This window comes from Phalangium opilio, unplaced genomic scaffold, assembly GCF_054372755.1.
Source record: "Phalangium opilio isolate 3A_F unplaced genomic scaffold, DU_Popi_V2 ptg000070l_1, whole genome shotgun sequence".
NCBI classification, from domain to species: domain Eukaryota; kingdom Metazoa; phylum Arthropoda; class Arachnida; order Opiliones; family Phalangiidae; genus Phalangium; species Phalangium opilio.
In genome coordinates, this window is record NW_028324182.1 from 1,360,701 (window position 1) to 1,432,789 (window position 72,089).

The 72,089-nt window shown below is 36.4% G+C and overlaps 4 protein-coding genes and 1 long non-coding RNA gene across 7 annotated transcripts in view; 4 read left to right on the forward strand and 1 right to left on the reverse strand.

Annotated features, from left to right (window-relative positions):
* LOC149661001 (uncharacterized) overlaps positions 1–1,903 on the forward strand; it is a 2,924-nt gene extending 1,021 nt beyond the window's left edge. Inside the window, exon 5 of the mRNA XM_089842415.1 lies at positions 251–1,903. Coding sequence (XP_089698541.1) covers positions 251–1,575 — 1,325 coding nt within the window. The 3' untranslated portion in view covers positions 1,576–1,903. The remainder of the gene's footprint in view (positions 1–250) is intronic.
* LOC149661002 (uncharacterized) lies at positions 1,776–3,929 on the reverse strand. 3 transcript variants are annotated; one of them, XM_089842417.1, is made up of 3 exons: positions 3,711–3,929; positions 3,538–3,647; positions 1,776–3,459 (listed from the first exon to the last, which is right to left on the reverse strand). In XM_089842417.1, exon 3 carries the CDS (start codon positions 3,398–3,400, stop codon positions 1,922–1,924), a length of 1,479 nt encoding a protein of 492 aa, XP_089698543.1. In that variant the 5' UTR covers positions 3,401–3,459; positions 3,538–3,647; positions 3,711–3,929; the 3' UTR covers positions 1,776–1,921. The 3 variants fall into 3 exon arrangements, with proteins under 3 accessions (XP_089698543.1, XP_089698544.1, XP_089698542.1); XM_089842418.1 differs by having other exon boundaries at positions 3,538–3,929; XM_089842416.1 differs by having other exon boundaries at positions 1,776–3,647; positions 3,711–3,927.
* A 14,722-nt stretch (positions 3,930–18,651) lies between these two features.
* Positions 18,652–39,336, forward strand: LOC149661003 (ATP-binding cassette sub-family C member 3-like). Its single transcript, XM_089843647.1, has 18 exons — positions 18,652–18,763; positions 18,951–19,009; positions 19,086–19,388; positions 21,963–22,137; positions 22,191–22,445; positions 22,974–23,177; positions 23,867–24,013; positions 24,083–24,145; positions 24,613–24,703; positions 25,123–25,493; positions 26,104–26,271; positions 28,557–30,214; positions 34,701–34,834; positions 35,597–35,868; positions 36,363–36,562; positions 36,729–36,855; positions 37,545–38,314; positions 38,978–39,336. Exons 1-18 carry the CDS (start codon positions 18,761–18,763, stop codon positions 39,087–39,089), a joined length of 5,112 nt encoding a protein of 1,703 aa, XP_089699773.1. The 5' UTR covers positions 18,652–18,760; the 3' UTR covers positions 39,090–39,336.
* Positions 28,006–33,964, forward strand: LOC149661004 (uncharacterized). The gene is made up of 10 exons (XM_089842419.1): positions 28,006–28,146; positions 31,115–31,265; positions 31,533–31,614; positions 31,684–31,925; positions 32,069–32,143; positions 32,477–32,691; positions 32,787–33,001; positions 33,067–33,292; positions 33,375–33,491; positions 33,547–33,964. Exons 2-10 carry the CDS (start codon positions 31,133–31,135, stop codon positions 33,598–33,600), a joined length of 1,359 nt encoding a protein of 452 aa, XP_089698545.1. The 5' UTR covers positions 28,006–28,146; positions 31,115–31,132; the 3' UTR covers positions 33,601–33,964.
* On the forward strand, positions 34,841–35,425 carry LOC149661005 (uncharacterized). The gene is made up of 2 exons (XR_016368755.1): positions 34,841–34,913; positions 35,132–35,425. It is a non-coding gene; the product is annotated as an uncharacterized LOC149661005 (long non-coding RNA).
* Positions 39,337–72,089: the final 32,753 nt, after the last annotated feature.

Here is a 72,089-nt window from a genome sequence, read left to right on the forward strand (position 1 = left end):
CTTACACATGCTTGTTTATATACATTGTTTTCAGGCTAGGAGGGTTCATACCATTTACAGGAGACCAGGCTACTCCGAGGAAAAAGTAGTCTGCACTTTTCTTCTACATGTAACCTTGTGCCAATGATATGAACCCTTCTAGCGCCAATGATATGAACCCTTCTAGCGCCAATGATATGAACCCTTCTAGCCTGAAAATATTTAGCCCCAAAATTATGAATAATGTATATAACACGATTTTCTGATTTAGGAAACTTGCTTTACTTCCGTGCAACTTGTGATGCTGATAGAAGACCAACTTCTTATAACTTATTTAGTTGTTTCGTTATTGATGAAGAGCCCAATAGACTCAAATGGATATCATGCTCATGCCCAGCCGGAACCAATGGTGATTGTAAACATTCTATCGCGTTACTTTATCAGTTACTGAACTGCGTAAGGGCAGGAGAAGAAACATTACCTCTACGAGGTGTTTGTACAACCCGCCTTCAAATGTGGCATGTGAAAAAACCAAGAACTGACGAACCTCTATTGTTCAATGATTTAGAAATAGTGAAACACGATCCCACAAAGCAAAAAAAGGGTACTTTGGGAAGTCAGATTTCCACTTTCAATGTTATGCCGGCTGACGCTAAGCCATTATCAAGAGAAAAATTAACAAATTTTGTAAAACTTTTCGAACAAATGAACATAAATTTACCGGTTATTGGCACCATTAAGTCAAATGGGTGCGTGCCAGTTCAACCAAGAATAAATCAAAACGGAAATATAATTGACAAACTGTGGGAGTGGATTGGGAAAACCGGTGAAAGGGAAAGGAACGCTAGTGTTTGCAACTTAACAGAAAACGAAGTCAAGGTTTTAAAGAGTATAGAAGTTGATTTGGCTGTTGCTAAATACATTGAGATTAAAACTCGCTTGCAAAGCAAGTCTCTTTATTGGCATAAACAAAGAAGTCACAGACTAACGGCGTCTATGTTTGGCACATTCGCAAAAATGAGAGAAACTACGGATGCGGTGAAAACCTTTTTGCAAAAGAGATCATTTGTTAAGGCCAAATCATTAGATCATGGGATAAGGCATGAATCAGAAGCGTTTGCATTATTTCTAGAAAAAATCCAAACTCAACAAAACACATCAGTAGGTTTGGTTGTAAACCCACAGTTCAGTTTCCTAGGTGCCAGCCCAGATCGTCTAGTAAGCATAGAAGATCAGCTCTACATTGTCGAAATTAAGTGCCCATACGCAATCTTCAAAAATAAGGAATGCATAAGGGACAAAGCGATTGCTGGGGATTTTTATCTTTTTGTGAACAATGAGACGAATGAAATTGAATTGCGCAAAACGTCTGATGTCTACCACCAGATTCAAGGCCAGCTCTTGATATGCAACCTTCCAGTGTGTTTTCTTGTTGTTTATGTGCCACCGGAGGACATGGAAATACTGCTCATAGAGAGAGATAACAACTTCATCAACCAGGAGTTATTTCCTAAACTTACCAGCAAATATTTTATGACTCTCTTACCCTATTTTGCAATAGAATTATTTAATAAGCCTTCCACAACCTCTAAGTGATGGTTGGTGTTATGTGTTTGTTATATCTTTAAGTCGGAGACAATTACAACCCGTCAAGCTAATTCAAACTCTTGACAGTCAAGTTAGATTCACTATCTACAGTTGCAATGTGGATATTGAGAAGCTAGGAGCATTTGTATTCCGTTTGAAATATTCAAGCGCGAATTTTTGATATATTGATCCTATGAACAAAATAAATCTTTTCTGGTTATAAAATACTTCTTTAATGACTGTTTATATCAACTTTGTCAACATATTAAAAGGTTTAGCATATGGGAGCTCTGTTTTGACATTATTTTGTACATTAAATATAATTTTTAAGCTATGACATTTTTTTCTTCATTTATTAGTCCACATTCGCTACTAAATGTCCTGTGAAGTTTGACAAATAGCTACAAACAATGTAAATTTTCTGAAGCATTGGTGCCAAGGTTAATGGAATGTCTCGTTTTAATATTTTGAACTCTCTAATCCTACCAATAGCTCTTTCAATGTGAATTCTGGCCACAGCAACGCTACGACTCTCAGACAGTTCAGTTGAAGTGAACTGGTCCCGTTGCCTAAGAAACTCGGGAATGATTAACTTAATTTTCTTTGCAGCTAGCTCTTTAGCAATGTCAAATCCACGGTCTGCCATTATAGCATCGCCTTCTTCTAGCATGTCTAGAACACCACAATGAAGTATTAACTTTTTATCAGATGTTCTTCCAGCGTAAAGATTAGAACAGTATGTAATATGTCCCGCGCCAGCTATTCCAATAAGAGCTTTCGCTGTGTTGCTGTGTTTATACGCACTGAACGACTCTCTCTGCGCTTCTGAAGCCGAAGGTCTTTGTAGAGTAAATTCTGTACAGTCAACAATGAGTCTTAAGCCTGGATATTTTTTTTTAATTTTCTTTGATGTTAGCTCGTTCGCTCTTTCTTTAGAAGCCCATATTGGTAATTGTGGAACACGATTAAAAAGAAACAATATCCAAGTGTTTATGATTCTAGAAACATAGCCTTGAGACAGGTTGTACAAATCAGCTAGGAACTGTTCCTCTATTCCTCGCCTCAGCCTTACTAGCGTCATAAAGAACTCTTCCATCGTATTCAGTTTTCTCACTTTACCCGGTTTCACCAATTCAAAAAACTCTTTATCACGGTTGTCAGTAGTTTGAGAAGCATCTTGTCCAACATAATTGAGTTTAGAACATTCTGGCAGTAAAAGTTGGTAAAATGACCAAAACGCATCATAAGAACCAAATCCCGTGTAGTATTTTATTGATTTATCACTATTAATAAACTTCGTTACTGTAAACTTCTCTTTACTACGCAATAACAATAACTCCAGTTCATTTCTTAGGAGTTTTTGTTTACGTGGTGTATATGGTGTATAAGTGGATTTCAATGATATTCCACTACTTGCGGTTGATGATGACACTGGTGAAATAACAGCTGCACCAACTTGGGGTTGAACTTCCGGAGTTGGTAGTGGTTCTTCAGGATGATTAGGATAGGTACGCAATTGATTAAGTTCCTCTGGATCAACATGTAATGCTCCCATTTCTTCCAACAACTGTGTTCTATCTTCTGGACTCATATGTCCAAATGCTTCTTTAGGAACTGTTTGGCTATCAGTAGGGGAATGCGGCATTGCATCCAAAACTTTTGTATTTTCAAATATTGATGGAATTGCGAATGGCTTGAGACGTTTACATTGAGAACCAATAGTTGGAAAATAGTCTGTCTGTAGAAAGTGTTTGGAGCAAATTCGTGAACTATTCAGGTCTAGTGGTTTAGTTCCTACCCCAGCTGCTATAGCGCCTAACCATTTCTGTCTCATAACTTTATCTCGAGGGTAGGCGTGGTAAGAAAGGTAACTTTGACTGTTTCTACAGGCTTCTATGATACAACGGTTGTTAATCTTGGACATTTTGACTAATCTTGAGTTACAACTACTATATTTAAACTAAATCTTACGAATTGTACATTATATAATGCAGTTTCTGCAAACTGTGGCAATATACTACACTGTGACAACTCAACTGTCAATATTGAGCCAAGGCTTAACGTGTTAACTTGCTTTTTTCCTGTTTTTAAAGGCGAAAGTTTATTTTCAGTCATTTGAAATCGTTTTTAATCGTGAAAAATACCTTAAAGCAGACATTTCAAAGATGTTTTCTCTTCTAGGACGAAATAATCACGCGTAAAACTCGTTTACCGACGATTTTTGCCCGCTAACTCGTAAAAACAAGCAGAAATGTAAAAAAGAATTTCTTTCCGTTTTTGGCGCCCTCTGATTGGCTATGGTCAGTTAATAGTTCGAAAATTCGCCACTAGCCTAGTGGCGCTGATCAGGAATAAGGCTAATTATATAGAATCTGTTCCCGTAAAAACTTATCCCTGTCAAATAATTAGAGCGAAAAAATAGAAAATGAGCTTTTAGCATTTTAATTCAGTGTGGAACAGATAAGAAGAACACTTATTTCGATTAAAATGTCGCTTTACTTTACTACTCCTAAAATGAGGTCCCTCATTGTGAATTGTGGTTTTAAAAGCAGTGTCCAGGGCTCGTAGTGATCCTATAATTCCTATATTTTCCTATAATTCCGGGATGATCCTATAAAATCCTACTTTTTCAAAATTGATCCTATAATTCCTATATTTTCGCCAATTCTAGTTTTTTTATGCTGAACGGTAGCTCTAAGCCTGAAAAAACCAGCGAGGGGGCAAAACTTTCATCTGAAAAATATATTAATATTAAACCAAAAGTAAACGTGTCTCTGATTCGTAATGAATGCATTGAATTTGAAAGGTTTTGACTTGGTCTCCAGTTGTTTATACTCTATTACTAGATTCAATCTAATTTCGTCTCCCTGCCTTTCTACTCCTTTCGTTTTCGTCGTCTGCTCACTCTGTTGCTAGTCAGTCAGTCTACTCTCTACTTTTAGCATAGCGTCGGGTCGCGCCGCCGTGGCTTTAGTTTAGAGGCGCGTATAAGTTTTGGTGAGTGGTGTTTTATATTTTTAATATATTAATAACTATTATTTAGAGTTAAGTTGGTTGTTTTTAATTAAAGGCCTAGATTAATTTGACGCATGTCATCATGCCTCGTGCTAAGTGCAAATTTTGCAAGTCTTGGCTGGATAAGAAAGATGGAGAGGGACCTCACCTTTTGAGTGAATGGTGTGATCAAAGCAAGACAATCGAGTACCACGGTTTTTGCAAAATATGTAAAACTGATTTCTCAGTTGGAAATCAAGGTATTGCCCAAGTGTACCAACATTCAAGTGGCAAAAAACACACTCAAAAATTGGATGAACTGAAAGGCCAACTTCAGATTGACTTAAACAAAAACGAAGCCAAAACATCGCTTAATATTGTTTGTCGCAAGGATGAGGCAACAAAAGCTGAAGTCCTTTGGGCGTTAAAAGTTGTGGCTCAAGACTGGTCCTTCGCTTCATGTGATGGGCTAGCTCAGCTTTTTTCAACAATGTTTCCAAATTCAATTCCTGAAGGATTTTCTCTTGGTTCAAACAAGATTAGTTATTTAATAACAGACGCTATTGGCCCACATTTTCACAAGATGCTCCTAAAGGATCTTCATGATTCACCTTGCAGCTACTTTACTTTGCATTATGATGAGACGACTATTACTCAAAATAACAAAGAACTAATGATCAGCATTCGATACTGGTCAAACAGTTTAAATGAAATAGCTGTTTGTCACCTTGAAACTTTCTTCATGGGCCATGCAAAAGGTGTAGATCTGGCTGATAACATATTACAGTGTGTCGACTCGAATAATTTACAGTTGAAAAATCTGTTGTCTCTGGGAAGTGATGGACCGAATGTCAATAAAACTGTCTGGTGCATCGTTAATGGCAAAGTTTTGGAAAACAGGCCTATTAACACAACTGGCTTACTTGACATAGGAAGCTGTAGTCTACATACAGTCCACAATACACTTAGAAAAGGATTGGAAATTCTTGGCAAAAATGTGTCTGATCTGGCACTTAAGGTGTTTTATTGGTTCCTGCAGTCAACGGCCAGAGAATCTGACTTTGAATTAATCCAAGAGCAGCTAAATCTACCCAAACACAAGTTCATTAAACATGTGGAGACCAGATGGTTGACTCTTCAGCCAGCTTCTGAAAGAATTTTGGAACAAATAGATGGGCTTTGGGAATATTTCTTAAAATTTCTTTCCAAACCAGAACATCAGCTTGGTGAAAACAAAAATTACATCAACATTTGCAAACTTCTGAAGAAACCAACAATGAAAGCAGAAATTTATTTCATCATATCAGCGTGTGAATTGTTTTCCCGTGTTTTGCTTATTTTGCAAAAGAAGGAACCAGTCATTCACGTACTCTATGAAGAACTCAGAGATTTAATCATTGTTATCTTATCACGAATATTGAAAACGACCATAATAGAGAAGAATAAAAATTCACTCCATATGATCAAATTTGGCGAAGACAATTCAGTATTCCTTGAAAAACCCGATATAGGTGAAAAAGCAACTTTGTATCTTCAGAAAGTGAAGGAAGTGGAAAGAAAATTGTTCCTTCATTCGGCACAAAAGTTTTACATTAGAATGGCTGAATATTTAATGAAGAGTTCTGCGTTTTCGAAACCACTTCTGAAATACTTAAAATTTTTAAAACCGAGTGAAATCAAAAAAGGGACAAGTTTACAATATCTCAATAAAGTTGCTAATGCACTTCCACTGGAAAATGACGTGAAATTTTCTTCGAATCTTAATGCTGAATGGAAATTACTTCAAGTTCAAGACCTGAAAGTCGACGAATCGACCAGAATTGACCACTTCTGGAGGGAAATTGGGGAAATTAAAACCAGTTTAGGACACTCCAAATTCTCTAATTTGTTGAAAGTGGTACAGCTAGCTCTATGTATTCCACATGGAAACGCTGACGTGGAAAGAGGATTTTCAGAATCATCTCGCTGCTTAACATCTGACAGGACCAACATGTCTCTAAAAACCATTAATGCTTGCCTGACAATCAAAGACGCAATTAGACCCTATAAAAGAAATCTCCATCTTATTCCTATTACGAAGGACCTGATTATGAGCGCCAAATTAGCTCATTCGGCTTTCAAAGCTAGATTAGCTCAAAAACAAATTGAAGAACAAAAACAAAAAACATTGCAAGCAGAGAAAGAGAAGCTTGATGCACTGAAAAAGTTAAGCGAGTCCGATTTAAAAAAACAAAAACTAGATCTCTCCACATTACAATCCAAAGTTAAAGAACTGAAGGACTCTAAAGAGAAAGAAACTGAAGTAAGCGATAGCTTGTTCCAAGAGGCTAATGCCAAATTAAAAGACGCAATTGTTAATAAAGATATGACTGGCATAAAAGTAGCCCAGGCTTTGCTTGAAGCTTGCGAGTCACAGAGAAGTAAGGAAAAAAGCGCCGAAAAAGTTTTAAGAGTTGAGGAAAAAAAACTTTCCAAGCGGCAGTCAATGGTTATTGATTCCTATTTTGCTAAAAAACCAAAAATGTAGTTTCACACATTCCTAAGTCATTGTTGTATGTGATCTAACTTGTGATAACAAAAGTACAAAAGTTACTGTTAACAACTTAATAAAGTTTGTTTAAATATCTCAATATGCAAAGATTCTGTTTGATACACGTATAAAAGTTATTAAAACTTATTTTCAGATGAGTTTGCCAAAACATCAAAGTTTGACCAAACTTTGGTCTAATTTTGATGTTTTTGCCTACTATTGAGGGTAACTTATCTTAAAATACGATCCTATTAAATCCTATAATTTTGAGATTTTGATCCTATAAAATCCTATAATTTTAAGCTTTTGATCCTATAATTCCTATAATTTTTTTTTGAGAAATCGGCACGAGCCCTGATGTATATATTGAAGTTGAAACGTAAAAATCTGATCTCACGTGACACCATGTACTATTAAATATTTAACCTTAATTTTGGTTTTTTAATTGTTACATCAGAATGAGAAGCAGTCGAAAGCGTATCCTAAAGACGTTTACATGATGTTTCAATTGATGACAGTTTATTCTCAAGGTTAAGTCGAAGCTATGAAGTCTGCAAACAGAGATAGTAAATCTATCTACATTGATAAACGACATTATATAATATTTGTCTACAGACCTACATGTACCGTGTATTTTAAAATAAAAATTGGATTGCGAATAGCTTTCGTTTCGTTTTAAATAGAGTTAATGGAATTTATTTAAAATTAAAATAATGCATTTTAAAAAATCATTAGTGGTTTTGACGTTATCAATATTCAACGATTAGAAACTTATTATAGACGATTCTATTAATTCCAGAAGCGAAGCAAATACCATAGGAGCGGGCATAATATGTTCACCGTCTGGCGTAGCCTCTTGGCGCCATGGAAATAACCTAAGAGGGCGGCCTCCCGCCCCTCGTGTTCTTTCTCTACAAATAATTTATGGAATGGTCTATTATTATCTGATCAACGCAACTACACGAATATTCGTCGTACATTAAATGCACTCCCCGAATACGTAATGTGGGACCCAGACTCTATTGATTAATGTCACATTTTGATTAAAAATTGTGAAGTGAAGAAAACAAAATGGAGTGAAAATTGTTTGTCAAATTAGGCATGGTTTCCAGTCATGTTGATTAAAGAGCCTGAATAATTTGTAGTAATTAATTTTTAATATGCTTAAGAATGGAAAAATAGGCCTTCTGTACGCGATTGGTGATAACAGAAGTGAGATGAGACTAGAAGTGAAGGGCTCTAGCATTGGTAATTCTACAGGGCCGGTAGGCCCTTGTAGATATGACTTGATACTCCTTTGTAACGTTAAAGCAAAATTCACATGCTTTTACCAATTTTCCTATGGAGATTAACATGGGGTTTTTCGTGATATTTAGCCACCTCTAACTGAAAAACTAGAGCGAAGTTACTTTTCGGAATACTTTTAATTTAACAATTAAGTATTCAGGGTGTGCCTTTTGCAAGTAGCATGAAAAACAATTAAGTCTAAGTATGTTAATTTTAGTTAATTCTGAAAGTACGTCAAAAAATTACTTTTGGGTCAGAAGTCAGCCTAACCTTATAGCGCGCTTAAACCTATTTCTTCATTTCGTTCTCGTTGACAACTAAAAGGGCCTAGTTTTGTGCGTGCTAACAAGTTACTTAATCGAGATAAACCTTTGAACTAAACTTAATCGAGATAAACCTTTGAACTAAACTTAATCGAGATAAACCTTTGAACTAAACTTAATCGAGATAAACCTTTGAACTAAACTTAATTGAGATAAACCTTTGAACTAAACTTAATCGAGATAAACCTTTGAACTAAACTTAATCGAGATAAACCTTTGAACTAAACTTAATCGAGATAAACCTTTGAACTAAACTTAATCGAGATAAACCTTGGAACTAAACTTAATCGAGATAAGCCTTTGAACTAAACTTAATCGAGATAAGCCTTTAAACTAAACTTAATCGAGATAAGCCTTTAAACTAAACTTAATCGAGATAAGCCTTTAAACTAAACTTAATCGAGATAAGCCTTTAAAATAAACTTAATCGAGATAAACCTTTGAACTAAACTTAATCGAGATAAACCTTTGAACTAAACTTAATCGAGATAAACCTTTGAACTAAACTTAATCGAGATAAACCTTTGAACTAAACTTAATCGAGATAAACCTTTGAACTAAACTTAATCGAGATAAACCTTTGAACTAAACTTAATCGAGATAAACCTTTGAACTAAACTTAATCGAGATAAACCTTTGAACTAAACTTAATCGAGATAAACCTTGGAACTAAACTTAATCGAGATAAGCCTTTGAACTAAACTTAATCGAGATAAGCCTTTAAACTAAACTTAATCGAGATAAGCCTTTAAACTAAACTTAATCGAGATAAGCCTTTAAACTAAACTTAATCGAGATAAGCCTTTAAAATAAACTTAATCGAGATAAACCTTTGAACTAAACTTAATCGAGATAAACCTTTGAACTAAACTTAATCGAGATAAACCTTTGAACTAAACTTAATCGAGATAAACCTTTGAACTAAACTTAATCGAGATAAACCTTGGAACTAAACTTAAGCGAGATAAGCCTTTAAAATAAACTTAATCGAGATAAGCCTTTAAAATAAACTTAATCGAGATAAGCCTTTAAAATAAACTTAATCGAGATAAGCCATTAAATCAAACTTAATCGAGATAAGCCTTTAAAATAAACTTAATCGAGATAAGCCTTTAAACTAAACTTAATAGAGATAATCCTTCAAACTAAACTTAATCGAGATAAGCCTTTAAAATAAACTTAATCGAGATAAGCCTTTAAACTAAACTTAATCGAGATAAGCCTTCAAAATAAACTTAATCGAGATATGCCTTTAAACTACACTTAATCGCGATAAGCCTTTAAACTAAACTTAATCGAGATAAGCCTTTAAACTAAACTTAGTCGAGATAAGCCTTTAAACTAAACTGAATCGAGATAAGCCTTTAAACTAAACTGAATCGAGATAAGCCTTTAAACTAAACTTAATCGAGATAAGCCTTTAAACTAAACTTAATCGAGATAAGCCTTTAAACTAAACTTAATCGAGATAAGCCTTTAAACTAAACTTAATCGAGATAAGCCTTTAAAATAAACTTAATCGAGATAAGCCTTTAAACAGAACTTAATCGAGATAAGCCTTTAAAATAAACTTAATCGAGATAAGCCTTTAAACTAAACTTAATCGAGATAAGCCTTTAAAATAAACTTAATCGAGATAAGCCTTTAAAATAAACTTAATCGAGATAAGCCTTTAAACTAAACTTAATCGAGATAAGCCTTTAAACTGAACTTAATCGAGATAAGCCTTTAAAATAAACTTAATCGAGATAAGCCTTTAAACTAAACTTAATCGAGATAAGCCTTTAAACTAAACTTAATCGAGATAAGCCTTTAAAATAAACTTAATCGAGATAAGCCTTTAAAATAAACTTAATCGAGATAAGCCTTTAAACTAAACTTAATCGAGATAAGCCTTTAAACTAAACTTAATCGAGATAAGCCTTTAAACTAAACTTAATCGAGATAAGCCTTTAAACTAAACTTAATCGAGATAAGCCTTTAAACTAAACTTAATCGAGATAAGCCTTTAAACTAACTTAATCGAGATAAGTTAGTAAAATAAACTTAATCGAGATAAACCTTTGAACTAAACTTAATCGAGATAAGCCTTTAAATCAAACTTAATCGAGATAAGCCTTTAAACTAAACTTAATCGAGATAAGCCTTTAAACTAAACTTAATCGAGATAAGCCTTTAAAATAAACTTAATCGAGATAAACCTTTGAACTAAACTTAATCGAGATAAGCCTTTAAAATAAACTTAATCGAGATAAGCCTTTAAAATAAACTTAATCGAGATAAGCCTTTAAATCAAACTTAATCGAGATAAGCCTTTAAAATAAACTTAATCGAGATAAGCCTTTAAAATAAACTTAATCGAGATAAGCCTTTAAATCAAACTTAATCGAGATAAGCCTTTAAAATAAACTTAATCGAGATAAGCCTTTAAAATAAACTTAATCGAGATAAGCCTTTAAACTAAACTTAATCGAGATAAGCCTTTAAAATAAACTTAATCGAGATAAGCCTTTAAAATAAACTTAATCGAGATAAGCCTTTAAATCAAACTTAATCGAGATAAGCCTTTAAACTAAACTTAATCGAGATAATCCTTCAAACTAAACTTAATCGAGATAAGCCTTTAAAATAAACTTTATCGAGATAAGCCTTTAAACTAAACTTAATCGAGATAAGCCTTCAAAATAAACTTAATCGAGATAAGCCTTTAAACTAAACTTAATCGAGATAAGCCTTTAAAATAAACTTAATCGAGATAAGCCTTTAAAATAAACTTAATCGAGATAAGCCTTTAAACTAAACTTAATCGAGATAAGCCTTTAAACTAAACTTAATCGAGATAAGCCTTTAAACTAAACTTAATCGAGATAAGCCTTTAAACTAAACTTAATCGAGATAAGCCTTTAAAATAAACTTAATCGAGATAAGCCTTTAAAATAAACTTAATCGAGATAAGCCTTTAAACTAAACTTAATCGAGATAAGCCTTTAAACTAAACTTAATCGAGATAAGCCTTTAAAATAAACTTAATCGAGATAAGCCTTTAAAATAAACTTAATCGAGATAAGCCTTTAAACCAAACTTAATCGAGATAAGCCTTTAAACCAAACTTAATCGAGATAAGCCTTTAAACCAAACTTAATCAAGATAAGCCTTTAAACCAAACTTAATCGAGATAAGCCTTTAAACTAAACTTAATCGAGATAAACCTTTAAACGTAAGTAAAATTAAGGTGAAATTAACTCAAAAGTCAAAACACGATTTATTTGTTAAATTCATGGACACCTTATTTAATTAAAATTAAAACTACCCTTATCTTTCACCCAGTATCAATTGTCCTATTTAATCTTTACAATTAAATGAGCACTTAAGTCCATATTTAACCGCATTTCAAGTCCATATTTAGACCCATTTCAAGTCCATATTTAGACCCATTTCAAGTCCATATTTAGACCCATTTCAAGTCCATATTTAGACCCATTTCAAGTCCATATTTAGACCCATTACAAGTTCATATTTAGACCCATTTCAAGTCCATATTTAGACCCATTTCAAGTCCATATTTAGACCCATTTCAAGTCCGTATTTAGACCCATTTCAAGTCCGTATTTAGACCCATTTCAAGTCCGTATTTAGACCCATTTCAAGTCCATATTTAGACCCATTTCAAGTCCGTATTTAGACCCATTTCAAGTCCGTATTTACCCCCATTTCAAATTCGTATTTACCCCCATTTCAAGTTCGTATTTACCCCCATTTCAAGTCCGTATTTACCCCGATTTCATGTCCCAATTTAAAACCCCTATTAATCTCATATCAAACCCCTGTTCAGCCCATTTCAGGACCATGCGCCTGATTTACAGGAATATTTTTAGTCTTTTTCAGTGGGACTTCACTTCCTTTCCTATTGTGTTTGTACACGTTGAAGGCTCTCTTATTATATCAATCCTGACTGAACACGATTTTAAGTAAAAATGTTAATGCCGTTAAAATTATCCAAATTAACTCTTTTGGGCAACAAGTAATGGAGTCAGATTGGTTTTAATAATGAGCATGTTTTAGTTTTTAAAACATAACTTAAAAACCTTTCTGAGGTCTGTATGCACAATTTTTTAAAAATACATGCTTATTGGAAAATATTTCATGGCATAAGAATTTTATTTTTATTTTACAAACCGAGATTAATATTAGGTCATTACTAATCAACTCGGGCCTTTTACAAAAAATCGTTTATTTTTCAAGGTCCCTCAACAAAAAAACGTTGAAAATATGGCTTGTTTTATAGGTCGGGTTAGGTAAGGCATATGTTAGTTAGGTTACTTGTCATTGAGACACAAATTTCAAGCATTGTACCTCTTAATAGTAGACATAATGTTATAAATTTAATAAAAAAAGTTCAATAATAACAAACGTTTTATCGTTGACAGCGTTTAAAAATAAAAATATTTGCTTTTAATAATATGTGATTTTTCATAGGCACTATATTACGTTAGAAAATTATTCTTGGGAACTCATTCTATGTTCAAACTTCGTTTAAGTTCGTTACAGTGTTACGTAATTTGACTTAAAAATTAGAATAAGCGAATCGCTTTATAACGGTGCATTTCTGCGATTTAAAAATATTTCATTCTTCTAAACTATAAATTTTGCTTAATGTTTTACAAAATAGATGGGATTATTGCTCATTTTACATAACCACTCGAGTTAATCAGATGTTAACGGGCGTAGATAGAATTTTAATTTAAGCCAAGATGTTTATCCCGTTAGAAAAAAACCCGCCAAATTGCGGTAGTTTTCAGCCGAATTGGAATTCGGTCGTAAGGCAGGCAAGCGGTTAATTATCATAGTACAATTAACTTGAAATGGGTCAATAGGGCCTTAAAACGGGGGAAATAGGGTCTTTAAATGGGTAAACAGGGACTTGAAATGGTGTATTGACGGATTTGTTTTACACCATAAATGTGGTGCTAAATATGGAAAAAATAAATATTTAACAACTATTTCACTTCACTTGGTTTAATAATGTGACAGAGGTAGCGTACGTTTTCCATACTTTTAACACCATTAAACTAAGTAATATTAGAAGTTCAACAGATTGCCTAACAAAGATGATAAAAACCACTGTAAATGGTGCATAAATGCCTAATACTTGCAAATAATATTAGCAAATGGCGTGAATTGATCATAAAAATGGGGTTAAAGTACACCCTAAATGATGTCTTTTTTGGAACCGGAAAAAACAGCATATATGGTGTTTGAATGCACCGTTATATTTTAGAGTGCAAATGTATGACGGTAAAGCAAACATGGTTATTCAAAATTTAATTACATTAAGACTGAAGTGACAGATATTATAAAAAACCGTCTTGGTTTGGACCAAGGCCGAAAAAACAAACGATATGTTTGAGGTTTATCAATTGACTGAAGTTTCAGATATTGAAATTTTTTTCTAGTTCTTTTTATCCACTCAATCCTTAATCAATATTTAATTCAATCAACTACTGATTTTACTCTTAATCGATCTAGTCCCTCTAAATTAATTGAAAAAATTACATATCTACGCTTTTTCAAGAACAATTACATTTTCCGAAAACATTTTATCATGGAATTAATTATTTTGAAGGGATTTCATGTCGATGATAACTAACTTGTAAGCACCTTGACCAACATTGTTTTAATTGTTGCTGGCTTGACAAATTTTCAAGTTTGCACCAAAAGAAGTTTAAATCTGTATTAAGTTGTTGATAAGACTGTCGTTTACAGTGAATGTCGTCCACTTAAGACAAAGCAACAAAGTTTATCCTGCGTGGTTAAGGGTAAAGATCACATAAACAGAAATACTTCTCAGAACCAATGACTTGTTGTATTCATTTCCCGCGGAGATAATATGGTTAAACACATCATTCATTACTAGTTATGCCAAAAAGGTCACATTTAACTCCGACACCCCCTCCCTTCCTCTATTTTCCCAATATATTGCATTTTATAATCACCAGTGGTTCCAGTGTATGGGTCATCTGAGCCGTCGCAACACACTCGGCCAATATTACCATATAGATCGAAACCTTTTCACATTAGTAAACGGTACATGACACTCCGGACTTTACCGCCAACCTTGTTAACCTAACACTATAAAACATTCGTGTACATGAATGGTTATGGTTATGGCTTGACACTCGCTAGCGCCCGAACGACCGATCACTCAGTGTAATTGGTGTACATTTGTAAGTGAGTAGACCATTTTGAAAATTACATACAGAGAAACTAAAACACAGGTGTGATCCCGCCATTGGCGTGTTTTCTCTCTTTCATTTTCTCGCTCGTTTAGAAGCACCGCTATAGGCAGTGCTAGTTGACTAGCCTCCTGCCCGTAGTGAACTTTGGCATCGTCTGGCGATGACCCTTGGTGCGAGGGAGAATACACCCCAATGGTGGCCTCGCCCCTGTGTTTTCCGAAATGATCTTTACGCTTGCTAAAATGATTACGCGTAATACGTAACCGCTGTAAAGTAGGGGGTGACGTTTCAAATGAAGACTGAGTTATGACCAAGAAATTCCAGTGCAACTTTACCTTCATAGAGGCGACAATAGAAATGTAGCATTTCGATATACGAAATTAAATGTATATATTTGCGCAACACCCTGGTTTGGCATCTATGAAATATTTACATTTTCCATTCGAGTTATGCCAAAGTTCGCTTGCTCTTTTTAGACATCCAGTAGAACATTTCAAATATTCAATACTGATCCCTCAACACGTACTTCCTTCAAAATAATTAATTCCATGATAAAATGTTTTCGGAAAATGTAATTGTTCTTGAAAAAGCGTAGATATGTAATTTTTTCAATTAATTTAGAGGGACTAGATCGATTAAGAGTAAAATCAGTAGTTGATTGAATTAAATATTGATTAAGGATTGAGTGGATAAAAAGAACTAGAAAAAAATTTCAATATCTGAAACTTCAGTCAATTGATAAACCTCAAACATATCGTTTGTTTTTTCGGCCTTGGTCCAAACCAAGACGGTTTTTTATAATAGATCCTGGCATTAGCAGGGTTCGTACACGACCTGGAAAACCTGGAAAAGTCAGGGAAGTTGAAAATGGGCCTAAAATGTCAGGGAAAAGTCAGGGAAATTAAAAATGGACCTTAAAAGTCAGGGAAATGTCAGGGAAAAATTTATTGGAGGGAAATTTAAACTCTGGATAACAGTAGGGTGACCTTCTGAGAATTGAGCAGAGCCCCAAATTTACGGAGCTCGCTTCGCTCGCTCTAGTTATTTACAACAATATTTCGTGCAAAAATGACTCTAGTGAATTTAGATTGGTTTTCATATATGTTCGCCATGTACATTATTGAAAATGGTCAGGGAAATTTGTGGAATTTTGTCAGGGAAAACCTGGAAAAGTCAGGGAATTTCATTCCAAACATTTTGTACGAACCCTGAATTTAGTGAACAAATTTGAGGATTTTACGCCGCTTCAATCGCGCCTACGCTAGAGAGAAAAAAATTGGTCGAGTTCCAAAAACATTTCCTACCCCCTTCCCCTCAACCTAAAGCGGCGAAACACAGACGCGGGTGCTTGAATCTAGTTCGGCCGTCTACCGCCGCGAGCGTCTGACGTTTTGGAGGGGAAATTCTGAAACCGCCACTAGAGGGCCAACCGTTGGTGTGTCATCAAGAATATTCACTTTCGCCGAGTGAAGAATTTGGTTAGCTCAGTACTTCTAGTCTCATCTCACTTCTGGTGATAATAACTTTACATGGTCAATTATAAGTAACTTCTCCGTTTTCCCTTTATTAAACTTTAACTCTTATATTCCACATTTTATTTCAAAATATGAGTATTATCAGAGAAAGGTTATTATGTTTACATAACATAAATTATTATCTTACTCCTATATCCTGAAAGTTAACGCTAGCAAATAGGTGGAATAAAAGCGTCGAAAGCGAGAATTGTGGAATTTTGTTTTCGTTGTAAAACACTTGCGTTTGGCAAGGTCTGCAAGTACAGAGGATTGTAGTTCCTCTACGCACAGTCACTGTTTATTCCAAAAAGTTGAAAACATCATCAACTGCTTCGAAAACGGAGAATTTTAAAAACTCATTACTGAAATTAAATAATGTTGTTGGAATTGATTTTTAAAGTGAACTATTAATGTTCGATGCCTCTTAGCTACTTTGTTAGAAACGGGGTTATTTGACAAGCCCTAAATTACCCATAATCCACAGTTGGGACGTGACAAGGGCCCCCGATGGACTAACGTAGATATGGGATCCCCAAACTCAAAGGCTCACACGAACCAGAAATAAGTCACCTATTTTAAATGCTTATGTCTAGAACCATAACGTTAAATTGAGGTCCACCGTCTTGCATTTCTTTCTTCTTTGTAATTTGAGATTTAGACATCTCTTATCTTTCGTCAAACTGAAATGAATTCTTCTATTCATTTAAGGATTAGACTATCTTTACAAGGATAAATTATTAAGTTATATAAATATAGTCCGTAAACAGCGATTCAAATAATATAATATAATCTGCTCTAGCAATAAGGACAAAATGTACAGTTCCTAAAAGAACGATTTTATAGCCTGAAGTTTTGTTATTCAGCTCCTACGTAGACGAATTCTATTTAAAATCCACTTGTGTTATGCTAGTGAGACTCGTACTTCAAGGTCTTTTAATGTACTGTTTCAAACCAATACCATCACGGTTTACTGCAAAGCCTTTGAAGGATTCGTTAGTCGCCCGATAACATGACAGAGACTGGCTGTTAAATAAATTGCTCGAATTAATTTATTTTAGCAAGTATTTTGGTGTTAATCATCTTAAAATGAGTTCCTCTATTTTGGATGACTTTTGTGAATCTCCATTTTGGGTATGTTTTTCTTTTAATTTTTTTTTTGACAACAGTTACAATAAATTGCTAAGTATATCAATGATTATAAGGCTAGAGGAATACATTTTTAATAAATATAACAAATTAGTATAGAAAATTAAATATGTTAAGTTGACAGTGTGATTAGTGTTAGCTACTGCTATTTTATCATGACAGAAGTCACAAAGACTTAATGATATAATCAGTTCCTATCTCCATAATTCTTATTAATTGTATTACTTTAATAATTATATTAAATGATGGCGTTTGTGTTTTTTTATAAAGTATGTAATTATATTCAATAGGATGGCAATTTGACATGGTACACGGATGATCCAGACTTGACCCCTTGTTTTCAAAAGACCATTCTGGTCTGGGTGCCATGCGCGATACTCTGGGTGTTCCTACCTCTAGAATTAGCGCTGATTGCGAAGTCAGAGCGGCGATGTTTCCGTTGTTCTCATCTTACCATTACGAAAAGTGTAAGTCCTTATTAAGGCGCAAAATGGACTTTTTTTGCTCCGTTTATTGTGTCGAGCTGGGACCAAATAAAAGCTCATACAGCCCCGAAAAATTCGAACGATACATGTGTACACTGTACATGAAAAAGAAATGTCCGAAAAGTTCCTAAAACTTAGGTACTAGTTTTGCTTTGTGTTTTCAGCTTCTGACTTTGTTACTAGCCGCAATTAGCGTCTTAAAATTTGGTAAACAACTATACTTCGGTGATTTTCAAGTCGTGGACAATTTGGCGGTCGTCCTTCAATTTGGAACTTACGTAAGACATTTCCAAAAATCAATATAAACATTTTGATGAATTAAATTGAAGTCGCGTCTTGCAGATCTTGGCGCTATTCCTCATAATTTACGGCAGAGGGGGTGGCACGGTGTTGTCCGGAATCCTGACATTGTTTTGGTTCCTCTTAACACTAACGCAAACTATCACACTGAGATCTACCATCATGAAATACTATTTACTAGTAATCCAAGGCTTACTTTTAAAATAATATTATTTTGGCATTGTGAAAATGTGTGTTATTTCAAATCGACAAAGATGACTATTTCGGGTTTTTAATTGAAACGGTAATTTACCCTTTAGTAGTAATTACCCTCGTGTTACACACACTGAGTGACGCCTCTCCGCACTACAAAACACATGTGTACGCAATCGAAGTCAAAATGGTAATACTCCATACATTTTGTTTTAATAATCTAAGTTTGACACTGGTTACTAGGAGCTCTGGTTGTTTTTGCTTGTAGTTATTAATTTAGCTCTCAGTAAGGTTTCAATGTCATACTTATGTCGCATCTAAACCAAAATTTTCTATTAAATTCCTTATCAAAAAGATAATAATTTTCAAACATTAAGAAATCAAGGGAAGATGATGCATCATTTTGTTCACGCATGGTTCATTCATGGCTTACCAGGTAGGTATAAGTCTTTTCCCGGCCTTGTATACTTTGCACTTACTTGAAGAAGCTCATTATTTTTAACGAATTGCAGCGCCCTGTGGAATGGTTGGAAGAAAAACCTGGAGCCGTCGGATGTGTACGACTTGAATGACGCGGAGCGAGCGCTGACTGTCTCGCGTATTTTTGAAAAACACTGGAAACCCCAAACCAAGACCAAAGGTGACGGCGATGAAATGGAAATGAAACGATTTTCGGAAGAAAGAAACAGAACCAAAAATCAAAGCAAATCCATCGCTTGGCCCTTGTTGAAGTCAGTCGGGCCTTGCTTGATAGCAGGAGTGGTCTTTCAAGTTCTGTCCGACGTAGTGTCTATCGGTCCTGCCCTTTTGACAGGGTAAACAATTTCACTTTTTTAGTATTACACTGTAAAAAATGAGCGTGCTTTTGGCATTCAAAAATGATAGCGACCGTTCAATTTTGAACAAGCCTCTATTGACGCATAAAGATTTAACCATAGACATTCAATTTTCAACTAGGTGTGTTTAACGCGTTCAAAACTAACCATTAGCATTCATTTTTGAACAAACTACCGTCATATGGATCGGAAGTTAACTGTATCATTCATTTTTGAACAGCTTATATATTACCATTCAAAATTAATCTTTATCCTATTCAATTTTGAATAACCAACTTGCGCTAATGATGCGTTCAGTTATGGTCGTTATGGCGTTCAATAGATTATATCAAAAGTAAATAGATATCAAAAAGTTAATAGCGTTAAGTCAATCATACCTTCCCGCCTGCATGCTATGTAAAATGAGTATCGAGTATCACGTGGCTTGCTTGTAACCAATAGGATGTTCGCATCACGTCATAGAAGCGACAAGAGATATTGGAAAGCAGTACAAATTACTGAGCATCATGGGAGTAAATTTAGGGCAATATCATTGGTAGCCGCGCTTACGTGATGGAAAATGGCGCCGTAGTAGTGCGGGTAATTGCTGAATTATGGTAAATTATATTAAAATACTGAAGTCTAAAACTATAATTAGTTTCAAAGTGCCGCGTAAAAAACGATTTTAGTTTCGCCTTCGGTATAATAATAATAATCTGAGCTTTGTCTATGAAGGGATTTCCACACTAAGCCTGTGGCTTGTTTACAGGTGGGTCCCTTTACAATGCATAGAGGGGTGGTGGCTAGCCCCTATGCCACAGCTAACCTACAGCGCCCTATACTAACTATTACCGTTAACCTCTGCAAGTTTTGATGGAAAGGAGAAACCGGGTTAGACCGCGGAGGAAAACTCCTTTAACAAGCGGGGAGAGAACTTGCAAACTCTACGCAGAAGGATTTATTCCCAGATTTTTCACCCGGTGCCACAGTCCGGGATCGAACCCGGGATCCTCTTACTGCGAGGCGAAAGCGCTAACCGCTACGCCACCCCACCTAGTGCAATAGTATCGACTGATTATATAAATATTAAGAGCAATTTACAGGTTCAAATAACAACTTTTTGGCATTCAGACTAGGATGTTTTTGGCGTTCAAACGAGATTATTTTTGACGCTCAAACGAGAGCGTTATGGGCGTTCAAACGAGTGTGATATAGGCGTTCAAACGAGAGCGTTATGGGCGTTCATACGAGAGTTTTTTTGGGGTTTAAACGAGTGCTTTTGGTTTTAAAACAACACTAGAAAAACAGAGTTCAATGGGTATTGAAACGTGAGCGCAATTGTTCATTATTGAACAGTTTGGAAATGTCAGGCGTTCAATAAGGAAAGGTGTGCAGGATCATCCAAGATCTTGGGTATCAAAACAAAACTTTGAATAAAAATCCAATAACATCTCAACAATTTACTTGGACTTTCTTATTTACCCTGAACTAAAAATATATTTGTCTGTATATAATATTATCAAAGTAAAGGTTACGGATTATGCCGTATTTCACCATTCCCTTATATTTACATAGGCCTTGAAATCGATTGAGTGTATGTAATACATACTCCTTTATAATTTGAGGGAACTTGATAATGAACACTTTCCTTAAGTGCAATCTCTCTTCATATAATTGAACTATTATTTCATACAACGATTAATATATACGTGTTTCAAGTTAACCACCCTCAGAAGATGTACAAGCTTTAAACTCATAAGGTTTCTTCCTTATCAGTGTCTACATTTAATTCAACTCTAACTGTTAAATTTCAATGCTTCATCAAACGCTTGTCCACCATGTATTGTTAATGGTGAACTGCTCAATTTTGAATATAAGCGCTTTATCAAACTCCCCGATGCTGCTCAATAATGATTGCAAAAACATACAATATTAAACGTTCAATTTTCAAATTTGAACGGTTTCGTGCTTAAATTTACATGATATACTATCCTCTTACGCACCGTTCAAATATGAATGTGTGGGCGTTTAATTTTGAACAATAGTGTTCTGTTCAAATTTGAACGCAATGAAATTATTCAAATTTGAACGCAAAGAAAATATTCAAATTTGAACTCAAAGAAAATATTCAAATTTGAACTCAAAGAAAATATTCAAATTTGAACTCAAAGAAAATATTCAAATTTGAACTCAAAGAAAATATTCAAATTTGAACGCTAAAGCGGTACGTACCACCACAGAGTCGGGGCTATGTACGCCCATGCATTCAAAAATGAACCTCTCTTTTCTACAGTGTATAAAAAAACGTCATAGCATATTAAGTGAATATTTATGGGAAATCAATTCAAATGATTTTAACTTAAAGCGTGAAATTGAGTTCCTTTGTTGCTGTCAGTTTGTCCATTCACATGAGCAATGACATTTTCTGTTTCCGTGGGTCAGATGTCTGAATGTTTTCATTCCTTTGAATATTGTTTAAAATTAATTCATAAAGAGGTTGAGATTTCAAATTTTTGCCCAAGATCAAGTAAACTAGGGAACCGAGTTGACTAGTTTACTCACTTATGCTTTCAGTTCCATTATTGATTACTCGACGAACGAAGATCCTTTGTGGAAGGGGATTTTCTACGCTTGCCTTTATGGTTTGGCCTGTTTCGCGCAATCTTTGTTGCAAGAAGGCAGCGCCATTTTCCACACCAAACTAGGATTGAGACTCAAATCCGCCACCATGCACGTTCTGTACAAAAAAGTAAGTTAGGGTTAATCGTGATAAAAGTTCATTAATGAGATTCGTCAAAGCAGACATTTCGCTTGACGAGCAGCGATCGACGTGACCTGACAATGGGCGAAATACTGAACACGATGTACGTCGACACGAACAGATTCCAAATTCTGTCGCCGCAACTGAGTCTCTTGTGGTCGGTCCCGGTACAATTAGTACTGTGTTTCGCCTTCATGTATCGAGAACTGGGCTATTCAGCCTTTGCTGGCATCGTACCTATTCTCGTTCTTCTTCCACTGAACTATCTTAGCACCAAGAAATACAAAGAATTGCAGGTAAATGTTATGATTCTACAATGCAAGCCTAAGCTCCCACAGTGGGTGAAAGGAAGGGAGGTTAAAGATGTTAAATTTGGTTACTTCTTGTCACGTGGGTTACATTTTCTACATAGACCATTTCAATGTATCTAAGGGAGAAAGACACGGGGATAAAGCTTTACCTACCATATCACTTTGTGGCGCTTGTTCTGAAGGCTTCGGGGATCAAGAGAGTGCGCAGGAATCAACCTATTGTATGTCCCGATACTGAGAGTTGCCTACCCCCTTTTTCTACATATATAAGGTCTATTGAGTTAATTCTTCTTGACCTTTCTATAAGACAATAGATAGTAATTTCAAGCAAGTGCGGAAGGTATTGCGGTAGTGGCTTTGATTCTAGTATAAGTACCTATAATTGCGATGGACAGAATTTATGCCGCAATGTACGGTTATGAAACTCACGTGTTGGTTACGACTATAACTTTCACTACAATTTTACGACAATCAGTTTTTGTGAATGGTTTTTTTAAATATCTCATTTATTAGATTGAGTTGATGAAGCTGAAGGACAACAGAATGAAAATGATGAGCGAAATCTTGAACGGAATCCGCGTCTTGAAGTTGTACGCCTGGGAGAGATCGTTCGAAAGGATCGTTCTTGAAATCAGGAAGAAAGAAACTGCACTCATGAAGAAACAAGCCCTCTTCGAAGGAATAAACAAATTTATAACTGCTATCATACCGGTTTTGGTACGAACGTAAAATATTGCGAGAAGTATATCATTATCGATGATGGGGCTCATAGAAATGTAGAGACTTCAGCTCCGCAGTATCAAAAGTATATAGATATAAAAACAAAAAGTAAACCTCATTGAAATTCGTTCGCGCCTTTTAATATGAGAAGCCCTCTTCTATCCCAGAATAGTGTCGACCCCCCACAGCGTATGATTACCTTCCTGACCGTGGCACAGGAAACATGCCGTGAATAGGCTCATAAAGTAGCTAGTTTAGTACCTTAAATTAACGTTTGGATCGCCAACATAATGTACTACTTTCTGCAAACCTATATGACGTCAAGAAGATCTTTCCTGATTGGTTTATTCGTGAATTAGGTTGAAAGGATGGTAGTTTGCTTCTCATTTTACATGTTGTCTACAGCCAAGGGCAGAGAATGGTCAATGAAGTGTACTTTTTGCTTTTATATCTATACACTTTTGGTAGTGTTAGTGTCATCTCGTAGCGTTCTCACTCGTTTCAAAAAGGCAGACGGCCCTGAAATCTCTACGCTTTCGCCAGACTCAAGAAAGGCGATAGCGTAACATTACAACGATGTTAGAGAACACACGATGCTGTTGGTTTTTGTTAAACTATTCATCTTCAGGGCTTGCAAACTCTTCATTCATTTTGAGTTTCTATAGCTATGGTTTCTACAAATTCAGATTACGACACCGTGTTTCTCCATGTACGTATTAATCGACGACGATAACGTTCTGACCTCGAGAAAAGCTTTCGTCTCCTGGCAGTTGGTACGATTATTAGCGATGTCAATGGTCACGTTTCCGGATTTAGTAAATACACTAGTTATGGTAAGAACGGGATCAGGGAGGGTCCAAAGATAAATCTAGAATTTGCTTCTTCCACTAAATATATATTAGCTAAAACAGATTCAAGAATACGTTCTTGATATTAGTTGTTTCCCGATGATCAAAGATTTGAAAGTTAGTTTACTTCTGAGAGATTTAAACTATTAGGCCTTTATTTTTGCTACATAATTTTGAATATCAAAATAATATTTGATATAGCGAAAAGTTTCGATTTCCCCACATTACTGTGTGGTTGCCACCTAATTACCAGACGACGCAAGTATTCCCAAAATACAGGAAACCGTAGGTACAGTAAATAGGCCTAGGCTCTTGTGATTGTATCCACTTGAGCGACTCGAAGTAGCACGGCTTTAAAAGTGAGTTGGAACTTTGGGACAAGGGTATGACCTGGCACCCTTTCGCGAGCTATATATGTATATATGTTTATAATTTCAAAATTTGGCGTCAGTAAATAACCGCAACTAATTTCATGCTTTAGTGCAAAACATTTTCCCAACAATGAAGTATTGTTTTTTTGGCGGAATTGTTGCTTTTAAAACATTTAAAAAACAAACGCAAATCCACAAAATGCTTCTTTACAGACACACGTCTCGGTAAGAAGAATTGCAAACTTGTTGAGTCTTGGGGAAACCAAGCGTTACGTGGAGAAGATAGCTAGTGACGCACAATATGGTATGTCAATTTGTTATGGAATTGAATAAACGAAATGGGTCGTTTATTGTTTTCGGCAGCTATTCCTATACACAAGCAGATAAATTGAAGTTCAAAATGATTGTGGTTAAAAGGTAGAACTTGAGCGAGGAGAAAGAGACAATTGAAGGACCTCTGCTATGAAAAGAAAATATCCTACTATAATCATCAGGCTAAATCCAATAGTTGGTTTATTCCGCTGATCAAAAGGAATTCTGCCTAAACACAATAATAAAATTTTCTTGTAAACCCTGCAGTGACTAAACAATCTATTTGTAAAACAAGTCAATCAACGTGCCGTTCTTAAAGAGGAAAGCCTGAATTCGCTTTTAGATTGTTTGAAGATATTTTTGAACTCACAATTGGTTTATTTTTACCAATTTATTTCTTGAATATTTCAGCGATTATGATTGAGAAAGGAACGTATCATTGGAACTTGGACGATCCAGCGGCAGCATCTCTTCGCAACATCAATTTAAAAGTATCCCGCGGGTCGTTGGTGGCCGTGGTGGGTCCTGTTGGTTGTGGCAAGTCTTCCCTCTTGTCCGCTCTGGTGTCCGAGATGCAGAAGATGGAGGGTGAGGTGAGAGTGGCAGGGAGAGTGGGATACGTCACTCAACAACCCTGGATCCAGAACGCTTCACTCAGACAGAATATACTCTTTGTCGACGACATGGACCGGGAAAGATACGACAGCGTCATACGTGCATGCGCCCTACAACCGGACCTCGGCCAGCTACCCGCTGACGATGAAACGGAGATTGGAGAAAGAGTATGTATTATTGAAACCAACAAGATGACCCGAGGTCTAGACCATATTAGTAGGCTCATCGTTCCCCACTTAATTAGAACTTTTAATGAGAAATGAACATTCCACTAGTTCAAAATTAGCCTGTTCCTCGTTCAGTCTGGTCATATTCCTCTTGTTGTGTCTCATTTCTTTCCTCCTGACTTCCAGTCCTCTTCCTACTTTCATTTTTACCAGAAGTAAGATAAGGTACTAGAAGTATCGAGTTAACCAAATTCTACACTTGCCGAAAGTGAATATTCTTGATAACGCACCAACGGTTGGCCCTCTGGTAGCTGTTTCTGAGTTTTCCCTCCAAAACGTGAAACGCTCGCGGCGGTAGACGGTCGAACTATATTCAAGCACCCACGTCCGTGTACCGCGGCTTTAGGTTGAGGGAAAGGGGGTAGGAAATTTAGTTTAGGCGCGATGGAAGCTGCTTAAAATCCTCAAATTTGTTCACTAGTGCCAGGATCTATTACCAATGCTAGAGCACTTTACTTCTAGTCCCTTATCTTACTTCTGTTTTTACCCATAGTTCTATAGATGGCTGCTTTCATTAGTCATGCGGTCATTTTCAAATTTTCCATGATAGGGTATCAACTTGAGTGGCGGTCAGAAGCAAAGGGTCAACTTGGCCAGAGCAATTTATCGCGATCACGATGTGTATCTCTTCGATGACCCTTTGGGGGCGGTTGACTCGCACGTGGCCAAACATCTCTTCGACGAAGTCATCGGACCAAAGGGATTTCTTCGAAAAAAAGTATATAAAACTACTCTTATATTCCATGAAAATGCTCAGCTTTTATTAATTTATGGTCGATATAACGTTTCCTTTAAATCCCGGTAGTAGTTGTATATGGAGGCCTGGAAAATGATCCGTTTCTTTACTTCGAAACAAATATCTGACAATATTTATTTAAGTTGCTTAAATTTTGGTATAAATCCGTCCATTTTTAATAATAGCAGCTCGAAAAGTGAAAAACATATATGATGCTGTAAGCATGGATATGTATAAATAGTACGATTTATGGATTTTCAACTAGGCCAAAAGGCTGGCCAACAAATATGCCTCTATATTGATTCCGAAGTAGTTATGTCACGTGGCGAAAAGGAACTACACTGCAAATTATAAAACCACTTTTGGATCACTAGGGTACACTCTTAGCTCACTCGGAGTGGTCCAGGAGTGATCTCATAGTGTTTCGTTTGTGTTCTAACTGTGAACTAGGTTTAATAGAAGTGATGCAACAGTGTTCCCTTGTGAACTTTTGTGATCTATGTATGTTCAATCGCTTTTTGAAATCATATCTCACATGAAGATCACTAGCCTACAAATTTGGATCGTATTGAGATCACTATCTGGGTATAATTTAAGAACACACATCGAACATAGCTATGATCTAGTTGCGTGCTTTAAGCAGAAAGAAAAATTATTTCAGAATATACGATGTCACTTCCTAAAAACTTTAAATAATAATCTCACAGAAATATATTGCAGGCCTATTCCATTTTATAACGTATGGTAATACTTCAATATCGAAACCAAACTAAATTGTTCGATTCCTTAATGGTTATAATTTCCCTTTCCAGAGGAGCTATAAAAACCTTTCAGTAAAAACGTTAGGCGTGCGTATAGTGAGTGGAAGAGATATAGATCAGCTGGAAATGGAAATTTACCAATATAAGAGGGGGTCGGATATTTAAACGAAATCAAATACAGTTCAATTTCAATTATAATAAATCACTGAAAGGCAATCCTCGAAATTTAGCTAAAAATGCGTGAAATATTTTAAATTTCAAAATGACTATCAATTTATTTAATTATAAATCAAGCGTTAATTTTATGATTGTCCGATCCTTTCATAGAAAACTTGAAAGAATTCTCGGAACCCCATTGCTATACTAAGATTGAAATGGTAGTGAGGAATAGCTAAGGCGTATGGATTTATAATGTATAATTTCATAGGAAAGAAAATAGCGTCTCTAAATTCCAACTGAAACCAAGTATACCATGTTACTACTGCGCTATATTCCACCCTCTCAAATCACAATGTAAACACGTGGTTTGGGGAAAACTTCACCTGTACACCCCTCCCTTTTTGGAGCAAAAAACTATAAAAAAAGAGGTATCGTAAAGTGTTGCCAGATGAGAAGATTGTCGCCCAATTGGGCTTTTTTTAGAGCTTAATGCGGGGTAAAACAAATATACTATTATGAAAAAATATCAGAGGAATATAATTCCTTTTTAAATATCTTTTGTCAAATTGAGTGCCTTTCTTCAAATAAATGGGTTAAAATTGGATAATTTTTGATTAAAGAAACATTCTTAAGTAGCGGTTGATTGTGCTATTTCATACGTGCAATTTTAACTGGCAACTTTTTCGGTCTTTACCGTGCGTTGCCCTCTCCCCCGAAGTAGTGTTGAGAGAGAGAGGCAGCGCCTCGTGTCCCATCGTCCCATTAAATTTTCCACAAGTTCAAGGGAAAGTTTGTTTACTTTAGTATCTGGACAAGTTTTTTTTAAATTGGTCGTATCTCGGATGTGCTTCGTGCTTGCTTTTTCGAATATTTAAGGCAGTTAATCTAATTAATCTAATATTTACGAACTCGTTAAATTCTACGTAATAATTTTTTGGTAAGTGTCAATTTGTCTGATAATTTTAATTAAAAAAAAGTATTTTCTCCCCGGATATATACCAAGGCTTATGGTATATAATGGGCTTTGTTTATTGTTTTACGGGCGAATGGTAGTGAATATTAATATTATTTTTACCATGAAGTTCACAATAACGTGTTCCTTACTAAAACTAGATTTTCCAATAGGTACAGTAATGTCAATTGGGCCTAGTGTTAAAAATTTAATTATTTTCGTTGCCATAATGTAATTTTTGGGATTGCTTTTATCATATGTGGAATTTTGTGTTTATATTGATTTTGTCATAAAATTGGCTCATATTTGTTTTAAATATGGCGGCTATCAATAATAATGATATTAAATGCCCAATGTGCTGCTATCGAACAGCAAGCACTCACCGTCTAAATCAGCATGTTTTAAGCCTACATCGGAATGAAAGCTCCTTCAGCGTGGCTTGCAAACTATGTCCCTATAAATCAACTAGTTACTCAGCATTCAAAGTACACTGTAGTCGTCAACATAGGCATGTGCAAGAACCTGAGCCTGAGAATAATGATTTAAATTATAATAATGAGGGTGGGGAACTAAATGATATGGAATTTGAATTGGATACATCGATAAGTAACAGTGATAATGAAGATGATTTTAGAATACAAAGGCGAGATGTACCAGAACCAAGCAAAAGGTCTATTGAGAAATCCTTTGGGTATTTCTTTTTAAAATTAGAATCAACCCGTGGCATAAGCAAAACTACTTTAAATATTATTGCTGAGGAAATTAATGTTCTTAATATTGAAATTCTTTCCATCTTGAGAGAAAATATTTGTGCTGAAATTGAAAGCAATGGGATAGTTAATTTTAATGAAGCTCGCTATGACAGCATGTTTAATTTCACTTCCAAATTGAATCACATGAGATCGGATGCTTCTAGAATGAAATATTATGGTCGTACGTTTAACTTACTGGAAAGCATTCCTGTGTACTTAGGGAAAAAAACTAAAAGGAAAAACGGTAGATTATCCCGTAAAAATATTTATGGATATTCAATCCCAATTTTGTGCAGTTTACGAGCGTTAATTAGAACCCCTGACGTAAATTTCTGGATGCAAAACTCTCACGAAAGTCAAGGGCCACTCATGAGAGATTGGTGCGATGGGGAGTACTATAAAGAGAATAAGATACCACTTTCTACTTGTATTCAAATTATTTTGCACGTGGATGATATTGAAACTGTTAATCCAATTGGCGTTCACAGGAAGATCCACAAGTTGACAGTATTTACGTATGAAATTTGTAATATTCCGCCGCAATTTAGATCGAAATTACACACAAAACAGCTTCTTGCTATTGCTAGATCATCTGATATTAGGAAGTACGGTATGGGAAATATTTTATCTGATTTTATAGAAAGTATGAATAGCTTTAAAAATGGTATAGACTTGTTTGGTAATGGTAAAATTTTCACCGCTGTTCTTGTGGGAACTCCAGCAGACACCCCTGCATCAAATCAGTTGTGGGGCTTCAAAGAAGGGGTGGCCTTTGCAAAAAAATGTTCCCGTACTTGCCTCGGAGAGCGACCGAAAATTTGGAGTAGTTTCATGGAAAACGATTTTCAACTAAGAACAACTACAGATCATTTAGATATGTGTGAGATTTTAGATGAACTAGAAAGTGTGGGTGCAAGAAAACGCTGGAGCAAAGAGTACGGAATAAACTGTCTATCGCCGTTATTTCATATCAAAGATATTTCACTTGAAATAGCGGTACACGATCCGATGCACGTTCTGTTAGAAGGAGTTTTATTTGTTGAGTTGAAAGCTATGCTTCAAAACTTCATAAACGAGGAAAAAATGTTTTCACTTGACTGGCTCAATGGACAGTTGGAAATTTTTCCATACTCATATTTAAAAATTAAGTCAAAGCCAACTTTGTTTGACCAATCTTGTCTTTCGGAGAAAGGAAATATTTCCCTATCAGCCTCCGCGTCATTGGCTCTAATCGAAGTTCTACCATTCATTTTAGCACAGAAAGTTCCTAATGACAATGCGAAGCTTTCAAACTTTGTCTTGTTAGCAAAAATTACACATATGTGCACATCCCCATATGCTTTAAATGATACCATAATGGAGCTCGAAGCAGCTATTAAATATCATCATGAGACGTTTTTAGTTCAGTACCCAGACATTAATTTAAAGCCCAAGTTTCATTTTATGATTCACTTTCCTAACCAAATTAGGCATTTTGGGCCACTAAGACACCATTGGTGCATGCGCTTTGAAGCACATTTCAGTGTGTTTAAAGGAAGGAAATGGGGATCTTTTAAAAATATTTCACTCAGCATGATAAGATATCATCTTTTAAGAAATTGTTTTTACCAAAACAACTCTTCTGCTGACCCAAACCCAAATTTTTTGTATGCTTGTGATGATGTTAAGGTCACAAAAGAAGTTTTTATAAATGATCTTGAACCGTGCACAAGAAATCTAATTTTACCGTTCATCGGCGATGGTAAAGTTTTTTTAGTAACAAATTTAAAAATTCAGGGTTTTCTCTATATGAATGAAATTGGCATTTCTTTAAATCGGTTAGAGGACAAATGTCAGTCTTTAGCTGTGGTAAAATTAATTTTAGCCATAGGAAAACGATATTTTTTCATCTTGAAGCAGGCTGAAATTGTGCAATACGCAAAACACCTGAACGCATTCGAAATTTTAATTACTGATACAGAGTTAGTTATTCAATGGGATGACCTTCATTGCCCATGGCCGCTTTCAGTTAGGTACTATAATGACAGATGTTATATGCTTAACAAATATTCTTGTTACATGCCTGACCATTAATTATGCTCTATTTTTGAACCAAAATTCCATAAATTTACAACAAAAAAAAATGAAACATTAAATTGCACATATGAAAAATATAAAATCCCGCATTACAATGTGGTATATGAAAATAATTGAATGACCAGGTATAGGTATAGAGGAAAATGTTAGACCGTAGAGGTATAGGAAGAGGCCCGTGTAAGGAATGTGACGTAGGAGATTGCGAAGAGTATGAAATAAATGGGAACGAAAGTAACTGCCAATACTGTGGATGCCCACCCACTAAACATGAGAAACGTACGTATATTACGTAGGCCTATACATAGTTTTTGCTAAAAGGGCTGGTGAAAATTCCTTCCTTCACTGGTAGCCTTCAACAGTGCAGTGTTGTCAGGCCGTCTCTGAGCCTAGCTATTCGAGCACCGATTCATTCTGAACTGCTATAGCCCTGGCTCAGCAGAGCCAGGGTGACATTGGGGGAACTGCAAAAACCCTTTAGTTAAAACTATGTATATGCTTTAGGTATAATGCTTGTCACATTTCAGATTTTACATTTCTTTATAGTCATTTTAAGAAATGGTAACAACCATGTTATTCAAAAAACTAATTACACTAACTCGGGAAGCAAAGAGACCAAAGATGGCAAGTGCACACACTTTTATTTAAAACTATTTTAAAGCTGAGACTTACAATTCTCAAAATAAATTCTAGGTAGTAATAACCATATTCAGGTGCTTGAGCAATCAAACTTCTCTTCTGATATTGGTAACGTTCTCAAGGTTACTAATTCGGAGCTAAGTAAGAGTCTCGGTAGTTCAACAGATATTCATGAGAAGCTTGACACTTTTTCTATAGGTGCAAGCAATGATTTAGCAAATGTGGAAAGTCCAATTGTTTCGTCAGTCGTTGAAAGTGACATAACTAACTTTAGAAATCCTCGTGCCAATATAGCAGAAGGTATTTATTAAAATTGTCTTTTATGTATTTAGTCAATATGTTCGTAAATTTCCAATGTAGTTAAAGTTTTCAAAGACATTAATTGAACCTGGTACGAATTCAATAAAAATTTAATTTACTACAATGCTATCGTTTCTAAATAGGTCCAATTAATGATTTAAAAAAGGCTGATAGTCCTAGTATCTCTTCTACCATTGAAATTGATAAGTCTAAAGAAGGTAAATCTATATAAAGTTAAAACCCATATCAGGGTGACTAGACTTCTTTTATTTCTTACTTTTTAATTGTTATCCTGTAATTTCCTATAATTGTTTTCTCATATATTTTCCTACAATTTTGATATTATTTATCCTACATTTTCCTAAAGTTTTGCTTTTTATTCTAGATAAGCCAATATTTTTGCCACTATTCAAGCGATGTTTTTAATTAAAAGCTTTCAATTAACTTTTCTCTAATTTACTTTTAAATTTACTTTTTTCCCTGTGCAAATTTTTAATTATTTCTCTGGTCATAACATATAAGCGAAAGTATACAAAATTATTTGTTTGCAGCAGAGATTGAGCTACCAACTTTCTCCCCACTTGTCACAAGCGCCCTCCTAAACAAATGTGTTACGGAAAAGGGATACTGGACCGCTTTTATATCGGAATGCGCTTTGCATTGGGTAAATGACTCAAGAATTTGCAATCAAATGACTTATCAAATTATTGGGAAAAGGATGGTTGAGAAGTACGAATGTCTCAAAATGTCTGGAAATACTCCGTGGGTAAGTATATAAAATAGCAATCCGAATTTAAGTTTAAAGTAAAACCATAATCTTAGTATATAATCTAACGATATTTACATTGAATTGAAACGTAGAAAGAGTTCACAAAATGTTTGAGTCTAAAAATCAGAAAGGAACGAGGGAAACAAAGAAGATCACAAGATGACGCGTCACTTAACCAAGCAAAAGGATTTATGAAAATTGTAGCAGTATCTGTTGATACTTCTAGCACAGAACAATTAAGTAATGGGGTAGTTCCTACAGTTGTTACTACCAAAACTGTAAAAACGCCAAAATCTAAGCCAATTAGGTAATCTTAAGCAATGCATTTTTATTGTTGAAAAAATAACAAAAAAGTATTTTATTTTAACTCAGCTACTCTCGAGACAATTTTATTGGCGAAATTCTTGATGAAGATGACATTAAACAATTAACTGAAAACATCAAGAAAGAATGGGAAAAGAAAAAAACAGATTGGGGCACCATCAAGGCACTACTTCGGCAGTCATACCCTAATCGCACTTTTTTCTTGAAAAACCAAAAAGAATTTTCAATTGCGCCGTTTCTTACTCTTTACCCATGTTTTGAAAATGGCAGAGCGGTAAGCGGTCTTTTTGAAATTAATGCTACGCAGATAGGCCTTATAATAAAAGGTTAAACTAAAAATTTCAACGTTTTTTTAGTTTTTGTACGAGCTACGCCTAACACTTGGAACTAAGGTCTATGATGAGTTTTACAAAAATGTTGAGGTGTTTGTCAACGCAATAATGGAGTTTTCAAAGGAATCCTTGACTGCAAAGGTAAATTATGTCGCATTTTGGTAAATGTGCCTTGCAAATGTTATTGTTTTTATAGAATGAAAGAAAAAAGTTTCAAGCATGGAGCATATTTAAAAAAAAGTTGCTGTAACGCAATCGAAGGGCATCAAATCTCTTCCAATTATAAAACAAGTGAAGACGGAAGAATTTGACGATATAATACTGGAAATGTTAGAGGGTCCTCCCATGGCTGTAATAAGCTTCGCGGGCAATGAACCTAAAGATTGCGCCATACTTGGACTTGGACTTAAAATACATTTGGCAGAAAAATACATGGAATTGACGAATGTCATAAGTCTGCTTATTGCTATATATTACTCTTTCGAGATTAATTACCCGAAAGAGTATTTACAAACAATGGCTCTAGCAACCAAGCTAGTATTGAAGGATAACTACTATAAATTGGCTTCCAAGGCGGTTAAGGTTGAAGTAGAATTAATGAAAATTTGGAACAAAATTTGATATACACGCTTTGCTGAATGAAATAAACTGATTTTGAATTTATTTGAAAATTATGTTTTTATGATTCAAAGTATAGGGTTAGGAAAATTAAACTTTAGGAACTTTTAGAGGATTGGCCTATGTGGAAAATGAATGGGTAGAGGGTGTAGAGGTAGATCACTCGGTGGTCGTATCGAAAAAGATAAGTGATCTCAAAGTGATTTCCTAAATTTGCAGTGATCTAAATTAGTTACGCTAGTGATCCTAATGCACACCAATAGATCACAATTTAAGATCACTTTGGTGCACTACTAGATCTCATATATTAAATTTTAGAACACTAAAGCACATATTTAAATCGCTTTTGGCTCGTGTGTTTCTAGAGTTCTGCAAGCGCTGAGTGATCTAAAACTGTTACAGTATATAGGGATCTTAAAGTGTCTTAAATGTGTTCTCAATATGTAGAAAAAGTTTCCAGTGTATATATCTCTCCGTAGAATCCCGTGTGGTGGGTTTGAAAATTCACCTATGCGCAGAGAGAAAAGTTACCAATTTACTTCTCACTCAAGGTTTGGGGGAGGGTTAAAAGTCATTTTTCTCTCTCCTCAACTGCGCCTAAATAAAATGTCTTGTGGAAGGTAAGCGATGGAAATTCTTCAGACCCTGTATTTATACATATCCATGTTGTAAGTGACTTGCAAACAAACCCTTTTGAGTCTTTTGCTTTTGAAAGCTGCTTCTGTTTTGTAGTTCTTTGGTCAACAATTACTATTTCAATCTCTTGCAGACGAGAGTTTTGGTGACGCACAACTTGAGCTTCATCCGAGAAATGGACGAGATCTTCTTCATGAACAACGGTCGAATCATCGAGAGGGGAACCTATGGCGAAATCATGAGTGGTCTGGGAATGGCCAGAGATTATTTCAGTCAACACATGAACGACGATGACAAAGTTGAAGCGTCGTGAGTAAATATGCAATTATATCTACACTATCTATAGCCAGTACGTAGTAGAAAAGCGAAAAAACTTTACGCCTAAGTCATAGCCATTAACTGTTCCAAGCAACAGCCATTTGGCCTGCACTATTTGTTGAGATAGCTCTTATTTTAAAGTTCTGGAATTGTTTCTTTTAAGGTGAACAAGCCTTATTAATTTATGAATTTTGGTAACGCAATTTTAGTGGAACTTCAAATATCAAAGCTGAGAGGCTAATTCGTGCAACCGAAGGAAAAGCCTCACATGAAGATGAGGCAAAGCTCATGACTAAAGAGACACTCAAAGAAGGAAACGTATGCGCTCTATAATATACGAGGAGAGTTTGGACGTTTCTTGTCTTCTTGAGAACTAAAACTCTCCACACACATATTTTTCCTCGTGATAATGTTTTTGCGCATTTTCAGATATCCTTATCACAATACAAACAATATTTTAAAGCCTACGGTATAACATGGTACGCGATCTTCGAAACATTAATCACCGGTGTTGTAGTCCTTAATTTCACGTCAGTGTACTGGCTGTCTTTGTGGTGCGCAGACTCCAAGAAAGATTTTCAAGCAAACCTAGACTTAAAGGCAACCCGTATAGTGGTCTTAGTCGCTCTTGGTCTAACCCAAGCCATTCAAACATTTTTGTACGTTATCATCAGCGTTCTTCGCTGTCTACGAGCTGCAAACTGTCTACATGGGAAAATGCTCGATAGCGTATTTCGCTCTCCCATACGACACGACCCCCCTTGGAAGGATACTCAATCGCTTCTCCCAAGATATCGACGCCCTAGACCAGCAATTTTCTCCGATGTTAAGAGCAACCAATGTCGGATTGATATTTTTAGTTGTTTACACCTTAGCTATTGCAATATATTTACCGTTATTCATAATTCCCTGCATTGTCGTGTTCGTTGGATACCATTTACTTCAGGTAGGAACTCGATTTTAGTCTTCTGTCGTAAGTAATTATCCGGTATCACTCTCAATTATTAATTGTTGTGGTTTAACACAGAATTCGTAACGATTATGGGGTAGCCACTTTTGATTTTTAGTAATCTGGGGGTTGGTTGCATTGGAGGCTATGGTAAAATAGAAAACATAAAAATAAACATTTAAAAAAGGCTATATTATTTTGGACATTTAATGATCTTAATACGCATCACAAGATTTTTTGAGAAGTTTTATTATGCGTAGAAAATCCCTAAAAGCGACGGGAAAGATGACTTGGTGCCACAACTTCTTAACCCAGCGAAATAACATTCCTTGAATTATTAAATCTTAAAATGTTTTGTCTTTTACGTATTTTATTGCAACATGTTGTAGAAGGCACCCGCATTTTAACCGCGGAGTGCTCGGGCCCACTTCTGGAATGAATTACTTCAGAATATATCATTTAAACCGAAGCTTTTCCCATATATTTGACAGCGTTTCTTGATGTCGAGCAATCGTCAATTCAAGCGAATAACCAGCCTGAGAAATTCCTTCTTGTTTTCACATGTGGGAGGATCAGTGGCTGGCAGCACTGTCATCAGAGCGTGTGACGCCGGACAGAACTTCGAAGGACACTTTTTAAAACTGATCGACGAATGCACTGCCGCTAACTACATAATGAACATGGCACAAAGGTTAATTTTGCAATTGCGTCAATAAAGCCCGGTTTCAATCGCGTCCTTTTCGTTTTGGGATGACAGCCTTTTATCAGCATCTACACTTCATTATTACCTTTGGGTTGAAACCTTAATGTGGATGCAAAGTAATTCGAACATTCAATGAAATGCAATTTCTTTCCAGATGGCTGACAGTACGACACAATATCTTGAGCAATTGCTTGATGTTTTGCACCGCAATTTTCATCATTTTGAGCAAAGAGTCTCTGTCATCTGATTTTGTAGGATTGCTCTTGGCTAATGCCGATCGGGTAAGTGGAGACGAAGCCAGTATGTCAAAATATCAGCTGGTTTTTCTTTTAACTCTTGAACCTAGCTTGATTGTGAAACATCTTAAAAGTGGGACGAATAGAAAGGACTAATTAACAAAGAGATCGAATTGCATGCGGGGGTTTGAATGACTGATTAAATGAGCAAAATATCACAGCAACCAGGTTTTAGCGACAATGTAATTTTAAACCTAGGGCCGCATTTTTGTATGTTTTTCTTTATTTTTGTAGAATGTAGAAGCTATAGTTTGAATAACATTCTGATACGTTTTCAAGAAACCGTTTAATTGTCATTTCATGACATGGCACTGACAAGCTTTATTACTTTTTCGAGTGACGATAACGTCACGGAGAGGTACTATAATGCATGTGTAATGTAACACCTCCTGGAAAGAGGGTACGAAATTTAGGAAACGTGCATGACCAGGCACCCTATCCCCTACTTGATCGGAACTTTTGTTTTAATTTGTATACTTTTGGTGAAATATCATTATCTTTACACTTTCGTCTTTATCAGGTCATATTTATGAATGAAATATATTATTGTTGTTTTTTTTTGAATTTATATGTCTAACGAAAAATTCCCTTGAATTTAGATAGTAAATCACCAAATTGCGCTAATTATTCATTTTCTGCAAATTAAGTACTAATTTAATATTTTGATCTAACAGCTTGTGCAATACCTGAAATTCTTCATCGCTGGCTCTACGGTTTTTGAATCAAATCTCGTCTCCGTAGAAAGAGTTGACGAATACTGTCGTTTGAGGTCCGAGGCCGAGTGGGAGAAACCAGAATCTCAACCACCTGCTGACTGGCCTCAAAGAGGACAAATCATATTCCAGAACTACAGCACCAAATACCGCGAAGGATTGGATTTGGTCTTGAAGGACATTGATGTCGGTATTGAGGCTGGGGAGAAGGTGGGCGTGGTGGGGCGGACAGGTGCCGGAAAGTCGTCGCTGACGCTGGCGCTCTTCCGTCTCATCGAACGGGTGCGCGGTCAGATCGTCGTAGACGGAGTGGAAGTGGAGGGATTGGGCTTGTCCGATTTGCGTTCGCGATTGACCATCATCCCCCAAGAGCTCGTCCTCTTCTCGGGCACGCTCAGACTCAACCTGGATCCTTTCGGGCAAAAAGACGACCAGCAACTGTGGGCCGCCCTGGAACACTCGCACCTGAAATCCTTCGTGACATCACTCGAGCAGGGACTGGATCACCCTGTGGCCGAAGGAGGTAACAACCTGAGCGTCGGTCAGCGTCAGTTGGTCTGCTTGGCTCGAGCCTTGTTGAGGAACACCAAGATCCTGATCTTGGATGAAGCGACGGCCTCGGTCGACATGGACACCGACGATCTCATTCAAGAGACCATCAAGAAGGAATTCGCCAACTCTACCATCATCATCATCGCCCACAGAATAAACACCATCTTGGAATACGACAAGTTGGTTTACCTACCTATTAAGGCTAGTTCTCACTTGGCAAATAGTCGCGGCGAATTAATTTTTCGCGTGGCGAAAAAAACCGGCGATATTTTAGTCGCTGGTGGAGTGGTTCTCATTGGGCGCGAAATTTAAAAAACGCTTCAGCAGGCCGAGCGCTATTTTACGCGTCTTAAGCCTAAAAATTCAAACTTGTATTCTATTTAAAAATGAACCAAGTTATTTTCTTGTCCTCCTTAAAAGAATTTTTGGCAAAACCATATTTATCTAATAGAAACATAATCAATTTTAGCTAGCGTACGTATTTCGCTCTTAAAAAATTAAATAAGAGGCGTGAAAACTTGCCTAAGTTTACCTCTTATTTTCATGGAGATCAGAATATATATATATTAGAATTCAATGGCTATTTTCACCAAGTGACCAAGGCTTAAAATTGGCGACGTAGCGCACTCCCCCGTCCCACTACCTGAACCTGATTGGCTGAAGTATTTTTCGCCGAGCGTGACTCTTTAGGGCGATTTTGACGGCGAATTGAAGAAAATTCGCTTATTTTATTCGCCGGTATCAAATCGCGTGGCGAAAAATGCATTTTTTCGCCAAGTGAGAACCAGCCTTTAAACCGGCTTAAAATGATTGGCTAATTTATGTTACTTAACTCTTCTTAGGGTGATGGTTCTCGATCAGGGCCGAATTGTGGAATTCGACTCTCCAGTTGCTCTCTTGAAGAATGAGCAATCTATGTTCTACGATTTGGTGAAAGATGCCAAAATAATCTAGATCACTTTTAAATTAAAAACGTTTAATGTTATGTACAGTTCGTTTCCAATATAGCAACGTCACTTGATGGTCTTTACTAAGTAATCAGCACATTTTAATTGTCTCAACTAGTTAAGACATCTATAATCCTTGTGTTAGTAATTGATCAGAGCAAATTCTTAAACGTTTTCATCGAAAATAATGTTAATAATACACTCTTAACAGATGAAATCAAAAAGTTTTTAATGGAATCAAATTAAAAAAATAAGTTTCATTATGTATTCATTTGCTCATCGTGATTTAACACTACGTCTAACGCGTTTTAGATTTCTATGCTCTTTATTAATTCGCTTGATTTACTTCAGCTTGTATTTAAGCAATTTAGTTCTTCGCTGTAATCGGTGATAGTCTCGCTTTGTTTACATAGAAAAATAGAAATATTTGACTTTCAATATCAAATTTATACCAAACCACAGCGATTGACAAATAAATCGGTCTACTCTAGGCCCCAAAATAAACACAGCAGTCTTACTAAACATGAATGAAATTTGTTCTCCAAATTGTTTTGATAAGTTATCTAATGCGTTGTGTATCAATGACAGGAGCCGATAATAGATTTATCTAACTTTATTCAGTGCTACAGAGAGTAGTGAGTTACTGTAGGCCCAATAGGTCAGCCTAGATTACAGCCTGGGTGACGCCCTATTGTGAGGTTGTCTACTGAGATAACGGTTAGATCATAGATTAGATTACAGCGAGTAGTCGAGGCTAATACTCGCGAATAGTCGAGGCTAATACTCGCGAATAGTCGAGGCTAATACTCGCGATATTTTAAATGGACACTCGCGATATTTTAAGTGGACACTCGCGATATTTTAAGTGGACACTCATAGTTTACAGGCATGAGACACAATGAGACCATTCAGATAAAGCGACTTAGAGCGTAAAATCGTCCGCTATTTTACGCTCTAAGTTGCCTGGTCTCCTTGTGCAAATGGTATGAATCCTCCTTGCGTGTAAACTATATATAGTTAGAATATTTTTTCAAACTTCGTCTTTATAAAAACTTTGTAAGGATTCAATGTATATTGATGGAGGGGTCGGACGTTTTGGGAAAAGTGTACGGGATTTCGAAATCCAATTTGATTTCTTCGGATTTTGTTGGATTTCATTTGAGTTCGTCGGATTTTTTTGAGTTCAAAATTCAATAAAATCCAACGGATTTCTTCGGATTTTGCCATTTTTCCCGTGATTTGGTCAAATTCTGCAATTTTTTTCCGTGATTTCGACAGATTTTGGGATATTTCCCTTGATTTTGTTGGATTTTGAGGTTTTTCCCGTGATTTCCTCGGATTTTGTGATTTCTTTTGATTTTGGATTTCCTGAATTTTGTAATGGATTTCGCGATTTCTTTACTGATTTCGTTGCTTATTTCGGAATTTTTATGGGATTTCCAGATCAGCATTGATTTCGGATTTTTAAAGTTGAATTTTGCGGGTAGCGTACCGTTGGCCGACCCCTCGGTATTGATCCTGACTTTCACTAGTCTTACAACTTCAGAACCAGTTTTTGTACCTATACATGTACATAGACAAGACTTTAGCAACCAGGGTTTTCTATACAATGTTGTCATTCCTTCTGGTATAACCAGGGCTAATCATATAGCTGTTAATCTGCCAGCTTCAAGAGAGAAAGGGTGTAGCGCTTCAAACTATTGTAGCTAACAATCGCGACATGTTTGGGAGAGAATAGGTGGGCTAAAGACATATTTTCTACAATTTAGGAAAGAAGAAAAAACGTATGCTAAACTAGAAATAGCACCTTAAAGTGTCATGGCCGCTGTATCCCGCGAGTATTGAATGGGGCAGGCATTCCTCAAGTTTATGTGGCATTCTTTGTAAACTTTATAGCGTATTGACAAACTGTATAGCCTTAAAAAATGGTTGGGTACTGTACAACCTTAGCACGTTGGAAACCACATGGAGTATTGCAAAACACATTTGGTCTTCGTTGGCAACATCGAATGATAGATAATACCAGGTGAGAATTAGCAAGGTTGATGCATGTATACGTCCTTATTGGCATTATAGTGGGTAGAGGTTGTGGACTGGTTGCTTCGTTATTTTGAGTGGGGTAAGGGTGTGATGGCGTTGGACTTCCTCGTGTTGGAAAATGTTTACGACGGCTCGCTAAAAGCAAGGAGGTTGTGTAAGAGAGAAGACTCGTTTTGGAAATGAGCAGTTAAAAAAACATGCATCGGCGCGTAAGCTGTTGGTAAAGGCGCGCGTCACGTGATCGATCTTGCAAACGAGGAATATTCAAAATTACAAAAAAGCACATGAGGCTAGAGGAAGGGGGCTTGAACGCATGGGCGAGAACGTACGCTCTCTTGCCGTGAGCGGGTAGTGGTAATCATCGCAACTGGGGAATACCACAGTGTAATTTTATGAACTGGGGACTACGTACATATTGTCTGGCTCTGAACCTCCTCTCTTATAAATCATCCTGGCTACGAGAAAGCTACGGTATCTATCGTATAGACCATTTCGGAAATTACATACATAAACACCTACGCAAAGTGGCGAGGCCGCTATTGCGGTATCATCCTTGGTGCCAAGAAACCCCGCTAGATTCAGGGCGAGTTGGCCTCCCGCAAGGAGTGAACTCGAGCTCATTCTGGCGACTGGCGTCTCTTCTTGGCTTTGGCTCGCCATAGGAAATGAGAACTTGCGAATTATTTTCAGATTTGGGGTGTTGTGTGTGTTGATTGCCAGTTGCACGAAGATTGTGAAATACCGATTTGGGACGATAATGATTTAAAGTTGGTCTTGTTAACGAAGCTTTTGGTAGCGGTTTGTAAACGTCTAAATATTTAGATAAAGAGCTGGATTTGTTTATGGCTAGCATTCAGAGAATAAATTTATTGTAATTGGCTTCTTTGAATTACAACATCAGTGGGTGGATATTTGGGGATAATATGACGGCAATTTTAGGGAAGATGGCGTTTTGCGTGAAATTTGATTACAAGTTGAACGAGCCACGGTATTGAATGATGGGTAGTGTTTCAAGGACTGGGGAGCAAAATAAGTGGCATGACAAAAATACAGGTCTAACAGAACTTATTTGACGATCGGTAATTATGGTTTGGACCCTTGAGAATTGGATGTTGAAAAGTGCTCCGAAAATGATATTGTTGGAATAGTATTTTGACGGCAAAATCATGAGGAAGGTTGAGAAGGCATGTTACTCAATTCAAAGTGGATGTTTATGTCCGATGAGAATGGTTTATAATAATACAGGGTGTATCTGAAATGAACGTAGGAGCGAAGGTATTTGTCGTACGCAAACCCATTTGGAAGTTACTTGAACTTCACAATTGCTAGTTTGCATAAATCACAGCATGTTGACTTCGTCTAAAACAAAAGGAATTAAGTTCAACATAAGGATGATTATTGAAAATTAGTGGATGCCAGCTAAAACATAAAAGCCTCATAGCCATAGAGTTTATAGTCAATTTTTAAGGAGTAGAAAGTTGTACAGTTGGTGACTCATAAAGAACATAAATGTAAAACAACATGTTACGATTTAGTGTGTTGAAACAACTGACCGATACTAACGGTAAACTGACAGCGATAATTAGCGCAAACGAAAAAGGAACACCGACATTTTGCTTCATTCTTCAAAAAATAGAAAGGTTGCATTTAGTTTAAAGATTAGGTTAATGTTGCAACTTATCGAAATCGGTATTCGTGAATGAATGTTAGTGGGCGAATGTTTGGGATGGGATGTTGGGCAACGCCTGTTAAAACTGAGCAGTAAAATGCATAATTGGTAAAATTTAATCCTTGTAAAAATCAACAAATAATGAAGAAACCTTAATGTTGAAAATGAAATAAAATTTGTTACGGTTCAAAGTGACCAAAAAAAGGATCATTCCTTTCTCTAAAAAATAACAGTGAGGGAGTAATGGCGGTTTTCTTGGGGCCTCACCCGAAACTTGACCCGTAACAAATTGCCAATAAAAACGGTAAAAAAGGTTCTTCTTTTAAAGGTTCAAATGTTTTAGAGCATGTAAAAAATAATTCGCTAATTTAATGGAAACAAGTCGTCGCCGGATATGTAGTCATGTACACAAACCAAAATGAACGCTTTTGCAACCTTTCGATTGTTTGAAGAATGAAGCAAAATGTCGGTGTTCCTTATTAGTTTCCGCTACTTATCGCTGTCAGTTTCCCGTTAGTATCGGTCAGTTGTTTCAACAAACTAATCGTAACATGTTGTTTTACAATGATGTTCGTTATGAGTCACCAACTGTACAACTTTCTACTCCTTAAAAATTGACTCTATGGCTATGAGGCTTTCTTTGTTTTAGCTGGCAACCCCTAATTTGCAATAATCATCCTATCTTGAACTTAATTCCTACTGTTTTAGACGAACCATGCTGTGATTTATGCAAACTAGCAAGTGTTAGGTTCAAGTAACTTCCAAATGGGTTGGCGTACGACAAAATGTCATACCACAGTTTCGCCTTATATTGGCCCCAGGAACCCAAATACTTCCGCTCCTACGTCCATTTCAGATACACCCTGTATATTATTAGCTCCCGATATTTTTTTTCGTATTCAAAATACACAACTGACATTTCTTCGAAGCATACCAAAGAGTCCATCCCACGAATCACCTACTTTCTCACCCCAACGTTGTTCCTGACTCGGGATGACAGTAACGCTGCAAAAGATATTGGGTAATCTATGTATTGGTGAAATGACGCGTGAGCTTTATTACGTGATATTGTCAAGCCTTTTGAGAACATGTAGTAATTGAACCATATAGCCAGTTACGTCCCCATTTCCATTCTCAATAACGTATGGTAACGACTAGTAATATCAGAAAAAAAACAATTACGGACAAATTTTCACCAATTCGCGACCAGTCTAAGTACACCGAGAACAAACGTGAAAAAAAGTACTGAATTGTGCCAAGTATAAAATGAAAGGTTTTGGAATTGTAATAAACAACTTATGTGAAAACATTCAAATCGTACAAACTTACATTTCGAAATGGTGCTCTGTAGTGGACGTCCATTATATCTTCATTCGTTTTTTACTTACCATATGTTTTTACTTTCTGGTTCTTATTCGTGGGCCCCAACACTCCGCCCAGGCCCCAACAGGTACGGGCCCCGGGGAAACTGACCGAATTGTCAACCCAACACTGGACGGCCCTGTTTTTCTCTATTACATCAGCGATCACACTTTCCTCTCTTCACTTGTTTCTATTATCTTGGCAGATTTATCGATTTCCATTTTAAATAACTTAACGATTTTTATCCAACGTTTCCATGAAGTCCTCTAATACTTTATATCGAAGTTACTTAAATCATATAACATTAACCGTCCAACAAAGGTAAAAATTGAGGTTATGAGTTATGGGTTTCGGTACTTTTACCGGAGTCGAAAATGGTGTGTAGATTATGAGACACTTATTTTAACCTTAGCGTGAAAGATTAAATAAAGAAGAATGCGCCGAAATAGAATTTCATTCGACACAGAATACCGTGAAAGGATAATTTTCTTTGAGGAGGGGTAAGAAAACTAAGTACTAGCCTTATTATTTTATGTTTCTAGTACGTTTATTGTCTACGGTTTAGTAAATTTGCATAAGCAAACGTAGTTGCGTGTCAAGAAAGTTTAGGCTAAGGTTTAAAACATTTTCTAAAGTACTACGACATCAATAACAGAAATTATCGTCATTCCGCCCTTGAGGTGTAGACAGAGTGTAAGTCATAATTCAGGGTCGGAAAAGTATCGATTATTTCCCAAGTTACGCATGTCGTTCATTATCAAGTAGAACGTTTTTGGCTCGAGTGTACACCTCAGGTTAGGCTTCTTTGGCAGTGTATTAGTAGCCTTTTTTGAGACGTCGATGGTATAATATTTCACACGCCAATACCATACCGGCTATTAGTAAAGATACAACATGAAATTAAACAATGTTGATAGTTGTTCGAGTTTAAATGGCGTCGCCTGCTCGTAATTTGTCACTTTTTCACATTTTTCGTAGTTGAATAGTTTCTTGTTGATGTTACGCACGATGATGGCTTGCTCGTGAAGTCTGAGTATGCTAGATAAAAAAAGATACAGTTTAAAAATTTCACGAGCAGCATTAGTACAAAAATAGAAGTTCATATCCCTCCTCGAAGTACAAAGATGAAAAGCTTTGTTTAACTTAGGTTAACTTATTGGAATTTCTTCTGGTATTTAAAAACAACAAACAAAAAAACCTTCGAGAAGTTTTGCTTTGACAAAGGGTCTGACGTCAACTACTTAGCCTATCTCTTCTAGCTCTATGGAGCGATTATATCTGTTCTCGCTTGTTCAGAACCTTTCAGACACACTTAGGTTTCTATGAACTTCCTTGAGTTCGACCAAAAGTCTATAAAACCCCATAGCGTCCGAAATTTCATAAAAACAGTGGTTTGGGAAACCGCAGACTTTAACTCGAGTTTAGAACAATTCTTAGCCCTACAGTTTACCTTACCTATTATATACAGCTAGATCATCATACACTAACCTAACATAACCTTACCTGGCCTAATCTTGTTGAGGTTGAAATGAAAAAAAAAAAACTAACCAAACCTAATACTCTTGGGGTTCAAATAACAAAAACTACACCATCATAAACGACTGCGGTTTTTCTCATCCCGTTTGTACTGCTCTTTAGGAAACTGCTATTTGTAACAGTACGCCGTGTTTACGCGAACAGCTATAGGGTTCCGTGGTTATGAGGAGCGCTTTTATGGGATCAGCTTCTACGAGAACTGCTTATATGATAGCTTCCTGACATATTCAAAGGCAAAAAACGAATGTCCATCTAGGGAAAATATGTAAGAAAATATGTGGTGGGGCTAGCATCGCGGTGTTTGGCTGTCTCAAAGCCAAAGAAGAGTATGATTGAATGTACTTCGGGTGTCATTATGTTGCTTAATATCTAGATTTACATGTTTTCACGTGACCTTACCAATCGTTAATTCGGCTGGCTGTATAATTCTATGGGAAAATCTCTTCGTACGAGGAAAACCAGCAACATGGAAAAATAGGATACCTTTGAGAAATTGAATTTTCTCTTTCCAGTAAAACTTCCGCATAAAGGCGACATGATCGTTTTAAGAATAGTCTTAGAGTATAAAACTGCTGATTCTCCGGACCAAACTTCATCGTATAATTTCCGATCTGATAGCTCTTTTGCAGTAAGGTATTTGTTAACCATCGATTCGTCCAGCCGTTTCACAAGATCATATTTGCCCATTTTTTGAAACGCCTGTGTTTGTATTTTCATTAGCTTTCTAGTATATTGTTCAGTTTTTTGTATTATACCAGTAGCAACAGAACTGACGTTGGTTCAGAGGACAATTTTGTTACTTTTTGGGCAATTATTTTTAAAAAGGTGGGGTTATTAACCCCAAAATCCATATAAACCCGTCTGGGTGTACCTTGTATCAGCAGTTCCCGAAATAGCAACCATTATTCCAAAAAACAGCGGAGTGGATAAACACGTTTCGGGATATAGCAGTAATTAACAAACGTTTTCAACAATTCTTAACCCAACACTTTGCCATACCTTTTAAGTACAACTAGATAATCATACGCTCACCTAGCCTAACCTTACCTGGGCTAAAACTATTGGGGTTCAAATAACCGAACCTAAACTGACTTAATACTATTGGGGTTCAAATAACCAAACCTAAACTGACCTAATACTATTGGGGTTCAAATAACCGAACCTAAACTGACCTAATACTATTGGGGTTCAAATAACCGAACCTAAACTGACCTAATGCTATTGGGGTTTAAATAACCGAACATAAACTGACCTAATACTAAACGGGTTCAAATAACCTAAAGTAAGCTGACCTAACACTATTGGGGTTCAAATAATCGAACCAACTGACATAATACTATTGGGGTTCAAATAACCCATCCTAAACTGACCCAATACTAAAGGGGTTCAAATAAACATACGTGAACTGACCTAACACTATTGGGGTTCAAATAACCGAACCTAAACTGACCTAACATGGGTTTCAAATAACCGAACCTAAACTGACCTAATACTATTGAGGTTCAAATAACCAAACGTACAACATCAACTCTCGTTTTCTTTAGGGAACTGCAGTAACGGCACACCGCGTTTACGAGAACCATGCACTGTACAGATAACTGCCGTAACGGGCTCACTGCTAATACGGGAACCACTTTATGAGGGCATCCCAACTGTCTATATGAAATAGTCCCGACAAATTCACAGCCTAGTAGCTAATGTAGTTTGGGCTGTGAGTTGATTATCAGTTAGTGAGGACTTCTTAAAAATAATTATATCTTACACTCTTGTAAATTTTGTGATCGTCTCCCCTTCTGGCCCTAATAACGGTGTTTACAACCTTCGACAAATCTTCCAATTATTAATAACATTCACTTCCGTTTCCTTTATAATCGATGACTTTATAGATCCAGAAAGCACTTTCATCAAAACCATTATGGAGAAAATCCAACAGATGATTACAAGGCGAATATGTCGAAATGAATGACCAGGATTTGGAACGCATATAACCAAAAATAAATTTATGAGAATTAGAAATGATTCATTACCGTGATTTTAGGCTCTCTATGAGCATATCAACGTGGTTAATAAACCATTCTATAACAAATTTTAGGGGTTTCACTTTTCAAAAACAAATTTTTCTTTTTCACGTCTCATCATCCTTTGCCTAAAACACATTTTTATACAAGTTGGGAAAGCAATATAACCCCTCCGAGTCGAGACGCAATGAAGAGGTTTTTCTTAAATAATTAGATAAATATAATTTATATTAGTTATTTTAATTGCCATTAATTTACCTAAATTCTGGCTAAATCGTTATAAGAAACCTTATTCCTAAAATGATTTTAAACATAGCTATTGTTGACGATTGAATTCAAGCGTATGCCTCTTTAACAATATTTGGAAATTTAGAGTATATTAGGCGATTGATTCACAATAAATGCTAAGGAAACCCGCAATTGCGTGAACCTTTGGTAGAAGCCCTTCCATTGGGAGGCTAGACGTTTCTCGTAACCCTAACCGATCGCAGCGTAGTTCTTAATCCTAACGATGATGATAATGGAGTAGATTTAGCTAATATGGCTTTCTACGAACACTTTTGCTCCGATTTACCAACAGCAAACGCGGTGACTGACACACACACAATAACAACCACGTCCAGTGTAATACCTCTCCGTGACGTTATCGTCACTCGGAGAGGTAAAAACCTAGTTGATTATCACTTAAAGACAATCTAAGTTAAAATCTAAACCTTGATAAACTGATATTATAATGTTTTAACTTTAAAATGAACTGCGTAATACGAAAAACAGTTAAACATATTATTAAAGCTTACTTTGCTGGAAGGTATTCATTAATTGTATATACGATGTATTCAGAAAATGTTCAAAGAAAGAGATCTTCTTTCTTGATTTAGGCCTACTACTTAGGAGATACGAGTTCGCAGCGGCAACGAGTGAACAAAACGCGAAGGCAAAAATTAAATACAACCATATCTAAAAAAAAAAGCAAATTCAGATACTACCTTTTTTATGTTCAAGAACTGGCCCCATTATCGAAATTATTGCTGTACCTTTACAATCAAAGGCAAACATGATTAAAAGAGAGTGTGCATTATAATATTTAGGGTGTACCATGTAACAGCTAGCATTTCACGGAAGAGCAGTTCTCGAAATAGGAAACTGAGGTTCTCAAAAATAACAGCGCCTGCAGTTTTGGGAAATAGCAGTGCTTAATTACAGTTTTGCAAGATTCTTAATACTACAGTCTACCTTACCTATTAAGTATAAAAACAATCTTAATATAACAAGTACAACCGAATCTAACCGAACTTAACCTATTATTTACCTGACCTAAAACTATTTGGGTTTCAAGTTACCAAATTTAACCTGACCTAATTAACCTTACCTAATCTAGTACTATTCGAGTTCAAATAACCCAACCTTCACCATCATAAACGACTCGTTTCTCATATCCCGGTTCTACTGCTCTTCAGGGAACTGCTGTAATGGGTTAATTGCGTTTTCGGGAAACTGCTATTTAAGGAACCGGGGCTATGAGAGGGCTTTCCTATATTTGCGACGCATTATCTCTTGTTTATTTGGACCACCAATCAATGCTTTACTAAAGCTATGTTCACACTTGCAAGGGAGTCGGTTGACAACTCGCTTGCCCAACTAGCTTTGAAACACTCTTTATTGCTGGTTCGATGCTATTTCAACAGCCTCGATTCACGCCTCAAGACGCTTCTGTTAGTGCTGTCTGCTTATCTTTTCGTTGGTTCTGTCTGCTAAAGCCGGTCTCATCCCATGTGAAATACTCCTTAAAACTAGAAACTGTCTTCCAAAATCCAAAACCGCTTTAAGTTGGTTCGCGAATCAACTTCAAGAAACCGCATTTGTAATTAGCTTCTCGAGTATTAATTTTGTTCACACCTAACTTTGGAAGCGTTTCGAATCACTTCGAACCGGTGTCCCATGTAAGTGTGAACGTGGCTTTTATAACTTTTTCATTTTCCTCTAGCGGACGAAATTAACTCCACTTTCGACGGATTTGGGGTTTTCAAAGATATTTTTAGTTCTTCGTGATCGTGATCATATATTTGTACTTCAGTTCTAGCAAATGTCTTTTTTGCCTATGTACTCGCGCTGACGTAGAGCTAAGACCATTAGCGTAGAGAATCACCAGTCGTCTACATACTATAGCATTTCAGTTATTTCAATTTGCCTTTGGGATACCATTTCCGTAGCAAAGCAAGCGAGTATTTTGGAAGTGTATAAAGTGCTTTTGTAGTTGTGCAACCTTTTCACATACCTCATTCTCCAAATCTATGGAAGTGCGTGAAACCCACAAAGTAACTAGATGATAAAATTCGTGTGTTTATTAGTCCAACTGGATTTGTCGGACAAAAAACTTCTTTTCTTCTCGGATTCAGGTATACACTTGACAGGAAAATATCTGTTTTCTATAATAAAAGGTTAATAAATGCGACTTTATTCAAACAGATCAGGTTTTTTTTTTGTCCGGAATTTTAGAAACTATTTAAGTTGGCTGACATAATTGTTTGTGGTTTATGGTGAAAATAAAAGTGGCATCCTTAAAGAAATTATGTTACTTCAGTGAGCACGTATAAGAAGGTGGTTGGGAAACCAAATTCTCCGTCAGCCCCCCCCTTTCAAAACCGCCACTGAGCTGTGGCTCGGTATCAGGAGACCGCACATGTGCAATCGGAGCAAGAGAGAGAGAGAGAGAGAGTAAACAAGATGGCCTGTACAAAAATCGTACAACTAAAAAACATTTCTTAAACACAATCGTGCATCCCCTTATTTTCTAATAACGTCACATTTCAATTAATATGAATGAAACTAAATTGTGTACCCCACTAAAGTATAATTTTTAAAAACCTTACGAATCAAATAATGTATCTAAAATAACCTGGATCCCCTAAACCAGAAAGCACTATGACCGCAAACCGTCCCCTCTATTTTACCGAACCTAACCATCCAGCATAATCTGATGTATCACGCGCACATAGTGCACGAAAATTATCATCTTGTTTCCTTCATTCAAAAAGCCAGCGAAATTTAAACTACCTTTCTTTCCTCTCTCTCTCTCCTCTCCGGGCGGGACGCCCCCTCTCCCTCTTCCACCTCTCACTTATATACTAGGCAGGCAGTTCTCTCTCTACGTCCCGCTTTAATTCGTTTCTCTCCGAGCTTCTCTCTCCAAATCATGTACGCTCTCTCCGTATCATGTACGCGTCCGGCACAGGGACAGGGTCAGGCACTTGGGCCCTTTCTTAAATATTCCGGAATTAAAATTCCGTGTAAATTTAAAAATAGGGAGGTTTGTGTACGGATCACGAGATGTCTGGAGGGGTTCACTTCCATTGCGCCGAATCCCAATCAACCGAACCCAATCCCATTCGACCGAAAAACCCGCACTTTGGCGGATTTATGATTTGGTCCAATGGGACAACGCCATTGCACCGAAAAAACCCGCACTTCGGGTTTGTCCCGATGGAATTTAAATAAATAAATTAACTTAAAACAATTTAAGGCCTACGTAAAATGAACACTAGATCCAAACATTTTCTTATTAATTATTTAAAACTAAGGATTTTAAGAACATAATAGTAATAAATCAGCAAAATATGACATAATAAAATAAATTGCTCATATTTATTTATTTTTTTATGATATATTCATCATGAATATACTTTAAGCCAGCCGTTTTAATATACTTGAAGTGTATAACCGCTCTAAAGAGGAAGAGACGTCCTCCTAACCAAACCTAACTTAACAGTAATTTTTTGGAGAAGTCAATGAAGATAAACATCAATATTTTGCAAAAGGCGTAACGTTGTTAAGTGATTTATAAAATATTACTATCCTAACTAAACCAAATAGTGGCGTTTTATGTTATATTCATCATGAAAATACTTTAAGCCGTTTTAATATAATTGACGTGTATAACTGCTCGAAAAAGGAAGATAATGTCCTAATAACCTAACAGTATTTTTTTGGAAAAGGCATATTATTTGAGAATTCAATGAAGATATAAATCAATATTTTGGAAAAGGAGTAACATTGTCAAGTGATTTATAAAATATTACTAACATAACTTAACCAAATAGTGGCGTTTTATGTTATATCCATCATGCAAATACTTTAAGCCGTTTTAATATAATTGAAGTGTATAACTGCTCGAAAGAGGAAGAGAATGTCCTCCTAACCTAACAGTATTTTTTTTGGAAAAGGCATATTATTTGAGAATTCAATGGAGATAAAAATCAATATTTTGGAAAAGGCGTAACATTGTCAAGTGATTTTTAAAATATTACCAACATAACTTAACCAAATAGTGGCGTTTTATGTTATATTCATCATGAAAATACTTTAAGCCGTTTTAATATAATTGAAGTGTATAACTGCTCGAAAGAGGAAGAGAATGTCCTCCTAACCTAACTGCTTTTTTTGTGGAAAAGGCATATTATTTGAGTATTCAATGAAGATAAAAATCAATATTTTGGAAAAGGCGTAACATTGTCAAGTGATTTATAAAATATTACTAACATAACTTAACCAAATAGTGACGTTTTATGTTATATTCATCAAAAAAAATACTTTAAGCCGTTTTAATATAATTGAAGTGTATAACTGCTCGAAAGAGGAAGAGAATGTCCTTCTAACCAAACCTAACCTAACAGTAAATGTTTGGAAAAGGCTTATTATTTGAGAAGTCAATGAAGATAAACATCAATATTTTGGAAAGGCGTAACATTGTTAAGTGATTTATAAAATATTACTAACCAGCTTAACCAAATAGAGGCGTTTCCAAGTCAGTAACAATGTATTTAAAACAATTTTTAAAAAAACGACATTAATAGAAATTAAACTACATAGCATTTTTGGGGTCGCTGTTTTCGACAAATTGTAAATATCAAACCCGCCGGTGGGCTAAATTCATTAAAAACATGGGAAGCCCTCAGATGAGCGGTTCCCGTATGAGCGGATTCCATAATAGCGGTCCTCATATCAGCAGTTCCCTAAATAGCGGTTTCCCGAAATGGCAGTTTACCCGTTACAACAGTTACCGATACAGCGGTTCTCGCAAACGCGGCGTACCATTACAGCGGTTCTCGTAAACGCGGAGTACCATTACAGCAGTTCTCTAAAGAGCAGAAAAACCGAAATGCGAAAAACGACTGTTGTTTGTTATGGTGTACGCTGTGTTATATGAACTTAAATAGAACTAGGTCAGATATGGTTAGCTTCAAGTTGATTATTTGAACCCCCAATAGTGTTAGGTTAGGTTTGGTTAGGTTAGGTTAGGTCAGGTTAGGTTAGGTTAGGTTTGGTTTGGTTTGGTTGGGTAAGGTTAGGTTAGGTTTGGTTAGGTCAGGTCAGGTTAGGTTTGGTTAGGTCAGGTCAGGTTAGGTTAGGTTTGGTTTGGTTAGGTTAAAGTTGATTATTACAATTAAATAGTATTAGGTTAGGTCAGGTTAGGTTAGGTTAGGTTAGGTTAGGTCAGGTTAGGTTATGTTGGGTTCGGTTCGGTTGGGTTTTTTAGGTTTTGTTTGATTGGTTAGACTTAGGTTAGTAATTTTTGGAAATGGTGTAACAATGTTACGCCTTTTCCAAAATCTTGTTGTTTATCTTCATTCACTTCCCAAAAAATAATATGCCTTTTCCAAAAAATTACTGTTTACAATTATCTACTTCCGAAATAAAATAAGCTTTCTTGAAATATTTTCTATCCGTGTATTAGAATTGTAAACTGATACAGCCTGAAGAATAGTGCAATATTTAAGTGTACTTTAAAAACACGATCCGTTAGTAGGTCACATTACTGACTAAATGATCACAGAAAAAGGTAGTTTTCGAAAACAACGAATATAACTGTATTGTTAAGAAATACTCGAAACTGAAGACAAACACTGCTATTTCCCAAAATAGCAGCCGCTATTTCTAAAACAGCGGCCGCTATTTCTAAAACAGCAGCCGCGATTTCTAAAACAGCAGTTTTGAACAACTCCGCTGTTTTTTTGGAATCGCGGCTGCTATTTCGAGAACTGCTCTACCAGGAACTGCTCATACGAGGTACACCCAAAAACATTGGCGGGATTCGGTCTAATGTAATTCTGCGCAATGGGAAGATACCGTCTGGAGGTAGGTGACAGAGAGTTTGGGCTGTGCGGTATTAGTTACCTTCCATCTTCCCTCTTTGAGTCTCTATGTTAGACGTGCTCACTGCTTATGGCAATACGGAATTGACCATTTCGATGTAACTTAGAGGGAATGACAAGGGGGCAAAACGTTGCCTTAGATCTCACTTTTTGGCGCCTGTGCTGTAGTCTTTTTGTATCATGAGAGTTCCAGAGAAGGTAATGTATCAATCCCCTTGTATGCCTACCCTTTTTTTACATCGAAAAGTCTATTAATTGCATGATCTAATTTTTTTCACAAATGAAAAATGTCAGTAAATGGTTTTCTACATTTTCATGTAAAAGACCCAAAGCTCCAGTCCAGGTGCCATTATCAAGTTCTTTTCCGTAATCGTAAATGCCAGTAAAATGGAAAGTATAACTGAAATTGAAAAACCCGTATTGTAATCGATGGGAGTATGTAGTACATCATAAGTTTATAAGATATGTTCCATAAGTATGACACTTCCTATACTTCGTAATGCTAGAGACTTACTGAGAGCTAGTTCGAGAACGACAAGCGTGAATTGACTTCGCTCGGTTAATTTTGCAATCCATCTTCCTATTTAGTCTGTACTAAGCCTTTGACAGCGCCTCACCAGGCATCATTTTACGAGAATTTATGACGTTCACCAACGTCACTTCATGACAAGCTCTCGGTAACCAGTGACAAACTTATGGATCATATCTTATGAACTTATGGTAAATAATTGACTAAAGATTCATGCACCTGAAGTTTATTGCTTTTGAGAAATAATCGGCTACCACCGCGGCTATGCCATCGATATCGTAATAGGTCTCTTCATTCTTAACGTACTTGGTTTTTATGGTAGACCATAAGCTGTTCTATAAGTTATGAAAAAATTAAATGAAAATTTTAGGCTTGAATTTTCTTATTGTTTTATTCGAAAGAGTGTATAAAATAACAAATATTTCAAATTGAAACCATGTATCCATTTATAAAATTAATGAAGATACGAGAGATTCAGTTTTCTTACGGAACTATACTTCTCTGCAAAGAGGACGAGACCAGATTGGACTAATCCAACAGTCTGTACTAGTCGTCTAATAGAATTTTATAGCCCTCTTTCGTCTTCTTCGCAGAGAAGCCAAATGCTTGGGATCCAATAAAAGAAACTTAAATGATCATATCTTCTTTAATATTATAAATGTTTCCAATTTGAAATATTCATTATTTAATGCATTCTTTTTAATGAAAAGATCACATCTAACAATAAGAACACAATTAAGCCAGCTATTTTACTTAATGTAGAGTTTGACACGGAATGCCATTTAAATTATACTATATTTGGTATTAAATCTGGCGAGATTATAGAAATCAAAGGCTCTAGCTCGAACTAAGATGAAACTCCGATGGGTTAGTCACTTGAATAATCAGGTGTACAAAATCACAGAAATCGATTACTTGATTTCTAGAATTGTTAGAAAATCATCAGTAATCATAATCATTTTGAGGGTAATCAACGGTAATCAGAAATCTCCGATAATCTCCGATAATCACGTGAAATCTTGAGAAAATCGGAAATAATCACATGAATTACAAGTAATCTGTTGTAATCACCTCGGAAATCACACATTTCATGAAATAATCACACGTAATCAATCGAGGAATTCGAAAATCCAAGATAATGATCGTAAACAGTTGAAATAGAAATAATCAAAGCATTCATCGCTATTCACGAAGAATCCAGTGGTAATCACGGCATTCACCAAAAAATCACCGGAATTCATTAGAATTGAAACATAAATCACAAGTAATCTACGGCAATAACGGGAAATCAGTGTAAAGATTATGGAAATCACCGAAAATAATCGTAATGACGGAAATAAAGGAATTCATTCAGTAATCAGCGGAAATCGCATAAAAATTCAGAAATCAGTAATGAGGTGTACAAAATTTTGGTGAATGACTAGCCCCTCATGAATCTCTTTGTATTCAGTCTAGGCAAATTGGGTTTATGTAAGATCGTTGAACGTAGCAGATTATCCTATCCTCGACTACTTTGTATGTTTTGATGGGAGTGGCTTATAGTTTCAAAACTTGCGCTTGCAATCTATCGGTCTTATTCTCTTATATTTTAGGCTTTAAATATGGATAATGCATAAGTAAAGTAAATAATAATAATAACTTAAAAATGTACTATAATAATAATTTTAGTAAAAAGAAAGAAAAACCAGATACTTAAAGAAAATATTTAAAGATACATCAATTATATATATTCTTAACTTTGAAACTTAATTCCACTAAATCGGCAGTTACATCGCATTGTTGTCCACTTAGCTTTTTTACCTTTGGCGCAATTTCCAAAAAAAATATTTAACCACGAAAATAGAGATAAGAATGACATTTTCGATCACGAGAAGTCGCTATGTACATAGTTCGTGGGTGGAGTCAAAATATAAGCAGACGAAGTCTCTCAATAAAGTATGAGAGGAGGGTACCAGAGGCTAAAGCTATGATCCGACGTTCTTAGTACATAAATCCGTTTTTGGTCGAAGGATGATAAGGGTGGATATGAATTCTGAGAGAAATACGCGCCATAACTTCGGAAACGATTGGGTCTGGTGGGACGCTGAAAATAGGGAAGGAATACTCGGGACGAGAGTCAGGTGGGCTACCTCAGAACTAGACCCTATTTAGCGCCATCGTGCTGGCTTAATTTTTCTTACAAATGCCAAGTTATTTTAAACTGTTTTGCTCACTAATAAAACTTGAAATTGAAACATTAAATTTTATATAGAGTTAATATTTAATAATTATTGTTTCGAAATTGGAGCTAAAATAAAAGTGTACGTAGATGACGCTGCAATAGGGAAACACCGGTAGGGATTTATTTGAAGGTGCTAGACGCGTCTGCTAGAGTTCTTTCAAATAATCAATTTAAGTTTTTTCAAACATAGGCGCACTTAATTATTTCCAAGGATATTAAAGTTTGCCGTCCAACGTGCCATCTAGTTAAAGAACATAGTTTGTAGAGATGGCTAGTGCAAGAGATAAGTGTTCGTTAATGTTAACGCACTGTATTAACAAGTTGGGAAAACCAAAATATTATCTCTCCTCCTAATATTACCTCTTAGTAGTCAAGAAGTCTACTACTACAAACTTATTTACCTAGATATGGAATTATTTCTCTTTTTTGAAGTAAAACTTTACGAAATATTGAAGCAGTATTCCAAGCATAGCGAATATACAGTAAAGCAGACGAAATTTTACATCCAATAAGGATAAATCTTGGACACATGGAAACCAGTCAATGGGGAAAAGAACAGGAAATGAAGTCTATGCTTCAGCTGTTTACCCTATATTCTGATAGCTACATTCACAACTGGTTTTCAGTGTAAACACTATAGTCTCGTCTCACCTCAACAATATTTTAGTTTGTCAACGTGAGTGTTAAAGTTAAATAACACCAAAGCTAAATTGTAGCTAGACCCAATGATAGTCAATGCGAACCATAAAGAGAACAAAAACTCTGTAGCTACTACCCGTTTACCATTAGCCCTTTTACTAATCTAATTGCCACCATGATCTTTTCTTCTATTATAAAATCTTAACCTGATTATTTAAGAGTGTATTTATCTTTCGTCTCACTCTGAACCGTTGATGTCTCTTCATTTCAGACACGAAAATCAGGCCTCAATTATTTACTCTTTGTTTCACTAAGCCTATTTCGGATAATACTTGATATACCCGCCGGAGTCTAGGTCTTAGCTTTCTTCATATTATCATTAAACCAAGGATTATTCTATAAACAGATGTAGTATAGCTTAAGTAATATAAAAACAGCCATTTCAAATAACAATATTAAAAAACCTTTGGAATATCAAAATGAAACAGAGCTTTAAAGCTACAAAAACGCTAAATGCATCATAATTACGAAAAATATTTCCACATATTCATTTTATATTATGGAAAAAGGGAATATTAAGGTTCTGTAGGATTTTTTTACACATCAAAACAAAACGAACTTCTAACGCAGCGCACTAGTGTAACAACGGACAGACACACACAGACAAACACACTTAGACAAACACATAGACTGCTCTTTTACCCTTTTCGTATTAATTTTGAGTTGAGACACAAGATTATCTTAAATACTAAAATAAATATAAAAATTATAATAAATTTTCTTCGTTAGTAATTCACCTTACATCCTTTTTAAAAAGAATAATTAAATATTCTTGAGAGACTTGACTGATATTGACGTTTGAATTGAAGGATACAACTGTTGTTTCGGCTTACTCAAATAGGTAGTATATAAGGGTTTCGAATCGCAGCTATGGATAAGCACAGCGCAATTGCGTGAACCTTTGGTGGAATACCCGCCATTGGGAGGCCAGACGTTTCTCGTAACCCTGGCCGATCGCCGCGTATATCTTAACCTTAAGGATGATGATGGAGTAGAAGCCAGTTGTACAGACTGGTGTCCATGAGGGATGGACAAAAACAAAGACCAGAAGATGGTGGTGTTAAAAGCCAGGTGTACAGACTGGTGTCCATGTGGGATGGACGAAAACAAAGACCAGAATATGGTGGTGTTAGAAGCCAGGTGTACAGACTGGTGTCCATGTGGGATGGACAAAGAGCAGATGACGGTGGTGATTAGAAGCCAGTGTGTAGAGACTGGTGTCCATGTGGGATGGACAAAGAGCAGCAGATGATTGTGATTATAAGCCAGTGTGTACAGACTGGTGTCCATGTGGGATGGACAAAGACCAGAGGCTGGTGATGTTAGACAGACAATGGAGAAATAGCCTGTAAATGTAATACAATTTTCGAAATTTCCGGAAATTGAGAACACGTTTGCTTCGATTTGCAAACTGCGAACGCGGTCACGTGGGTGTTACAACAGACAGACAGACAGACACACACAGACACGTCGAAATTAGAACCTCTCCGTGACATACGTCACTCGGAGAGGTAAAAACATGAAATATTAGGAACAGTCCTCGTTGGTGGGTTCATTCCATTTTGCGAAATAGAAAGAAAGAAGGTGATTTCCATATTATATAGAATATGCTCTGCTATGCAAGGTTTTGAAACACGATCCTTGATACCCTCAGAACCACACAAGGATGTGTCCCATACTATTTGACAAGATTTTAGCATTTTCTTGTACTAATGTTTTGGCCGATTTCATGGCATAAAAATAGCTCTACTAACTAAATTGAAGAATAACAGGACAACAAGATAAAAATATTATGTAAATCGAATGTGGTTTCCCTAAATTAACTCATAATTGGTCAAAATATATCACGTGGCCCCAAGAGAAAACTGGAATATCTAATTGAAACAGATATTAGCTGAAAATGGGATTCAGCGCCTGCTTGCACAACCGCTTAAACAAATCCGCGTTAGTCTAGTATGCGAAAGGCCACGCTGAAACTGAATTCTTCAATCTGCTTCAGATACCGCTTTCAGTTTTCACTTTACGCTCGATTGCGAAGGTACCTTTAGAATTTAAATTCCATTTTTTTTAATCAAATGATTAGTCTTCTTTTCAATCGTCCTTGAAATAGGAAATAACATGTCGCCCAGCGCATTCAAATAAATCCCTACCGGCGTTTCCCTATTGCAGCGTCATCTACGTATACACTATTATTTTTGCAACAATTTCGAAGCAATAATTATTAAATATTAACTCTATATAAAATTTAGTGTATCAATTGCAAATTTTGTTTATGAGAAAAACATTTTAAAATAACTTTGACATATGTATGCATAATTAGGCCAACACGATGGCGCTAAATAGGGTCTAGTTCTGAGGTAGCTCAATTGCCTTTCGTCCCGAGTATTCCTCCCCCATATTTCAGCGTCCCACCAGACCCAATCGTTTCCGAAGTTACGCCGCGTATTTTTATCAGAATTCGTATCCACCTCCTATCATCCTTGTTTGGTCTAGGCAATAAAACTTACCGGGAAAAATCCAATTCTCATATGCATAATTAAATTTTCCAACTTTCAATCTACACATGAAGGAAAAATTAAATGATCATACACAATACTCTTCACCTGATTTACAATTTACCGTTCACAAATCTTACCTTCTTTCTTTTAAACTTTTTTTTTTATTAAAAACGGATTTCGAAACAGGTTTGCGACGATATGAAGCTGTTTTTAATCCACGATTCTGGCACCATGCAACATAGATTAAGCAGAATAAGCTATTACTTGACTTCGTGAAAAGTGGAACGAATATGTTTGTGTGAGTTCGTGCAGAGCCGCGGAAAAACACAGAAAAACAATTCCAGGGAACACTTAACTATTCGAAACGCGGACTTGCCTGACTGTTATTAGGTTTCATTCGTAAGAATCTTTTGCTTTCTTTCAGTTCTGGTGTTTCGACGCTTTCTGTCTTGTATTTAGGTGTCAGGCCTTCCCCCTTATTTGGGTGTTCCCTGGAAGCACTCTAAAAACACGTACCCTATACCTTGTTAAATTTCGTCTCGGTAATATATAACTGAGGTTATGGAGTTTATGTTAGGTAGACCAAATGAAACATTCATTGATTCTGGTAAAATATATTTTTCTCGAGGGGCTAGTCATTCGCCAAAATGTTTTTTTTTACCTGATTACTGATTTCTGAATTTTTATGTGAATTCCGTTGATTACTGAATGAATTCCTTGATTTACGTGATTACGATTATTTTCGGTGATTTCCATAATCTTTACACTGATTTCCCGGTATTGCCGTAGATTACTTGTGATTTATGTTTGAATTTTAATGAATTCCGGTGATTTTTTGGTGAATGCCGGGATTACCACTGGATTGTTCGTAAACTGCGATGAATACAGTGATTATTTCAACTGATTACGATTTTTATCTTGGATTTTCGAATTCTTCGATTGATTATGTGCGATTATTTCATGAAATGTGTGATTTCCGAGCAGATAACAACAGATTATTAGTAAATCATGTGATTATTTTCCATTTTCTCAAGATTCCGCGTGATTTCCAGTGATTATCGGAAATTTCTGATTACCGCTGATTACCCACAAAAATGATTATGATTACTGATGATTTTCTAAGAATTCTTGAAATCAAGTAATCGATTTTTGTGATTCTGTACACCTGATTATTCAAGTGACTATCCCCTCGATTTTTCTTCACATATTTACGTCATTATTAATTCTCAGATAATAAAGGACAGTGTCGCTTAATTAGAGTGAGGGTAATGAAGAAAAACCAGGTGAACTCTAATTTAACTTTTTGTTTATTTAAATAAGGGACTGCCACTTCATGGAAATCAATAAAATAATTTTATTTTCAAACTAAAATTATTTTGCGAGTTTATGGACCAAGGTCCTTCCTCAGCAAAGTTTTAATTTTTACTAATTTAAATTTACAAGTAACTATTATCAAGTTTTTTCACTGTAATCAAAAGTGACATTGCCAATTGTGTACATTTTTTTAATTTTTTATTCTTTATTTTCCTATTTTCTTTATTATTAAATCCCCCCCGTTTATATTTATTGCCTGTTGATCTTAATTAAAATTTCCTCTTTCCACTTTTCCTTGCTTAAAAGAGCTATATTTATTGGGATATTTGATGGAACGTCATTGAATTGATCCCATATCATTCAAAGGTATTTACGACTCCAGGAATAAATAGATTTCAACTACTTGGAATCTATAACACGTCATTTTTTGGGCCTTTCTGCTTGAACTAAAGGGGAGGAGATGTAGGAACCGTCATCCCTGACGTCACAACTAATGTATTTGAACTTAGAAGACATGGTACATTGACGGAGCTATGGACCATTTCGATGTAACTAAGAGGGAAAGACACGGGGGGGCGTGAATTCCATCTCGCTTTTTGGCGCCTGCACTGTAGTCTTTTTGTATCAGAAGAGTGTGCTGAGACGATATTGTGTCAACCCACTTGTACGTCCCGATATTGAAGGTTGCCTAACCCTTTTTTAAGTCGAAAAGGTCTATTGACCTATCCGTGCGGAACCCGAATGTAAACAAGTCATCTTGGCATTGTAAGAAAGCGTAAAAATAGGGTGACTAACCATTGAAACGCTAGTAAGGAGGATCGTTTGGGTTTTATCAAAGTTTTAAGTCCTTCCCCTTACCTTCAATCAGATATTAGTATGGGGGATATGACTTCTTAAAGATTCAAAAGAAGAATTCTATGTATTCCTGACAAATCTTATTTAGTTACTCTCTGAAGTCGTTACACATTTTAGTTTAAACTGCGTAACACCTACCCGTTATGAGAAGTTCTAAGACTATGAATTTAAATATAATCTGTTAAATTTTTACCTTTCTTATCAGTTTAAAAACGCGAACCAATCAAAGGGTCGAGAAGATAGGCCTACATTTTAAATAGCTATTCTACAGAACGATGATTTGAAACAAAACATCATTAGGAAATCAAAAAAAAAAATTACTTTAGGAGTAGCGACGTTATGCTTAAGGTAGAATCAATAAAAATTGCGCAATTTTATTGTTCACCCTCCCTTTCTTTGTCCTAAAAAAATTCAGCTTTCCGGGGTGCAGCTGAAATTAAAATTGTTCAGGAAATACAACGTATGTGCATAACCGTTAACACGGAATTCAATCATGCTATAAACAGAAGCCACGTTCACACCTCGACGAAGGATGGAGGTGTGAACGTGGCTTCCTAAGTCAAGTGTGAACACGTCTTAAAATCGATAAATTATTTAAAAGACGGTGCATTAGCAAATCAATGGGCCTACTTCTTGTTCTTTAACGAAGTACATTGTTTTTTGTTTGTTTTTTTGCAGAGAATAAAATTAATAAAAGTTTTAAAATAGTTAACACTCTTTCTGAAAACATATTCTGCCTTATTTTTAGATGAAATAGACAATTTTACAAGTTGGGAATGCAAAACATTACCTCTCCGAGGCGAGTACAGTATTACCTACAAACTTACTTGTAATTATTACTCTTTCACAACTATATTAGCGTGCAAACACCGTGCACTCGTTATACCTCAAAGCTATTCTTAGTATGCCACAATGACTATTAATTTTAGTCCATACCAAAGCTGCTTATCTCTAGGCGCACTAAATGAATAAAATCGTATATTCTAACCCTAAAAAAGTAGAAGCCGATAGAACAGGTTGGTGTTTGTGTCGAACAAATGGAAGACTAGTAGATACAAGCCAGTAAGTACAGTTTGATGTCTATGTGGGATAGACAAAGACCGGTAGATAGTGGTGTTAGAAGCCACTAAGTACTGATTGGTGAGAGAGACAATGAAAAAAACCAGCAGATCTTGCTGGTAGCAACCAACAAGTACAGATTGGCGTCCATGTGGAATGGGTGACACGCTAGGCAGGTGAACCGCGAAACAGTAGTTTTAATTCAAGCGGAATAGGTGACGTAGTGAAATCCGTTTGTCCATATTTCTGTGAACTGTGATAGCGATTCGAAACTGGCGAACGCGTTTTCTCCGATTTGCTAACTGCGAACACGCTCCCGTGGGTTGTAACAACAGACGCACACACACAGCATACGTCACTCGGAGTGGTAAAAATCTGAACCTGGATCTGGATAAATTAAATGTATGGAAAATCATTTGTACGTGAAGAGGAACTTCCACCGGAAATGAAAAGTAGAACTATTATCCTTATTAATATTTAAGATAATGAAAATTATGAAATTTGCGGAATCTTTCCTTTTGACGATTTCACAATATGACAGCCGCAGAAAATATATAAATATTCTTTGGGATGCATTGATTTTGTCAGATCAAGTGCATAGTATAATTACTCCTGAAAGGTTGGTTGTCATTTGTTAAATATTTAATTTTTTATTAGTAAATTTTAACAAGTGAAATTTGCTAGCTTAGTTTTTTTAGTCACATCTTATTATGCATATTCTTTTAAAGTAAAATGTTATGTTATCTGAACTTTTAGTTTAATATGTGCAATGTTCGTTTCTTAATTAAATATGTTGTAATTAAGTAGAGAACGATGTGGCTACTGTTATGGCACAGCTCTTGGGTCATCATCTTTTAATGCATGGTTAATAGATCGCCAAATAAATGAGATTGCTTAAATAAAAATAATAAATTATTTATCTGTGATCTTTCTAAAACTTTATAATAACTTGTCAGATTCACACACACGATTGGAAAAACACAAATAATGTTTCCCAATAATGAAACACATATGAAATTCTCTATCCCAAAATTTTCTAGATACGAAAATGGGCACGGTTACCACTATATTATACACGATTTTATTGATGGCGTCAGTTTACAAATCTGTTTCAAGCGAGTGTTGCCTGGCCCGTTGCGCCAGGTTTGGCAATCTGAGGACTTGCGATGATTGTACTTCATCTACGCCTTATTGCGGATATGGCAGCTGCAATATTTTTGGGTGAATATATTATATGCGTGGCCATCAATTTCTATATTATTTAAAAATTAGGATTGGCTCTATGTTTCATTTCCACTTCAAAAAATTATATAAAAATAACGGATAGCGTTTGGTAATTTTAGTTACTAACTTAAATGTTGTTTTAAACAATCAAAAAAGATTAAAAAAATTGTCAGGCCATTTCACTCTCTTAAAAGATTAAGTCTAATTTAATATGCACCTATTAAATCAATTTAATCCGGTAGTGGCTATTTTTCTTTAAAATAAGACAAGATTCGTTAAAATTGGTCAATATTTCACCACGATACAAATTTTTGAAGTAATTTAAAAACCAGGTTCACCCAAAAATTATATTTTCTTTTCGAGCATTCTGCGTCAAAATTACCTAAAAGCTTCGTTCACGCTTCAATATAAAGTTTCAAACAAGGCTTAGCAATAATATTGTGTATAAGATTAGGCTTATTTCTAGTATACTTCTCACCATCTACGTCACAGCTCAGACCACCTAACCCATGGACAGGCAACTGAATAGGGACCTAGGTTTGCTTGGAGCTACGCCTGACACTAGCGCTGTGGCGGCGGGTGTTGCCAGTTTTTCACCAAACCCTAGTAAAATTCGCCCTATTTGTTAACGCGGGTTTAATATGGCTTTGCTTGCCCATGGGTTAGGTGGTCTGAGGTCACTGGGAATTAACATCAACTTCCAGTAGCGCGAAATTTTAAAGAATTTGTTTTAAGGAAAAAATTTCTTTTTGGTACAGGTAAAATTCCAAAATCATTGAAAAAATATTGTTGTATTTTTACGTACTAAAGAATAGACATGCTTAATGGCGTATTTTAAATTTTACTATTTAAACGCGACTTGACCTTTAAGAAGACTCTTGCTGTATAGCTTTTACATGATAGACGCTTCTATAAAGTAAAGTGATAATGGAAGGAGCAAGTAGAGACTAGAGGTTTGGGTCAGAAGGGGTATATCTCATATTTCTGTGTCACTATATTCAATATGAAATTGATACAAAATTATTAATAAAATCACGCGGCTCACGCCAGAGCTTTTCCTATATATTCTCAAACCTAAATATCGCCAGAAATCGGAGGTTTAACCAGGGATAGATGTAATTTTAGAAGTAGGAATGGAGAACAGAGTAATCTGGGCGCGTTAAAGTCCCGGAAGGCCGGAACGGGGCGGTATGAAATAAGAGGCGGTTCATAGCGACAGGGGTAAAAAACAATTACGTGTTTTTGGCTTTCCCCGGCAGCAATGTCATCAAAACGTAGCTTAAGTGAGCCAATAAGATAATTTCAAATTTTCGTTGCGTGTTGGAGGGAGTGGCTCTACACTGGACTACGAGTCGGACAGAAGTAAATACCGTTCTCCATTTCTGCTTCTAAAATTACATTTATCCCTGGTTTAACATTATGAGGGAAAGTTTTAGAGCAATCTAGCTTCAGAGAACTACCAGAGGCATTGATTTTCTTGTATAGAATTCAATACCTTTTCTGTGTATATCACGTGCTTGCTTAGACTAAGCATATTTAGTGATTTTACAAATTGGACAACGCATCTGGAATGGATTTGCGATATAATACTTTGTATAATTTTTCGGTCAAGGCGTTATAATACCATAATATTCGTAATCAAATTATAGTATCGGTACTAAATTTTTAATTAGGCCTAGTAGACTTACGTATTTGTTGGCCTTAACGCATGATTTCATCTGCGAGTAGATGCAATTGTGGAGGAGGTTGCCGCAAAGGAATCGGGTGCTACTATTGCCGAGTTCGTCGTTCCTTGTCAGAGGAAGAGCTTTTCAACTCAACTGCTCCCGTAATGGCGAACGAAACTCCCGCAGAGCAAAAAGAGAAACATTTGAATGAAATATTCGTAAACCACGATAAGAATCACAACGGAGTGCTCGAATTTTCCGAAGTTCAAGATTTTGGGCTGAAATATCATTCGATAAGTAAAAGAGACGTCCATAAAATGATCTATGAGTTTTTTAGAATGGACACTAACAAAGATGGAAAGATCTCTAAACATGAGATCGACGGATAAAGTTTTTTAAAGAAGAAAGAGCCTAGTGCCAAATTTGAAACGATAATATCAAGACAAATATCTGTTTCTAAATAATTTTATGTTAACGCACGGGAAAGAAATTAAACTGTTAGGACATGACCAATAAAGGTTTTTAGTGACACATCGTTTGTGAGTCGTTTCCTACTAAAACTGTCGAGTCGCATCATCGCACTCGATTATTTTTTAAATCTTAATGATCACTAAGTGCGTGATTACCACCTATAAGTTTAAGGGAACATTTGAAGTGACGTAGAATGGTGTAATTATGTTGGTCGCTTTACGAGAGTCTGACGTTTCACCCATGCCACTTCATGACAAGTTCTCAGTAACACTTTGTGTTAATTTATCACTCTCATAATAGACATTTAGTGTAATTTTGATCTTCGACAACTACTTCAAACAAATTTCAGTAGGGATGCACCGATATATCGGTCAATTTATCGGCCTAACCGATATTTTCGGGAAAAACTTGACAAGTTATAAGGTACTCAATGAATACTTTGTGAAACACATCACACAAATTTATTCCCACAATTGAATATTTCCCTTTAAAACCGCAAGGTTTTCCACAATCTCAGTTTTATTCCGTTGTTACCGACTATGAGAAAGTAATTTCCCTAGTTTCCAATACCACCCACAAACAATCGAAGTCGTCACTGACGCTCTCTAATGCGTTTGGGGTCATTATGTACACTTCGAACTTTTCACTTGTGGTCCTTAAGATTGCTTATAACGCAACTCCTTGTTGAACAATGAAAGGAGCTGCATTTTTACTTAAAACCAAGGAAGGATATAACTTAGACCACACAATTTTTTAAAGAATTGAGTTAAGGCTAAAATATGTAGCCGTACCACATTAAACGAAAGAGATGTGACACATGTCTCTAATAAAACTAATTAGAAACGTAAATGGTCCTAAAAATAATTATTCTACTCTTGAAAACGATATTCATAGAGAAATATTATTTATTTATGGGCCGATATATCGGCTGTACCCGTATCGGTGTATCCCTAATTTTCAGACGATATTAGTCTTCTTCTCTTTAAATTTAACAAACTTAATTCCTCATTAATATCTCCCGTACAAAAATTTATGGCTGCATTTTGCTTTTATTTAGCTTATTCAGAATCTGCAAAATATTGCAAATATACTGGAATATTCTGGAATATACCTGAAAAAGGTTCAACTTCAGACAAAATTTAGATGAATTCCAGGGAGCACTGCAGAACATTTTAGAAGTTTTGCAGAAAAAATAGCTGGCTAACTCAGTACAGCTAATATACATACAAAATTACAAAATTTAACTAGTCTAGAGTCATAAATAGCTACCTTACAGCTGGAAAACAGAGGTGAGACAGCGATTCCCGTTAGAAATCAAGTTGTTCGTGGCTCATTACAGGTATCTTCCAGTTATATTGTATGCATGTTGCAGTCAGAAATAGCTAAGTTTGCAGGATAATTGCAGGCACGTTCAGATACTTTTCAGGGTCATTGCAGCCGCGTTTCAGATACTTTGCAGGGTCATTGCAGCCGCGTTTCAGATACTTTGCAGGGTCATTGCAGGCGCGTTTCAGATACTTTGTAGGATCATTGCAGGCACGATTCAGATACTTTGCATTGTAATTGCAGCCGCGTTTCAGATACTTTGAAGGATCATTGCAGGCGCGATTCAGATACTTTGCAGGGTCATAAAAGGCGCGTTTCAGATACTTTGCAGGGTCATAAAAGGCGCGTTTCAGTCACTTTGCAGGATCATTGCAGGCGTGTTTCTGATACTTTGTCGGATAATTGCAGGCGCGTTCAGATACTTTTCAGGGTCATTGCAGCCGCGTTTCAGATACTTTGCAGGGTCATTGCAGCCGCGTTTCAGATACTATGAGGATCATTGCGGTCGCGTTTCAGATACTTTGTAGGATAATTGCAGGTGCGTTTCTGATAATTGCAGGCGCGTTCAGATACTTTTCAGTGTCATTGCAGCCGCGTTTAAGATACTTTGCAGGGTCATTGCAGCCGCGTTTCAGATACTTTGTAGGATAATTGCGGGCACGATTCAGATACTTTGTAGGATAATTGCAGACGCGTTTCAGATACTTTGTAGGATAATTGCAGGCGCGTTTCAGATACTTTGTAGGATAATTGCAGGCGCTTTTCAGATACTTTGCAGGACCATTGCAGGCGCCATTCAGATACTTTGCAGGATCATTGCTGGCGCGTTTCAGATACTTTGCAGGATCATTGCAGGCGTGTTTCAGATACTTTGTAGGATAATTGCAGGCGCGTTTCAGATACTTTCCATGGTCATTGCAGCCGCGTTTCAGATACTTTTCAGGGTCATTGCAGGCGCGTTTCAGATACTTTGCAGGGTCATTGCGGGCGCGTTTCAGATACTTTGTAGGATAATTGCAGTTGAGTTTCAGACACTTTGCAGGATCATTGCAGGCACGATTCAGATACTTTGTAGGATCATTGCACGCGCGTTTCAGATATTTGTAGGATAATTGCAGGTGCATTTCAGATACTTTGTAGAATCATTGCAGCCGCGTTTTAGATACTTTTCAGGGTCATTGCAGCCGCGTTTCAGATACTTTGCAGGGTCATTGCAGCCGCGTTTCAGATACCTTGTAGGATAATTGCGGGCACGATTCAGATACTTTGTAGGATAATTGCAGACGCGTTTCAGATACTTTGTAGGATAATTGCAGGCGCGTTTCAGATACTTTGTAGGATAATTGCAGGCGCTTTTCAGATACTTTGCAGGATCATTGCAGGCGCCATTCAGATACTTTGCAGGATCATTGCTGGCGCGTTTCAGATACTTTGCAGGATCATTGCAGGCGTGTTTCAGATACTTTGTAGGATAATTGCAGGCGCGTTCAGATACTTTTCATGGTCATTGCAGCCGCGTTTCAGATACTTTGCAGGGTCATTGCAGGCGCGTTTCAGGTACTTTGCAGGGTCATTGCGGGCGCGTTTCAAATACTTTGCAGGGTCATTGCGGGCGCGTTTCAGATACTTTTTAGGATAATTGCAGTTGAGTTTCAGACACTTTGCAGGATCATTGCAGGCACGATTCAGATACTTTGTAGGATAATTGCAGGTGCGTTTCAGATACTTTGTAGGATAATTGCAGGTGCGTTTCAGATACTTTGTAGGATAATTGCAGGTGCGTTTCAGATACCTTGTTGGATAATTGCAGGCGTGTTTCAGATACTTTGTAGAATCATTGCAGCCGCGTTTTAGATACTTTTCAGGGTCATTGCAGCCGCGTTTCAGATACTTTGCAGGGTCATTGCAGCCGCGTTTCAGACACCTTGTAGGATAATTGCGGGCACGATTCAGATACTTTGTAGGATAATTGCAGACGCGTTTCAGATACTTTGTAGGATAATTGCAGGCGCGTTTCAGATACTTTGTAGGATAATTGCAGGCACTTTTCAGATGCTTTGCAGGATCATTGCAGGCGCCATTCAGATACTTTGCAGGATCATTGCAGGCGCCATTCAGATACTTTGCAGGATCATTGCTGGCGCGTTTCAGATACTTTGCAGGATCATTGCAGGCGTGTTTCAGATACTTTGCAGGGTCATTGCGGGCGCGTTTCAGATACTTTTTAGGATAATTGCAGTTGAGTTTCAGACACTTTGCAGGATCATTGCAGGCACGATTCAGATACTTTGTAGGATAATTGCAGGTGCGTTTCAGATACTTTGTAGGATAATTGCAGGTGCGTTTCAGATACTTTGTAGGATAATTGCAGGTGCGTTTCAGATACCTTGTTGGATAATTGCAGGCGTGTTTCAGATACTTTGTAGAATCATTGCAGCCGCGTTTTAGATACTTTTCAGGGTCATTGCAGCCGCGTTTCAGATACTTTGCAGGGTCATTGCAGCCGCGTTTCAGATACCTTGTAGGATAATTGCGGGCACGATTCAGATACTTTGTAGGATAATTGCAGACGCGTTTCAGATACTTTGTAGGATAATTGCAGGCGCGTTTCAGATACTTTGTAGGATAATTGCAGGCACTTTTCAGATGCTTTGCAGGATCATTGCAGGCGCCATTCAGATACTTTGCAGGATCATTGCAGGCGCCATTCAGATACTTTGCAGGATCATTGCTGGCGCGTTTCAGATACTTTGCAGGATCATTGCAGGCGTGTTTCAGATACTTTGTAGGATAATTGCAGGCGCGTTCAGATACTTTTCATGGTCATTGCAGCCGCGTTTCAGATACTTTGCAGGGTCATTGCAGGCGCGTTTCAGATACTTTGCAGGGTCATTGCGGGCGCGTTTCAAATACTTTGCAGGGTCATTGCGGGCGCGTTTCAGATACTTTTTAGGATAATTGCAGTTGAGTTTCAGACACTTTGCAGGATCATTGCAGGATCATTGCAGGCACGATTCAGATACTTTGTAGGATAATTGCAGGTGCGTTTCAGATACTTTGTAGGATAATTGCAGGTGCGTTTCAGATACTTTGTAGGATAATTGCAGGTGCGTTTCAGATACCTTGTTGGATAATTGCAGGCGTGTTTCAGATACTTTGCGGGATCATTGCAGGCGCGTTTCAGATACTTTACAGGGTCATTGTGGGTTTTCTTATCAATTATTGTGAATTAGAGCTCGGAATCGGATATCCTTTATAGTTTGTTATTCACGTTTATGTCTACAAATTATTCGCGGTTAATTTACCCAGATATAAAAAATAGTAGCTTCTATTTTGTAACTTGGCCTATGCGGTTGTAGGTTGAAAAATGTACGGTTTGCAAGCCCATATCAATCAACTGTATCCATTCAGATTAACATTGAGTAAGTTACATTACCCATAGATAAGCTTACATATTACGTAATGTGGTAATTTTTCTTAACTGAACATCAAAACTAGTTAATGTATAGCGTTCGTTTAAACTAAAACACTGCCAAGCATTAATATAATTGAGATAAGTCTGTTTGCCTATTAAACAATTATGAACCTGGTTTCAACATCTTATGTTAAAATAAGCATACAGTACAGTCATAACTTTATGATATTTGAACTTTGTGTCCTTCTTCATCGTTGTTCATGGTTAGAATCTGAAGTTATAAAGGACGAGTAAAGTACTATTCTCAATTACAGACGTACTTAAAAGTCATTTAAAGATACATGAACATGTCCCTCGAAGTCACTGTTGTGCAGACAATGCCTCGTTAGTTCCTTTTCTGGTTGCTCTTCATTGCTAATTAACAATGTAATTGCGCAAACATCCAGTGAATTAATACATATTTATTTCGAAAAAACATTGTTGGTTGTTCACATTAGTAATGAATTAAAAAAATACTCGTTTCCACCACTATTATACACAAGTGAAATATAAAATTCTATCTGGTGTCATAGTAAAACGCTTCATTGGAATTCGATAAGTGTCACCAGAAAAATGTCCCTCAAAAGCAACTGACGACCCTTTAGTGAAAAAATTCGCTTGCCATTTTGCTAACCGTTTGGTAAACTTCTTTATTGACCTGTAATGGTACAGCTTGTTATGATATTATTCCACGACAATACTACCCTTAACCAGGTCTATACGTTCCACCATTCGAGTAAGTCGGTGTGAGGAGGAAGCTGTTCATGCTTGTAGTACTTGAGAAGCACTGAGCCTTTGATTATCCTTCGACTTTCGGATGGACGCTGTACAAGTCGTCAATGCCAGCGAAACTCCGTGAATATCCATTGTCGACTCTTCTTTGCAATCATAGTATTCGTTAAAATCGTTCAGAGTA

Bases quoted from the DNA above. Each gene is read 5' to 3' on its own strand.
- LOC149661002 (XM_089842416.1), bottom strand. From the start codon at position 3,490: ATGTCCAAGATTAACAACCGTTGTATCATAGAAGCCTGTAGAAACAGT.
- LOC149661003 (XM_089843647.1), top strand. The intron at 23,178-23,866 runs GTACGAACGTAA...CTACAAATTCAG, and splicing joins CTGCTATCATACCGGTTTTG to ATTACGACACCGTGTTTCTC. The intron at 34,835-35,596 runs GCGAAATCATGA...CGTTATCATCAG, and splicing joins CATCGAGAGGGGAACCTATG to CGTTCTTCGCTGTCTACGAG.
- LOC149661004 (XM_089842419.1), top strand. From the start codon at position 31,133: ATGTTAGACCGTAGAGGTATAGGAAGAGGCCCGTGTAAGGAATGTGAC. The intron at 32,692-32,786 runs GTAAGTATATAA...ATTGAAACGTAG, and splicing joins TGTCTGGAAATACTCCGTGG to AAAGAGTTCACAAAATGTTT. The intron at 33,293-33,374 runs GTAAGCGGTCTT...ACGTTTTTTTAG, and splicing joins GTTTTGAAAATGGCAGAGCG to TTTTTGTACGAGCTACGCCT.